We start from the raw sequence: 72089 nt of genomic DNA on the forward strand, positions 1-72089 counted from the left end.
ATTGATTAATGACTTCCTCCTTGCATAATAGAGCTCCAGGTTGCATTTCTGGATGCAGCAGCGGACTGTGGCCCTGTCCACACGGCAACGGGTTCAGGTGAATCTGATAAAATTGTTTATCATTTCGGCCTGGCATCCACACGGCACCGACGTTTTAGGTGCCCCAAAACGAAATCTTTTGAGAACGGGTTCCAGAGTGGAAAAATCTGGCAACGGCCCTGTTGCAAAGTCATCTGAATGAGTAGAACGGATTTGTTTACGATGATGTCACAACCACATGACTGTCAGTGCTTCACGCCGGGTAGAAGTGTAACGAACTCGATGCGAGTTGTCAACAAATCCTATAACTTGATTCATGAAACGCGCTTACAAAATATTTTCACTGTGAATATTTATTGTGTAATGGTGCAAAGTGAGAGAGAGAGAGAGAGAGAGAGAGAGAGAGAGAGAGTGAGAGAATAGCCCTTAGGGCAGAGTCTTTAGTCCAAACACTGCGGAAGCAGTACCAAACCGCGCACCGCCCGTGCGCTTTCCAAAAACAAAAACAATCCCGCCAGCAAAAATAGGAAAAAAAAGAGCGATCTCACCTCTTCAGATGTTGGTTAAAGCCGACAATACATTCCTCAAAAAGGGCATAGAAGAACAAAGTAATCCATCAACGTGTAGCATTCAATTTATTCCGGACCATTAAAGAATTCTGGAGGATCTCAGAATGTTGGCGTACCAGCTTCCATCTACCCCCATTCATTCCTCTTTCTGCGTCTTTCGTTTTACACTACTGATTAATAATCAAAACTTTATGTGGCTGATGCTACAGACGAAGGGGTTTATGCGCATGCGTCTACTTCTATTGTTCTGGTGTCTCTGATGGGACCATCTTACAGCGCACGTAGAGGTGTGGCATGTGTATTGCATCGTTTTCAGCAAGCGTTGCGTTGCCATATGAACCTGAAATTTTACTGATCCGTTGCCCATGTGGATGCAATATTTTTAAAAAAAATCTCATTGCTGTTGTCATGTGGATGTAGCCTGTGTTAAGTGACAACAGTTTACCAAGTACTCCCAAGCCCATATGGCTATAATTGTCACATTAGCATGACAGTTTCTCAGGCAGTGCGACCTGAGGGCTTGAAGGTCACGCACATTCAACAGTGGTTTTTCACATTGCCTTTTACGCACTGAGATGTCTCCAAATTCCCTGAATCTTTTCACAGTGTTATGTACTGTAGAGTTTGAAAGGCCTAAATTCTTGCATTAAGAAATATTCTTTTTGAATTGAGTAACAATTCTCTCACAAATTTTGGCCTAAAGGAGTGAGTCACAGCCCATCCTTGCTTGCAAAGACTGAGGCTACGTTTACATTAGACCGTATCTGTCTCGTTTTCTTCGCGGATGCACTGTCCGTTTACATTAAACCCCCTGGAAAAGCCAGGAAACGGGAATCCGCCAGCGTCCACGTATTCAATCTAGATCGTATCTGGTCCGGTGCTGTGTAAACATTCAGAATACGCGAATACGCTGTGCTGAGCTCTAGCTGGCGTCTCATTGGACAACGTCACTGTGACATCCACCTTCCTGATTCGCTGGCGTTGGTCATGTGACGCGACTGCTGAAAAACGGCGCGGACTTCCGCCTTGTATCACCTTTCATTAAAGAGTATAAAAGTATGAAAATACTGCAAATACTGATGCAAATACTGCCCATTGTGTAGTTATGATTGTCTTTAGGCTTGCCATCCTTCCACTTGCAAGTAATAAGTGATCTGCGCTGGGATCACACACACAGCGGCTCAGTCCCGAATCGTGGCTTGTTCACTTCACTCGCGCGCTGTGTGAGCTGCGCAGGGCCGGAGTGCGCACCCTCCAGAGGGCACTCGCTGTTCAGGGCGGAGTGATTTGGAGCGCAGGATGCCTGCGGAGCCGAGCGTATCCGCGTATTGGCGTTGCTATGTGCACGGCTAACGGTTTTAGTGTAAACGCGAATCGTTTTAAGAACATTAATCTGATGATCCGCTGATTCGACGTAATGTAAACGTAGCCTGAGGCTACATCCACACGACAACGGCAACGAGATGTTATTTAAAAATAACAGCCTTTGGTGCTGCTCCTTTTATACCCAATCATGTTACAAATTAACCCTTTCAGTCTTATTTTGCCTCTGTCCCAACTTGTTCTGAGTGTGTTGCAGGCATCAAATTCTAACTTAATTTATATTTACAAAATATTATTAAGTTATTCAGTAAAACTATTGAAAATCTTTTCTTTGTACTTTTGCTATTTAAATAAAGGTTCACGTAAATCAAGAAATAACAGATTCTTGTTTTTATTGCATTTTGGAAAATATCCCAATTTTTCTGGAAATGGGGTTAGTAATTGAGTAGTGCTGAAAGTTACAAAATGTCTTAACTTGCCAAGGTCAAGGCTTTTTAACTTCCTGTTAGTGATCATTATTGATTACAGCAGGTAGTTTCTCTATGCCAACATAAGGAATAGTTTTCACACCACTCACTGGATTGAACAACACACAATAAAATGGGAAAGTTCAAGTGCAGAACTGAGAAAGAGGACTGTAGCCCAGGAATATCTCTTGGAGCCATTTCTAAACAGCTGCTGATTCTGTTATCATCAGTTCAAACAATTGTATGTAAGTACAAGTTATTGGGAGGTGTAGTCACTTTGCCAAGCAACTTTGCTTGAAGAAAACCCAACCTGTCACCCTCAGCTGAGAGGAAATTTGTTTGGAAAGTCAATAACAACCCAGGAACCACCAAGGCACAGGCCTGTCATGAACTGGAAGCTGCTGGAACACCAGTGTCACTATTGGCCCTTTTCCACTACCCTTTTTCAGCTCACTTCAGCTCGCTTCAGCTCACTTCAGCCCGACACGGCTCGCGTTTTGACTACCAAAGAACAGCACGACTTGGCTTGCTTCAGCCCTGCTTAGCCCCTAAAACTCGCACCATTTTGGAGTGGGGCTGAAGCAAGCCAAAGCGAGCCGAGTGAGGCTGGGGGCGTGAGCAGACACTCCCCTGTGCACTGATTGGTGAGGAGGAGTGTCCTCACATGCCCACACACGCCCCGCAAGCACTCTGGGATCTGTAAACACCGTAAACCCGGAAGAAGAATAATTACGAATTACGAGAATTTCTGAAGCCTTATGCACCTCGTTTCATCTATACGCTCTTGCCAGTATCTGTTGGCGTTGTCGGTGACAACAAGCCACAGCACCAAGACCAGCAACACTGACGACTCCATGTCCTCCATGTTTATTGTTTACTATTCGGGTCGTGAGACTACCGCTTAAAAAATCACTGATGTCACTGTTTGCGCTGCTTAACGACATCACGTGACGTCCACCCACTTTCGCTAACTCCACCCGATGTGTCCACCCACTTCCAGCCAGCACGGTTCAGAGCGGTTGTAGTCGAAATGCAACTTCAATAGCCCCGCTCAGCTCGACTCAGCCCAACTCAGCACGGCACGGCTCAGCCCGACTCAGCCGCGTTTGTAGTGGAAAAGCGGCATTAGTACAGTCAAGCTAGTTTTACATTACCACAGACTAAGGGAAGGGACTGCCATCCAAGAAAGAAGCCCCTGCTCAAAAATTGATACCTTCCAGCTCAGCTAAAGTTTGCAGCTGACCACATAGACAAAGAAAAAGCCTTCTGGAGGAAAGTTTTATAGCCAGATGAGATAAATATTGAATTGTTTGGCCACAATGACCAGAAGCTCAGAGGAACACTGTACCAACTGTTAAGCATGGTGGTGGTAGCGTCATGCTCTGGAGCTGTAAAATCTAGCAAGTAAAACCCCATCCATCTACATAACTAATGTTATTGATAGGCTGTATAGCTGAAAACACACACACAAATTTTATATATCCATTCATCCATTATCTGTAGCTGCTTATCCTGTTCTACAGGGTCGCAGGCAAGCTGGAGCCTACCCCAGCTGACTATGGGCGAGAGGCGGGGTACACCCTGGACAAGTTGCCAGATTATCGCAGGGCTGACACAGAGACAAACAACCATTCACACCTATGGTCAATTTAGAGCCACCAATTAGCCTAATCTGCATGTCTTTGGACTGTGAGGGAAACCGGAGCACCCAGAGGAAACCCACGCAGACACTTGGAGAACATGCAAACTCCACACAGAAAGGCCCTCGCCGGCCGCTGGGCTTGAACCCAGGACCTTCTTGCTGTGAGGCGACAGTGCTAACCACTATATAAATATATATTTTTTATATATATATATATATATATATATATATATATATATATATATATATAGAGAGAGAGAGAGAGAGAGAGAGAGAGAGAGAGATAGATAGATATAGATATATAGATAGATAGAGAGAGAGAATATTACATGATTGTGCAAAAATATGAAGTTTATCTTCAAGTGGTGAATGCAGATATGTTTATATGAATGTATATATGTATATGTGTTTCAACACAAGAATATAAACTTCATATCTTTGTGCCACCATGTAATGTTCTTTATATAATATAGACACATCCACAAAAAAATATGCAAGTTAATCAAAAGAATTTGAATGTTGAACCGGTTTGCCATTTTGAAAACGTACATTCGGTTAGCGGGAAAACACTGGGAGTGACGTCATTGAAGTGAAATATCTGAAATTATTATATATACAGGCCACTTTTTCCATGGAATAAAAACATGCATTCTATTCGATTCTAGTGGGTTTATTGATGGCATGCAATATTATCATATCGTTTATCCTCCATGTATTACACCACTGTACCCATTGGAGAATGGGCGTGCAATATTGTTATAATATTGCACATTGTCAAGACAACACGACGTCACATGTCAGAGCTCATGTGAAGCTCCAAAGACAAAACTTTTCTACTGCGCATGCGCACAATCATTTTTTTGTCTGCCGGGAAAGAGAGAAGACAAGGCTAATCCTCGTCTAGGTTTAAGTACTAAATAAATAAACTGAAAACTGAAACTGAAGACCTGCTAAACACCTGAAAGGCTACCAAAACTTCATTCTATATTCTTGACACATATATTCACACATATACATACACTATGCACATATACTTTACACATATTCACACATATAGTCACACATATGTTCATATATTCTTCACACAAAAGAGAAAAACATACCAACGGACATCAAAAAACTGGAAAAGAGACACATCAGAGATGTAAAACTTCTGTGCTAGTGAGTGACTGGGACAATTTGTAAACAAACATGGTCGCGAGGTTTGCTTCGTTAAAAGCAGAAGATTTTGAGAGAATTTTGGCTGCCAGGTTACTCTGTTGTGTGTAGCTGTCGATGTTGGTGTTAAAAGTAACTAAGTAAATTACATCAGGAAATGAATACTTAAGTCTGAGTGAAAAATGCTGTGGCAAGTGTGTGTGGAAGAAGAGTCTTGGGACAGAAATCTTAGTTTCTTGGTCGTTAGCCTGTGCTACTGATGAATGCTACAGCGGCTGGAAGGTGAATTCAGTGCCGCACTGATGAACGCTACAGCAGCTGTAGGTGACTTCACTGCCGTGCTTATGAACCCTACACTGGCTGGAAGGTAACTTCACAGCCACGCTAACAGCGCCAACTTGCAGGTAAGCTAGCATTGGCCTTCGAGAATGCTGATATGAATAGAGTGTGTATGTATGTATAATAACAATAATATTGACTGGCTTTTTTTCATGGTATATCAGATATATTCCATTCAGCTAGCATGATATATAACGAGTCGAAGACAAGAATTCAAAAAAGGAATACAAAGAAGGAATTCTCTGATGGAAACATCGCTTGCAGAAGTGGTTAGACCTAAATGAACGATATGTAGAGAAATAGCTTTGTTATTTTCATAAATAAAGTTTTTTTAATTTGTCTCAGAACTTCTTGACTTCCCCTCGCATATATATAATGTTCAGCTAACAATGGTGTCAGTTATGCAGCTAGATGGAGTTGTACTTGCTAGATAGTGATATTGTAGTTAATAAAGCCTTACGAGTTTGCAAATCAGACTGTCCTGCTTTCTGTTTCACATTCCTTACTGACGCTAGACTGAAACAAGGTGAATGATGACCAATAATGTTGCAAGACAAGTGGCTCCCTGATTTATTAACCAATTGCATTTGACTATATGGACCAAAATATATCAGAATTGCAAGATTTGCCAGCCACTTGGTAGCATCTTAGATAGGAAAGACCATAAAGTGAGTAGGCTATATAGGTTTTAAGACAAGACAAGCTACCAGGACTTTTCTTCACTCTATTTATTTCCTGTGAACTCAATTTTGAGATGTTAACCTGATGTGTTTTTATATATACACTACATGTAGCACCTTTATTTAAAAAAAAAAAAATAAATAAATAAAAATAAAATAGAAAAAAAGAAGTTCTAAGCAAGGAGTCGTCAAACTGGGAGAAGTCTGATCCAAGGGCACATTAAATACTGAAGGCCAGTCAGTCTCAAGTGACCAGTCCCTTGAAAGACAGACTGTGTCCAAGTCTGAAACTCATCAGTGAATAGACGAAGAAGATAAAAGCGATGGAACCAGTTCTATGATAGTCGTCCTTATCTATTCCCTGCAAAGTTTTCATCGATCCATTTCAGCAAGTGATTGTCCATCAGCACACTCCCGCCAAACATTTCAATTCCACTGCTGTGACTGCACGTCCATTGGCACCACAGGCTCTTTGTGTTCTACCATGAATTAAATAAACACACCAGTGAGAAAAGGAAGGGATGAGTGGGTGACCTGTGAGCCATTCTGTACAGAAGGGATCCCTGAAACTGCAGTGTTAAGAGACATATTAATAGACATAAGGCACATATTTGTTTATTACTGGATCCATGAAAAACAATACTCTATTATGTCCCTGTAACATCGTACTATGAAGCCTCATATTAAAAAAGGGTGTTTTATTAAATAAAAAAAAGAGACAGCATGCTTTTAAAATGTGCTAATAAAGAGAGAGAATGCTTTTCAGCTGAATGAGGCTAATTTTACATCCAAGAGATGGCACTGCATGGTTGATCGTAATAAATTTGTATTTTTAATCCCCTCTTTTGAAATGTGATGCAGATGGAAGTTAAGCCATTTGTTTACACTTTGATCAAATAATCACTTTGTCAGAGATTATCTGAACGTTAACGAATCAGCAGATTGTCTGAGTGTGCTTTTGTTTTGTTTAAATTCAGACAGTGACATACATCAGACAAGAAATCTATGGTTTGTGAGAGAAAGAAATAATGCATTATACTAATCTAAAATCAAGTTCCTTCTTTCCCTCTTTTGCTAGATATTTTATTAACAGACTCAACAACTATGCTTGGTCAGGTAAATTGATCATAAATATAGTTTTAAAAAAGTAAAAAAACCAAACAAAACAAAACCTCAACTTCAAAGTGGAAAAATGACACAAAACAACCAGCTTGGTGATATTACATATTAATTGCAAATGTCTAAAAATGGTATGCGCTAGGGAAGAACTGTACAGCTTTGTGCAAGTCCTATTAAATAGCCACAACAGGTCCACATTCAGAAGATGCCCAGCAGGTTGGCAAACATTCTACTGAAGGCCAAGCCATCTGTATTTTTTTTTTTTTTGTGTGTGTGTGTACAGCTTTGAGCTAATGCCAATTAAGTGTGTTTCCAATACAAGCCAATAATTACCCTGTAATTACAGCTCTTTGAGGCCTTTCACTGGAAAGACAACAGCAGAGTAGCATTAACATAAAAGTTAATATTCATTTGGTCCTAGAAAGGAAGCATGTCTGTGAAGGTTCTCAGTCATCCAGGTCATAGTAAACTGTAGGTGCTAAAGAAGGCAACTGGACTTGCTTGAAATTCTTGAAGACGTTTCACCTCTCATCCAAAAGGCTTCTTCAGTTCTGTCTGACTAGTGAGGAGTTCCAGGTATTTATCCTCTAGTGGATCAAAAGCAACCTGAAGGAGAGTCGTTGAGGTCACCTGGGTCGTTGAGTCACCCTACATTTCTGGACTATCTGAGAAACTCAGGAGGATCTTCTACAAACACAACATTCCTGTACATTTCAGACCCAGTAACACTCTGAGGCAGAAATTGGTCCACCCTAAGGACAGAATACCCAGACACAAACAGGACAACGTAGTGTACGCAATTCAGTGCAATGAGGAATGCACGGACCTGTATATTGGGGAAACGAAACAACCACTTCACAGATGTATGGCTCAGCACAGGAGAGCCAGTTCCTCAGGCCAGGACTCTGCAATCTAGCTTCATCTCAATAACAAAGGACACTCATTTCAGGACTGCAATGTATGCATTTTAGCCAGAGAAGGAGTAAAAGAAGCCATCTTTGGTGGGGTTTACATTAGACCGTATCAGCGGATCATCAGATTAACGTTTTTAAAACGATTAGTGTGCACACAGCAACACCAATACACGATTTGCGTGCACACAGCAACGCCAATACACGGATACGCTCGGCTCCGCAGGCATCCTGCGCTCCAAATCACTCCGCCCTGAACAGCGAGTGCCCTCTGGAGGGTGCGCACTCCGGTCCTGCACAGCTCACAGAGCACGCGAGTGAAGTGCACAAGCAGTGATTCGGGACTGAGCCGCTGTGTGTGTGATCCCAGCGCATATCACTTACCACTTGCAAATGGAAGGATGGCAAGCCTAAAGACAATCATAACTACACAATGGGCAGTATTTGCATCAGTATTTGCAGTATTTTCATACTTTTATACTCTTTAATGAAAGGTGATACAAGGCGGAAGTCCGCGCCGTTTTTCAGCAGTTGCGTCACATGACCAACACCAGCGAATCAGGAAGGTGGATGTCACAGTGACGTTGTCCAATGACGACGCCAGCTAGAGCTCAGCACAGCGTTTCCGTGTATTCTCAATGTTTACACAGCACCGGACCAGACACGATCTAGATTGAATACGTGGACCCTGGCGGATTCCCGTTTCCAGGCGTTTTAATGTAAACGGACAGTGCATCCGCGAAGAAAACGAGACAGATATGGTCTAATGTAAACTTGGCCTTTGTTAACCTGATATGACCATCACTGAACAGAGGAGGTGGTCTGAGACACCACTTGTCAAACACCTACAATGCAGTCCTTGGCACACTTCCCAGAAAACTGAATACACATCCACACCAAAATTCAGCTGACTTCAATGACTTGCATGATGGCAGAGAGAGCCATTGACCCACAGATCACCCTAATGACTCTCTCGGCTGCTAAAGGCCTCTGCATGCTCTTGCGACAAGGCTTTCGCAGATAGCTTTTCGCAGACAGTTGTAATTTATTGTTGAGCTGGGATAATAGGCGTGCGCGATGTTATTCACCGGCACAACGCAAGGGGGCGTGAAGTCGCTAGGAGTAGTTGGTGGGTGTGGTTAGCGGAGTGTTTATCCTCCGGTTACTTATAATGACTAGAACTTTTTTTTTAATAATGACTAGAACTGGAGTCGTATAGATGTACGTACTTCCTCAATCAACCGCTCTTCGTGCTGCTCCATCTTCGCTCGTGTTTTTAAAAATGCCGGTCGTGAAAACAAACCAAACCGGGAAAGTAGGGAAGCGGAAGTGCGTGTACAGCGGATGTAGAGTGGACCAATCAGAGCCCTCTTGTCTGCGGCGCTGTCTGCGAGGCTTCTGCGGTGGTCACAATTTTTGGGAGGTGCGCGCAGAGCATCTGCAAAGGTGGGGGGGCTACGCAGACTCTGTCTGCGACGCTATCTGCGAGGAATGGGTTGTCAGCATAAATTGGCCTTAATACTGTTCACACCCGGCCCCCAGTGACCCAAACACCTACAGGATGACTGAGAGGGTTAACAACCCATGTGACTTCAACAACTCCCCTTAGGGTTGCTTTTGATCCACTAGAGGATAAATACCTGGAACTCCCCACTAGTCAGACAGAACTGAAGAAGCCTTTCGGATGAGAGGTGAAACGTCTTCAAGAATTTCAAGCAAGTCCAGTTGCTTTCTTAAGCACCTACGGTTTAGAAAGGAAACAAAGACAAATCAAAATTGCGATGAATACAGTCAGAAACATTCACAGAAAATTTAGATGCATTTATATTAAGACAGTTTTAAATTCCACCTCCAAAATGATTTCTCCCTTAAGCTTGTACTGAGTGAGATTGGTGGATGTTTATGTCCTCAAGGGCAAGATGCTGTGGTTGGAAGGCTGTGGATGTGGAAACCTTAGGATGTGCTGGTGAAGATAAGGGATGAGGGAGGTTGAAAAAGGAGTAAATTGGGAGATATAGGACAGCCAGAGGTGCTGCACAAAAACAGTGGCTGGAGCAAAACCTCAGACCTAGTATGAGTTTGGAGAGGGAATGGAAAAAGACAGACATTCTTGTGGGCTCAAATATGTTTGATGATAAACTCTTCAGCACCTCAGGAGGGGGAGATGGAACTATGCACAAGCTGTGCTGAGCAAGTGTAGGGGTGTGTTTCCCTCTACTGGGGATACTTTTGAATGATAGAAGATGCACCTTGAGGAAAGACTTTTGAAACATGCCCTCAATTCAGGGGACAGTTCCACAAATCTTTGTTGTGTTGGAGTCTATCTCCAGCTGAGGTTAGTATGGTGATTAGACACCTTCATACCTGCAAGGCTATAGGGGTGGATGGAATTTGACCAGAGACGTTAAAGCCTGTTCACAAAGTCAGGATATTTTGGTTAACACACCTTTTCAATGTTGCACTGAGACCTGGGGCAGCACGTTTGGACTGACAAACTGGGATTATGGTCCCTATTTAAAACGGGGTTGGGCTATAAGAAAGTGCTCCAATAATCAGAGAAAAGTGTATGCCAAGACAAAACTCCACCCAAGCATTAAACTTAGAACTTAGAATTTAGGAGGAACAAAGTGGGTTCCACCCAGGCTGTGGAACAGTAGAGTAGCTCTTTACTCTTGCACAGCTTTGTGAGGGGTCACGGGAGTGAGCAAATCCAGTGGATTTCTGTGGATTTGGAGAAGGTCCATGATTGAGTTCCTTAACACTTATTGCGCGAGGTACTGCAGTCGTACAGGATATCTGGGTCACAACTTTGTGCAACCTGATCTTTGTAAGAACACAGTGGGACTTACATCTGCATTAATTGGCATTTAGTCAAAAACCATTTAAGATGGGTCATTAGGGTTTTAATGAACAAGATGCAGCCTAATTTGTAGAGGTGCTCAGTATGAGCGGCTTAAGGTAACCTCCCTGTTATTGCAGATGACCTACTCTTGGCACCATTCAAAGTGGACAACTGACACAGTCTTGGACACTTTGCTACTGAGTATGAAGTGGGTGGGATAGAAATCAGCACCTTCATGGTTCTCTCCTGGAAAACAATCAGATGCTCCCTTCGGGTGAGTGACGAGACCTAGGAGTTTATGTATCTATGGATTTCGTTCATGGGTGATAGCAAATAGAGAGCATGAAATTAAATGGTTCAGGTCAGCAGAAGCAGTGTTACAGTCTCTGTGCTGATCTGTGGCAGTGTAGCAGGAGTTCAGTTTTGGACAACAGAATAAGGTTGTTAGTACAAGAATCAGAAATTAGCTTCCTCTGTAGGGTTGTTGGACTTACTTTCTGTGATACTCTCCAGGACAGCCTTCGAGTAGAGCCACTGCTCCTTCTCATCAAGTGGAGCCAGTTGTAGTGGTTTTGCCTTTTTTTTTTAGATTATTAGTACCAGATTTTATTATAATGATGACCAAATACATACATACATACATACATACTGTACATAATGTAACTACACATAGTAGGCCTAAAGATAGTGGGACAACAAAAGATTCCATGTACAGTTATGTAGCAATTCAGTATAAATTATCAGGGTAAAAAGGGTCACATTATTATAACTATTCAGCAATACATGTAATTTATTTTTTATAATTAGAAAAAAAAACAATTTATAGTGTATATGATAATCTGAGATGGTCATGAATTAACAGTCAGCAGTGTGTAGCCCCATCTGCTGGCAAAAGATGAAAATATAATAATAATAAATATATATACTTTCTACAAGGACTGATAGATCCAGTCCTGAATATGATGCTGCTTTATGATGTAGTCAGAAAACAATAGAATCTTGAACTCAAAAAATAGTTCTCATGACACCATTTGTCAAACCAAGTTTGAAATGTCACTGTGACTGCAGTTTATCATTTTGTTACATGATGTTTGTCCCCCATAGTTAGAATGAAAAGATATTTGTTGAGCCTCAGACAGAGATCTATATGTGAAATACTAGTGCGTCACACACAAAAAAAGAATATTAGGAAAATGTTCAATATTTTCCATCACTTATGTAAGAAAGTGAAAATTTGATCTATCTATTCTACACTCATTTCACGTAAACTAAAATGTTTCAAGTATTTTTCTATTTTAATTTTTATAATTATGGCCCACAGCGCAAAAAGAGTTTGAGTAAAACAGTATAAATGCTGTGTATCTTTCGGTCTAGTTCAGTACACACAACCACGATCATGGGGAAGACTGCTGACTTCAACTGTCACACTCCTAATATCAAGCCAGTCCTGACCCAGAGATAACATCAGAAGTGTCTTACCTGGGCTAAGGAGAGAAAGAACTGGACTGTTGCTCAGTGGTCCAAAGTCCTCTTTTCACATGAAAGTAAATTTTGCGTTTCATTTGGAAATCAAGATCCTAGAGTTTGGAGGAAGAGTGGAGAGGTGCAGAATCCAAGGTGTTTGAAGTCCAGTGTGAAGTTTCTACAGTCTGTAATGATTTGGGGTGCGATGTCATCTGCTGGTGTTGATCCACTGTGTTTTATTGAGTCCAAAGTCAATGCAGCCATCAAGCAAGAGATTTTAGAGCACTTCATGTTTCTATCTGCTGACAAGCTTTACGGAGATGCCGATTTCCTTTTCCAGGAGGACTTAGCACTTACCCATAGTACTACCAAATAGTAGTGGCAGCACAGTGGTGTAGTGGTTAGCACTATTGCCTCACTGTTGCCTGGGTTCTGGGTTAGAGCCCAGCAGCCAATGGGGGCCTTTCTGTGTGGAGTATGCATGTTCTCCCATGTCTGCATGGGTTTCCTCCAGGTGCTCCATTTTCTCCCACAGTTCAAAGACATGTGGTTAGGTTAACATGGGGCAGCCATGGTTGGGCTGAAGTGCCCTTGAGCAAGGCACCTAACCCCCAACTGCTCCCCAGGTGCTGTAATAATGCTGCCCACTGCTCTGAGTATGTGTGTGCCTATTGCTCACTTGTGTGTGCATGTATGTTCACTGTTTCAGATGGGTTAAATGCAGAGGAGGAATTTCACTGTGTGCTTAAGTCTGTGCTTGAGTGTATGTGTGACAAAGGCTGCTTCTTCTCTCAAATGGTTTGCTGACCATGATATTACTGTACTTGATTGGCCAGCCAACTTGCCTGACCTGAACCCCATAGAGAACCTATGGAGGAACCTGTCAAGAGAAAGATGCGAAACACCTGACCTAAAAATACAGATAAGCTGAAGGCCGCTATCAGAGCAATCTGGGCTTCAAAAACACTTCAGCAGTGCCACAGGCTGATTGCCTCCATGCCATACATTTCAGAAGTTAGACAGTTCTGTATTGTAAATCCTTTTTTGACTGAGCTTAGGAAATATTCAAATTTCCACCACAGCACGGTGGTGTAGTGGTTAGCACGGTCGCCTCACAGCAAGAAGGTTCCGGGTTCGAACCCAGTGGCCAGCGAGGGCCTTTCTGTGTGGAGTTTGCATGTTCTCCCCGTGTCTGCATGGGTTTCCTCCGGGTGCTCCGGTTTCCCCCACAATCCAAAGACATGTAGTTAGGTTGACGTGGGGCGGCCTTGGGCTGAGGTGCCCTTGAGCAAGGTACCCGACCCCTGACTGCTCCCCGGGCGCTCTGGTGTGGCTGCCCACTGCTGCGCGTGTGTTCACTGCTTCAGATGGGTTAAATGCAGAGGATGAATTTCACTGTGCTTGAAGTGTGCATGTGACAAAGGTTTCTTAAAAGAAATAGAGATACTGGATCTTTGATTTTCATGAGCTATAAGCCATAATCAAAATTAAACCATAAAAAGGCTTGCAATAGTTCACTTTATGTGCAATGAATATAGAATATATGAAAGTTTACCCTCCTTTTTTCTTTTTACACTTCACCTTTCACTACATCTGAAAAAAGTTGAGAATTTAGCAATTACCCTGTTACTACAAGATGATTAACCAGTCGCATGCATGGCATAAAATACCTGCTATCATCTCCCAACAAGTGTACCAACCAAGAATTCACATCAAAAATTTTGACTTAAACTGGATGCATCAATGTAATTTTTATATTAAATTTCCACAAATAACAAATGTACTTTATGTTTAAATACCTCTATTGTTTGTGTTTAGAGTTTGTGTAAGAGTTAGTAATGGAACTTGACAGGGCATGCGGTCACTATACTCATTGGCCACTTTAATAGGAACACCTGTACACCTTTCACTGAAAGAAAAGACCACTGTCACCTCAGATTCTCTTTCTTGGCTGACAGGAGGGGACCCTGATGTGATCGACATCCACCTCTTGGTTTCATGTGAGGTGCTTTCAGACCATAAACCTCAGCTCAAACCAGTCTTGCCCCTCTGCTCTGGCCTTTCTCAACAAGGTGTTTTTACCTGTAGAACTGCCACTAGCAGAGATTATTGCGCATGAAAATCCCAGATGACTGGCAGTTTCTGAAATACTCAGACCAGCCCATCTGTATGGAGGGAAAAACAAACAAAAACTCACATTCAAAATTTCAGCAACTAGTGTTTTCACTTCCAAAATGCTTACTGGAGTGCTGTTCAAAATAAAAATAAAAAAAATCTAACAGTGGTAAACATGCCCCTGTCCCAACATGTGGCAGGCATCAAATTCTGAGTGTACATCTACAAAAAAAAAAGTATATCAGACTGAACATTAAAGCGAGACGGCCATTCGAGTTCATAAAATCGGTGAAATTTAGTTCCCTTTGAAATTTGGTCATTGTGACATGTTTATTTCTGTAATATCTCACCAAAACAAACAAACAAACAAAAAAGAAAACACCACCAGGCCATTCAGTGGCTAGGAAGTTACTTAATTTGAGGGGATTCCCTAAGCAAAGAACGTGCATGAAATTGCTTGCTTTGGGCAGTCAAGCAGTCCGTGTGCGCATGCGCAGGCTTACCTTGACCGTGCATTGACAGTTACATCATTTTGTCACTAAACGAATAGCTGATCACACTGAGGTGCTCGCTGACGGCCGATATTTATTAGTTTGGTCCTGTGTTTCCTTTCCTTCGCAATATAATGTCTTTTCTTCTCGCTTTCCGTTACTGCAGTCAGTCTTTCACGTTTCATTTGTACACTCACATCCTCCAGTTTTGTCTCCCGTTTCAAATTTGTATCCCACAATGCCTTGCGTGAACGGGGAAAACCCACCATGTGATGCATGACATAGTATTTTGAATTGTGTCATGTTGAAGCAGGAAAAAATAGTGGAGAATTTAGGGCCACAAGGCCCTAAATTCATTAATTGTTCTATTTAAAAAAAAAAAAACTAATAAAATTGAAAGTCTGATTTGAATTCAGGAAATTTCAGTCCACTAAACAAAAATAACTGTCTCAGGGAAAATTCTTTTTATGACCTACACTTGAAAAATTTGAAAGGCAGTCTACCTTTAAGTCTTTGTATTGTATTCAATTGAATATACTGTAGGTCAAAAAGGATTTTTGCAAACCGTTGCATTCTGTTTTTATTTACATTTTACACAGCATCCCACCTTTTTTGGAATCAGGATTTTAACTGCATGCAGGGATTTTGTGTGTTCTAACAGAGACCCTACTCCAGAGTCCATCTGTATATAAAATTAAGTTATAACAATATATTTGACCCTCCTAATCATCCCCAAGCAGGAAAACCTACAAGATTGGACTTATCATAAAAAAATAAAAATGAGGCTTTGCTCCATCTTATTTGCTTGTTTTGTTTTTTGTTTTATTTTCAGTGTATTTAAAATAAAATAAAATAAAAAAAATACTGGAGCTTGCCAGCATACACTACCATTGGCTATGATGTGATCCTCCCAGAGAAAAGAATACAGAACACCACTCACAATAAGTATGTGACAGTCATATAAAATAAGTTCATAAGAAAATTTTCTTGCTACCTGAAACCTTTATGAACACCAAAAAAAAAAAAACCCCACACACAAAAAAAAAGTTCAGCTGTCACAACAGATGGTTATGATTAAAAACAAAAACACATTCAAGGGGGGAAAAAAAGAAAGAAGAAAGAGAAACCACAGCTTTCACCAAAATGGCTCAACACACTCTTGGCGATAAAGTTTTGCATACCTTTTTGTTCTAATACAAGTCATTTGTACAGGCACATTCTCTTAAATCTAGCATAAATCCCAATACAGTGGAGAGGGAAAAAGAAAGAGGGAGGGGAAAAAAAATGCAACAAGCTGGAAAATCTCTCAACTATCTTTTTTACAGTACACACAGACACACCCTCACATTTTACAACCACTCATGTCAATTAAAAATAAAAATAAAGAAAACTGGGCAGCATTTTTTGGTTTTGTACGAGTGATGCACTTCTGGTTTTTCATCGCTACTTTTTTCTTTGTCCAAAAATGACTCTGTATTATATATACACAGTATAGAATTTTACAGCTTTATATAAATATGTACAAACAGCATGTAGTTGTAAGAATTTTTTTTTTATTCATTGTATAAAAAAATTGGATAACATTAATGCCAAGTAGGAGAAGCTTGCATTGGTAACTTAGAATAAGTTAACTGCTAAAAAGGAATTTCGTTTGATACAGTAAGTGCAAAAGCCTAGTTCGTGTCTTTAGACAGGAGGAAAAATCTTGAGGCTTTGCTTGCAAAGTAGCACCAGTGGGGTCTGCACCTCAGTGCTCTGTTCACCTTGGAGTACAAATCTTCCTCGAGGTAATGTGCGGTACCAACTGAAGCATAATAAATTAGTGTTGGATAACTTACAGCGATCTTGTATTTACAGGCAAGGTTGGCTACGTGGCTATTCTGAAGGATGGTGATGGCAGTAAATATTCACAGCAGTGCTACAGCACATTCGTGAAGATCCTCTCACAGTCATCCTTAAAGAAGCTCATTCCGCTCCTGATGGAAGGCCAGGGAGAAGGAGCCCATTTAGACTCCCTGCAAACACGGCCAGCCAAATATGCAGGTGTGATGATAGGCAAGCCCGGGGATAACAAACCCTCAAGTGGCCAGTGAGTGAAGTTCAGTCACCACAGCTGAAGTCCTGGACTAAGCTCAAGTGTTTCATGGCACGGGTGAAAGCGCTTTGCACAGCTTTCCGTGTGCTTGATGTGCGAGCCTCCAACATTTTGATTTTATCTAATGTTTTGTCAACTCCAAATGGTACCATTTTGGTCTTAGGAAGCCATTGCCTACAACAAAAACATACAATTTAGTATTTATATTAAAAATCATTTTGACTGACACACACACACTTATATATACACACACACTTATATTATATATATATATATATATATATATATATATATATATATATATATATATATATATACACACATACACACACACACACACACACAATAATATTATTTATATATATATATATATATATATATATATATATATATATATATATATACACACATACACACACACACAATAATATATATATATATATATATATATATACACACACACACACACAATAATATTATTTATATATATATATATATATATATATATATATATATATATATATATATATATATACACACACACACACATATATATATATTTTGTGTGTGTGTGTATATATACACACACACACACACACACACACATATATATTACATGACATCTTAAAAAAATAAAAAGAAGCAGATCATTTAGTAATTACCTGATTACTACATAATTAACAAATTGCATGAATGGCATAAAATATCTGCTACAGTCTCCTAACAGGTGCATCAACCGGGAATTCACGTCAAAAACTGACTTAAACTGTACGTATTAATGTAATTTTTTATTCATGTTTTTGAAAAGCTTATATGATTTACCACAGAACCTTGGAGCTAATATTCTGAAACATGAAATGGTGCAAAATACCGTAAAATACCAAATAATAGCCGAGTTCCAATTAACCGCCGAGTTCCCTTTAACGGCCGGGTGTACGCGTGTGTTGTGACAAATAAAGGCCGGTTCCGAATACTCGCCGGGGTCTTAAAAAAAAAAAGCGTCCGAACGTTCTATCTAGAATCTTGAGGCCCAGCACTTTTCTGGTTTTCTGGTGTTTAAACGATTTTGCATTGCATAGTTTTCTACCGAAACAATATGAATGAATGAATGAATGAATGAATGAATGAAATTATTTCTATAATACTGTTTACAACATTTTGTTACGTGATAATAAACATGCCATTTCAATGTTATAATCTTGGTCTACCGTAATATTTCTTGAGGAATGCAACTCCGTAACTTTTGACAGATGTCTTAGCCACCCCTTTGGGTATACCCAACGAAAGCCAGCGTGTGTGGTGACATTGAGGACTGCGGGTTTCCAAGGTTGGACTGCTGCTTCTGTTAAACGACCTAAATTGCCGAATGCATGCGTCAAAGCACACACTGAGTTTTATTAAAGACCTTATACCATTTCACTTGCCCTTACCCATTCGGATCTGGAAGACGCTTTACAAAAAAGGTGAGAGCGTTCTAACATGCATTTCAGTCTGCTCGCGGCCAATCTAATCCAAGGGGCCTTTTCAACAAGTAATCTGTCGTGCAAGTTGGGCAGAAGCACGCGTCAGGCAGGCAACATGTAGGCCTACAAGTCAGTAACCTATTCAACTAACTTTCATCCGAACTTTAAGTTTTCTACGGGGTCGAGCCACCGTACCAACTCACTCGGGGAATAGGCTCATATCGGCCAAATAGGGAGACGTCTTGGAGAGAAACGTGATGCAAGATGACAGTATGTAGCCACTGCAGGTCACTTATTTTTCAGCATAAGAAAAAACCCTTTGGTTTGACACTTCGCACCCTAATTATGTTGCTTCAACGTCGCCCCCTCCATGCAATTTCAGATTGACAGACATCGCGAAGCGCAAAGGGTGGAGGCTGCATGGGTGAGGGTGATAGCAAGTGACCATAACTTTGCAGAGTAATTAAATCACAGTGCTGCGCACAGACAATGGTGTGGTTTCTTGATTATTTTGTAAAGCATGCGCTTAACTAGTCATTAACAGGAAAAGGTGTGTGATTTATCCTTTATCCACCCCGACTGTGCCATGCGAAGATGCATTCTGCGTCTTCAAAATTCCCCGAAGTCGGCACCGTGCTATCTGTAATCTAACTCTAAACAAACTAAGTTATACTGGTTAAAAGTAGGCCTATCTGAGAATGATTTTTTTCCCCGTTTTGAGGTAGATTTTGGGGAAGGTATTTGTGAAGAAGGAATTAATCGCCTGTTCCAAATAGCCGCCTAGTCTCTAATACGCGCCGGGTCTCTTACGTGATTGAGACAAATAATCGCCCGGGCTATTATTTGGTATTTTACGGTATAACATATGGAAATATAGTTTAGGTGTTCTACATACAAAGGAAAGCACACACAAATCTTTATTTTGCCCAGTATAGATATCACCTACTGATTATCATTTATATTACCAAGCATTTCCAAAATAGTCATTTTTAAGTTATACACATCCATTTTTTTCCTAATTAAAATGAGGGAAAAAAAAAAAATCCAAGTGCATTACAAAACCTTAGAGTTTAAAATTTTTGTTTCATATTCCTTAAATAAATTCTGGTATTAAAACTAGAATTTAATATTTTAGTTTAACTTTTCGTATTTTCTTATTTTATGTAGTATTCTGTAGAGTAGTTTTGAATCTCAGCCTTAGGGCTCATTAGATGTGCCTGTTTTTGAATCCTTGTCACATTTACAGTATATCCATCAGTGTTCTGTGACTATAATACCCAGCATGCTTTATGACAATATGCTATATACATAAAAACATTACACGGTTGCATGAAGATATGAAGTTTATCTGTCTTTTATTCTGAAAAATATTCGTACAAGTGAAAATATTCTCAACAAGAGAAGATAAATTTCATATCTTTTTTTTTTCCTTATGTAGACACATTCACAAACAAAAAGTATGCAAATTTGTCAAAACAATTCATCAACATCCTCACGAGTAACATACTGAGAAATGTGTTACAGTTTTGGGTCTCCATGTCCCAGTTGTAGCGCGTATGAAAAATACAAGTGGTATTTTTCATAGTAAAATACTCCTTTCTGTATAATATAACTCATTGTGTCACGACTTACCAGTTGTGCTTGTTGTCGAAGAAGCGGACGAGGAAGAGTTTCTCCTCTGACCTGTACTGCATCAGCTCGCCGACTCTGAGCACGTCCCGTGGAGGCGTGGGTATGAACACGCCGTTGTGATGGAAGCCCATTCGGGGCATCTGTGGGTCTATGATCTATAGACACAAGTGAGGAGCAGTTAGTTAAAGTCCATATTCTGAAACAATGACACCGCATGGTGTAGCTTGTGGATGGAAAGGTTCACCACTAAACACAGACACACCTACACATTCTTACTTTGTCTCTACACCACTGATCTGTGAAGCAGTGTGATACTTGTGCCATCATTACTACTCCACAGGATGGGCTGAAGGCAGATGCATGGGATGATAGAGAGAAAGAAGTCTCTGTCTGGCATGCACACATGCACACTCACCAAGGCAGGGTAGGAGGGATATCCACTAAGTTTTGCCCAGACTAGTTTAAAGGGCTCCAGAGTTAGTGTGGTAGTATTAGAGGGGATCCATATATTGCTGTGGTCAAGCTCTATGGAAGTAGGAATAACGGTAAATTACGAGGGGTTCACCAAATACATGAGGCAGAACACCTCAAGAGCAAGTGCCATGGCTGTGTAATTCCAAGCAGCATTACGTAGCATGGGCCATGAAGCAAAGGCTGCGCAGTATCCTACTCAAGCGGCTATATTATCTGAGACAATTCCACCCAAAAAACAGGCCAATTGTGGGGGGGTGTTTCCCAAAAACAAAACAAAACAAAAAAAAACCCCACACCCCTCACCCACTCCTATAGCTATCTGCAAAAAAAAAAAACCCAAGACTTTCTTTAAGCCATTTAAAATTTTGGTAGAGTTTTCTATTATTTCAACAGTAAGAATAAAAGAGATACAGCTCCCTCAAGAAATACTGGCATCCTTTATGGGGAAAAAAAATAGAATTTGCAATAAATTGAGCTAAAACACACACACACGACACTGGGCAATTTTCTCTAAATATTTTTGTTTCAAAATTGGACACCCTTACAATTACATTTTTCATGAACTCTGCCCAGGATGACAATAATAGTACTGGGTGTCTTCATGTAATATTATTACAGGAAAATATTCTTCAGTTTGCAACACTCCTTTCTTGCAAGGTTTCCCCTTCAGCCTCTTATATGGTACTTGTCACATAATTTTGACACTTAACCACAAGAAACTTTTGGTGTTTTTACCCCTCCTTCACCATACTTATCATGTGGGGGAACAGTGTGCTCATGGGTTCAATTCTTGGTTGTTTCAGACACGTGAAACATGTGCAGGTACACAACCATCTGACTTATGTTGAAAAAACTAAGTATTCCTAAAATGTTTAGAATCCTTTTAAAAACTCATTCGAAATAAAAATATCTTGGTAAAAGAAATACAAGTTGTTTATCCTATTGTTTGAGTGCAAGCTTTTAATTATTGGGTGTAATGTTTATGCTACACAATCATTTTGCCAATACCTCTGGAGGGGAAAATAAAACATGTCGCCCCAATTAATATATTTAATTCATTATCAAATTAAAATATATGATTTTTGAGTGGAATTGTACTTTTAATTTGTTAGCAGACAAACATGAAAACACTCAGAACTAACTGATGGGTGTAATTATAAGACAGATGTACTTGAAGTTGAAATTATTCATGCAGACATTGTAGCAGAAGCAAAAATAGCGTATGCTAAGAGACATGTAGCAAAGAAAGATGGGACAACAAGCTTCTGAAAGTTCACATCAGTACAGGACAATACATGTATTATTTGTTAATACATGGATATATTTCAAACAGAACCACAATGCTGATCACATTTACCACATACAGGCAACTCACCAGATGCCAGCTTGCTTGTTTTGGAAAGGTTCCCCGTTTCCACGCGTGCGATCAGTTCGTTTCGGTCATCTGTTGTGTTTCGCCGTGCCATTGCCTGCTTCCCTTTGCCGCTCCTTGGCTGACTGACAGCACTACTGACAGCAAGTCAATGGGAGAGATTTTCAGAGTCAAGTTTCATGTACACAAACCATCAAATGATAATGTACCTGGTGACATTTTGCCATGTTTGATATGTTTAATTTTATTTATATATATATATATATATATATATATATATATATATATATATATATATATATATATGAGACTTCACTGCATTGATTTTCAGTGCTTCATTGGTTTACATTACAGGAGACTGCGTGAGTATGAATGGAGTTTTTGTTCCTACCTGGTGCTGTCCAGCAGACTAGCGCTGCCACTTGAGGAGATACTGGACTCAGAGGCACAGCGACGGCGAGGTTCTAGGACTCTACTGCTCAACTGTTTTTGCTGCTCCAGTATTAGACAACCATTAGAGAAACCTACACACACACACACACACACACACACACACACACACACTTCAGCCAACCTACCTTAATACTGACTCATTTAAAAAGACACTAGAGGAACCGTCAAAACCTTGTTACAGCTTCCCAGCAATTACACAGAAAATGTTTGAAGATACTGCAACAGAACAATGAAGGACTTCAATGATATTAAAATAAACAACTATGATCTATCCATAATGCACTAGTGAATTCTCAATTCTGATTGGCCAGAATGTGTTGATTCTCAATAAAGAACAGCTCTGAAAAGCATGTAAGCTGAAAAACAAAGCACAGGTTTATATTAATGCATTTTGTTACAATATGTTTTCAGTTCCTAAATAACAACTCATTCACAAGGCCTTGTATAGAGATCTTGCAGTCACGTGACCGGAAAGTACACAGCCGCCATCTTGTCGGTAAAAAACACCGCTGAATACTGCTGCACTCGTATACAAAATGGATCAATTTCAACCGATGGACTACACGGCTCATTTTTCTAATGAACAGATATATGTCTAAAATAAACGTCCTACAGATTAGTGACCCTTATCGCTTACCGGATGTAGTTTTCACGACCGTGTCAGTGGATATGGAACTGCCAGAGGTGGAATACCCAGATGTGTATAATTACCTCATAAACTTTCCCTCGCTGTTCAGTGGTGAAGCACTGCGTGCTTATAAATCTCTGCACAGTTATCTTTATAAAAATTCAGGATTTGTCAGCCGCCCTCAGATGTGGCATCTTGTAAACAAGAAAATAATCCTCATTGGACGGGTAAGTCACTTAAGTACTGAGTATAGCACTGACCAGCCGATTATAGAATAGAATAAGGTAATTCCAGCTGTAATTCCAAATCGTCCGTCTTGTTTACCATGGATCTGGCGTTGGAGAGGTAGAGGCTTGGCAGTGGAGATTTGAGTGGCTGTTTTCTGAGCTTAGTCAACAGGCCGGCTCTGCCTGCAGCCTCGCTTTTGCTCCTGCTCCCGACGCCACCTCCTTTGCCTGCCAGACCCGATAACAATCCACGGAGACTCCGCTGGTCTCGCTATCTTGTCCGGAATGTTATGCATGCGATGGAAATCGCTACAAACCGTCATTTTCTGCTGGAAACCAATGTCCAGTAAGTCCATACGGTTGTAGTGGATATTGAAGTCCAGTACAGACGAACAACACACAAAAATACACACAAAAAACATAAAAAACGTGCACAGGTAGGGAGAGCTTGTAGCCGCAGCCGTTGTAGTAGAATTGTATATAGTAGGGTTTTCCAGAAGAAAAGGTAGAAGTAGAAGCAGAACCAGAAGGCGGAAATGCGTTTGACCGACAAGATGGCAACAGCTGTTTACATGATGCAGCATTCTGTAAGTAGGCCTTTATTTTACCTTCACTTGAGGAGTTGGGTGTTCATGCTTTGTAGCAGAGCTTGTAACAGTTTTTCCCCTCCACCATGGGGGACTGTGTATTCTGGTTTTTCTGCAACATGCTAAGCTATAGATTTGTCTTTTTGCTTATATTATAAGACAGGGGGGAGGAGGAAAAAAAAAAAAAAAACGCTGCTAAGGCACAACTGTTTATAGCTGATATAATCCAAATAGTAACAAGAAATAACTTCTCACTTGTGTTCCACAACATTAAAAAGATAACTTTGAAGGTTAAAAAGCATTTTTATTATTACGCGTCACATTTCTGTGGAATAAAATACCTTAGGGTCATAACGCTTTGCATCAGGCCACATCACACAATCCTGTTGTTGATTATTTTTTGAAGAACACAAACGCTATTGTGTTTTATTCCTTACATACTCGTGCTTCAATGCAACTAGGAACTTGTCCTCAGATGCCATCACTTTTAGAAGCATCCGCCCCAACTCCTTTTTCCAGTGCTAATTAGTGCATGTTCTTTTAACATACCTGTATTAAAACGCTTGGCCGAGCATTCCTCTTTACCCCCGTCTTGGCTGTCTCCACTATGAGCTCTTTTCCTGTGCTGAAGCAGTGTCTCAAGGCGTGGAATAACAACTGACAGGAATGTTTTGGTGCCGAGCTGAGGGCAGTCCACTGAAGCGTCTCCTGTTTTTACTGGTTTCTGTGGACTCATACTCTTAGATTTCCGGAACAGCACTGCAGTCCTTCTGTTAATTGTACCTGCTGGTTCTGTGAGAGTGGAAGTAGCTACCATAATGCTGTTTTCAGAAGGCTGTAGATCAGAGGACTGCAGATCAGAGGACAGTCCGTTTAACAATGAGGTAGAGATCATCTTGCCATCAAGTGCAATTTTTCTCTGGCATTTCTCAGGGCTGAGGTCCATGGGTTTCAGTGCAGGAGGCTCTGAGAGATTTTCTGAATTTGTGACAAGTGGAGTTGAAGCCGATGGCTCTAGTTTTGGAGGTAATGTCTTATCAACTGTAAAACAGGAAAATCCGTAAACATTAATACACTTCAGAATCAATTTTCAGTGCCTGCTGAAAATGTACTGTATGTCTTTTAAACTTAGTAAATGTAAAGAGAATTTAAAATAATGCAAGTAGTATGTACCTTCTTCCAAACATTCTGGAACAGGAAGTGGTGTGTTCTCCTGGGACTGGCTCTGTTCTGAGGGAGGACATGTAGTCTTCTGGCTCATTTCAAGTCGTACATCGTTGATGGTTTTTTTGAGCAGCTTGAGGCGCTTGCTCCGTGATGGGCTAGATTTCATCGCACTTGTTAAATCAAGCATCTCTAGCAGTGCATTGAGCTGCACTTCCAAAGGCATGTGCAGTCGATTAGCAGGATTTAGCAACCGGTCCACTGTAACAAAGAATGACATAACAGACTCCTCACTTATTCTGTTCCCTATTTCAAGTCACACTGAAGCTTCTCCACAGAGCACTGTTTCGATGTGTGCAAACAGCACTTAATATATTAAACAGTTGGCAGGCATTAACCTCAGTGTCAACTTTCATTCTTTAATTAAGCAAACTTAAAGTTTTTTTTTTTATTAAAAAAAAAAATGCACAAGTTTCCTACCCTCTTCCCAGGTCAGCAATGGAGAAGGTTCTATTTTAGGTGGCTCAGGAAGATGCATCCCACTGGAAAAATCAAATCCTATTCTCTCTGCATCTCGTCGAGTCTTCCTGAGAATAGCTCCTCCGTGGTCTCGCAGGCGCACAGCAGCACGGTAAAAAAAGGTCTCCTTAGCATTGTACGTCATGCAGTTATTGATGATAAGATTGAAGTCATCCTCAAACTCATCAAAGCTCTTGTATTCATGTGCATCAATGCGTTTCCTCATGGTAGAGAAGTCCATCGGATGCTTGATGTGATCAAGATAGTCTGGAACCTAATGGACAAAAGTAAAAATAAATAAATACATACATGAACATAGATGGACAATGAATTTTTGAGCTACGTAGTAAAAGGGGGAATAACTGAAGTTTTAATCTTTTTCAGGTCACAAGAATGAAATAACTAAAAATAAAAATCAGTAAAAACAAATGAAGTAGTAAAGAATGAGTTAACCTTACCTCCTTGATGCTGACAGGCTGGGCAAAGACCCTGGACTGGTCTTTTTCCTGTAGCTGGTTCAACACAGCTCGCAGCATGATGGTGAATGGATTGAGCTGCATCTCTAGCGCTGACTGCTGAAGCTTCATCTAAGAACAAATAAGTAAGAAAAACAAATAAGATCAAAACCATTACTTGATGATGCTACAAATACTACAGCATGAGCCCCAGTCAGCTACTGAAGTTTATCCCCATCCCAACATGTGATGCATTGGTTGCAGCTCTGAGGCTGCTAATCTGACCTGCTCTCTCTTGAGCTTCTCTCTCTTTCGAATGAGCTCCAGTAGTAAACGTGTCCTCTCTAGGTCATGGCGTAAACGATGCAAATCTTTCAGCTGTTCCTTTAATGCCTGGCAGTCCTCCTCACGGTGTTCCTGTATCCACCAAAATACAGACACATCTGTCCAAATCCATCTAGAATTTTCATGGGATAAACAACCCCTGTGCTCACCCACCCAAAATAACGGTAATTTACCATACAGGTCATATTTTTAAATAATTAGGATGTATGTAACTAGAGGAAAATGTTAAAGACTTCAATGTGAAAACACTAAACTTCTAAAGTACATGTATACAATTCACTGTATAATAACATCTATTATGTTATAGTGCTTACCAATCGTGGTACTTTTTGAGCCTGGATGGTAGATTGCAGGCGCCGGATTAAGGGTACACCGTTTCTTGACTGCCTCTTCAGCATCCAGTAACTGAGAACACGTTCCACAAACTGTCTTTTCTTCTGAACAGAGACTTGGTTGAGGATGGTGCTGAAGCTGGAAGACAACAATTTTAAAAACATGACAAAAATTAAGGAAGAAATTCTAGAGCACCATAATGGTAGGCTACCACTGACAAAGGAAATGTGAAACACCAACCAAATGCAGCAAATGTTAAACCAACAACAATAACCTACATGTTTCATAATGTAGAGCATCTATTAACATATACTTCTCAGAGAAAAGTCTATGAATGAGTTTTCATTAGTCAAATAAAATGAGATACCTTTCAGGTGTTATCCTGGGTACTGAAACAGCCGGAACCGCTGGAACTGACTGTGCATCTACTTTTTTATTTTTCTTCTTCTGGCATCCTTTCACTTTTGCCCTGCGTCTTTTTTGTTTGCCCTTTTGACAAAGGCTGTTTTTGGGTTGAGCTTCATCATAAATGGTAAGAGGCCTTCTGGTACATCCACTAGGACTATGAGAACAACAATAAGCTGTCTTCTTCACTGAAAACGTGGCAAAACCTGTGTCAGTCACCTCTTTGATTGGCTCCATCTTCATGTATAAGCCTGCTTTCTGAGCACAGCTCACATGAAAGGCGGTGTAACAATTGGCCTTGCTGCACTGAATGCAAGCTCCAACCCCTCTCTCTTTACAGAGGTAGCAGGTCAGTTTCCAACGAGCTGGTGGAATATTAGCTACACCATCAATAGGCTCAATGAAAACGGTGTTAGTAAAACCAACTTCAGGAACCCAGATAGCACAGACTACATGGCCCCATCGATCATCATCTGTCCTCTTAAGTGCTCCACCTTTATTGGGACAAAAAATGCACTCTGCAGGTTGGGAGGGAAACTGTGAACAGTGTCGGCACAACCACTGGCCCTCTGGTATGTGGGGCACCCCATAACACTCCTGATGCACTGCTAAATTGCACATGTCACAAAACAGAATAGCATTACTGTTCTGGCACTCGCCATCCATGCAGATGCAGCAGACTGCATCCTCATCAATGAAGGACTGCGGATCTCCCTGACCCTGGTTCTCAACAAAGGACTCTTTCTCAAAGCGGTCCATTAAGAATTCAAAAACATTCTGGGAAACCTGACTGAAACCCTCGCTCTTCCTTTTCTCATTGATCAGCTCCAACCATGCATAATCTTCTTCATCCATGTCATATTCCACCTCCTCATCCAGCTCATCTGAGGTCTTCTCGATATGAGAGTAATAAGTAGAAGGTCTTCGCGGCACAGCTGGAAGATTATATTCAATCATTCGAATTTTCGGCTCTGGTAGCCTGCCCTGAGCTGGAGAACCCTGCCCTGTGTTCAAAGTAGAACTCTTCTTCTGCTGATTGTTTTTGAGCCGCACAGAGCGCACCAAAACCTGTTGGGGTTCCTCTGCATTTTCCTTGTTACTGTTGCATTCACTGATCTCCTGAGCTAAAGGATCATCACTGCTGATTACATCAAGCTTGTCGTAAATGCTGAGTCGGTGAACACGTCCATCTATTTCCAACTCAACCATCCGTTGTGCCTCAGCATAGGTCAGAGTCTCACGGTTTCTTGACGGTTTGATGGGCGATGGGGGTCTTTGTGATTTGGCTCCACGATGATGTCTCCCTTTCTTCTTCATTTTCAACACCTACAGAAGTGACATTAATTTAGAAGCCAAGTAGAACAAAAATAAATGGAACTTCAAACTATATACAAACACTTCAGTTGCTGAAACAACCGATTCCTGTTTTAGACTTGGACTGTAAAATAAGTTATGAGTCTAGTTTGTCTCCCAGGCTTCTCAAAACTATCTCAGATGATCAGACAAGAGTTGTATCCATAGCAACTCACGCTTGAAACTGCGATCTGTTGGTCGATGCTAGGCAACAAACACTTGACTGTTGAAACGAAGTTTAAATTGTACTGTGCACCATATAACAATACAAGGCATTGTTGTGTTCGCTGTATAGCAACCAAGTTTACAACTTATAAACCACGTAGACAAATTAGCGCTAAAGCCTGTTCAGCTCGGATTTCAAAACAACCCATACACTTACCTCTTCACCTTTTCAAACTTGCAGATTTTATATTATTTTATTATCCTTATAGAACTACTTTTTTTTTATTATCCTAACTGCTCGAGCACCAGTCACCAGAGCAAATTCCTTGGATGTAGGACCGTACTTGGCAATAAATTCGATTCTAATTCTGTTTCTAATTCTGCCAATATTGGACTCGAGGTGCTTCCGGGGCAACCAGGTAAAATGAAAACAAGCAGTAGTCGAGCGCGCTAGCTAGCTGGTTTGTTTGCTAAAGCGCTAGATTACTAGCTATTCCTGAATTAAGCCAAAACGGTCAAGTGTGGTCAATGGTAGCATTGATGAGCACGATTTGGGAGCAAACCTAGATATAACACTAGCATACCTCGATAGCGATATAGTCTTGCTAACTAACCTAGCTTGCTAGCCGGCTAAACCAAAACACAAACAAAATCAGCAGCTTGGTCCGAGCTAACGCTAACGAACTATTCCGTGCTGAGAGACCTCGAAATTAGGCAAAGATGGCGTCAGACAAAACAAACACGGTACAGTAGGGAACAAGAGTATCGCTGTATACTTACATGCCATAAAGTCCGTTTCATAAATGCTAACTTACAAGCTCGACACAAGACACAGACTAAATTGTTCTTACCTTCTGCTTGGAAATATCCCCAAGTAAGCCTTCAAAGCAATACGAAGGCAAGCTAGCTTATAGCTAGCGGCGTGCAGGGCCTGCAGGATAGCAGCAGCTAATTCCACACGCAGTCCAGGCTAACTAGTTTAGCATCCGAAAGGTTCCGCTCGAGCGTTTAATGATATCTGAATGGTACAGTGCAACGTTCGCGACAACTGTTTCAATTTAGCGACAGGCGCTCTCAGTCGCATCAAACAGCTCTTTAAAATAACCATTCGTCTATTTTAGTGCGGCCGGTTTGTTCAATAGTAGGACATAAATGGGCTAGGATGCAGCTAGGTGCTAACAGGCTAGCTCGCCTCTCTTGCCTCTAACAATGCGGCGGTGCGAATCCCTGCCCATGTGTGACGTAAGACGTCGCTACGTCCAGCTGTAAAACACGGAAGAAGCTGGAACTCCACTAACCCTCTCATATCACATCTAATATCTGAGCTTGACCAGCATGCACATGTCGACTTATTTCTCGTGTGTGTGTGTATGCAGTTCACTGGACTCTACCTTGTAGCCTAACGATCTGATCGATCCAATTCCCTAAGGACAAGATGACAAACTGGTCTAAGTTTCCAAAAAGCATTACATCAAGCTGTTACACTGTACAACAAGCATCACATTTTAACTTAACAGTGCTTCTGAGAAACTAGATCCTAAATTTAGCTTCAGTCTGTGCAGAGTATAGGGGTCTCGAATGCAGCATTGTCTAGAACTACAGGATTTATTCCTTACTCTACCCCGAGATCACTTTTATGAGATTGAGTTAATTTAGCTTCCTTAACAAGCACAAAAAACCCTCCAAAGAAAAAAAAAAAGACAACCCTACCCTAAAACTAACAAACTTTCAATAAAAGATAGCCTTTACAGATCAAACAGGAATCACTGTGGTACAGCATGAATCCTAGTGCACGCTACACGGATGACACCTACATGCTTGACAAAATAATATGAAACAAGTTTCAGATTAAATAATTTATTGTTATAAAAAATAAATTCTGCATTGTTTCACAGTGTAATGTTTCACAATGCAGAAAGAGAGAAATCCACAGTCACAGTGGAAGTATGAACTAGAATGTTATTTTCATCTAGCATGGAAAACAGATGACAGCTTCTGGAGTCAAGGTACATTAGAATGCACTTAAATGTGTATCAGGATAAGACAGGCATAATTTATTTGCAGGTATTTAGATTTAACTACAGGATAAGATAAGGGTATCAAATCTAGCTTTGCTTCCTTTTTGCCGATGGTATAAAATGAATAAATAAATAAATAGCCACTGACTGTGGAATGTTTGCTTTGTATGAATAAATAACACATGGGAGCGAATATAAATAAATGTAAATACTTGTATTCAAAAACTTAAAATCTAATATTGCATTGATTGTGCAATTCACTAAAGTATCTACCATCCAAAAGCCAATATGTGGCAACAGCTGAGATGGAGTAGTAGGAGTTATCTGTATATAATGTGTAGGAAGGGGGTGGAGATAAAGTATAGTTCCACCACAAGGGGGCGAGGGAGCAATTCATTTATTTATTTTTTAAACTGTCCCACCAAGCAGCTTTCTAGGAAAAAAGGCACTAGTAACTAACAGTTAAAAGTAAAATCAAAGAATAGGCTCTATAAGAGCAAAGAGTATGGCCATAGGGTTGCTAGCATTACTGCATTTGCACTTCCCATGAATTAAAAATATTCATTTGAAACAACAACAAAAAGAATGTAAAATAATTTAAAGTAATTTAAAAGATAAGTCCCAACAATTTAGAGGTCATAAATGATCAGACTGTGTATCCGGTGCCATCAGAGGCTTTCTTTGCTTGAGCTTGTGCTGGATGAGGAGTCTGTGCATACTGCATGAAGCGTGATGTCCCTGGTCAGAGGTTTTGAGTCTTTGTCTGCATGCATCCACTCATGCTCAAATATTTGTTCCAATGTCGGCCTGTCTGATGGTCTCAAGCAGAGACACCACTTGATGAGTTGCTGACACACTGTAGAGAACGAGGGATGAAACAGTAAACCTTACAATATCTTCAAAATAAACCAAAAATGTGATCTTACTATAGGTTATGACAGGCAAAAAAATTATGTGCATACCAGGGGAGACTGTCCTTCTGAAGAAAAGACGACCTTTCAGAATCTCATCGTCATGCTCAAATGGTATGTCCCCACATACCAGATCATATAGCAGCACACCAAGTGACCACACCGTTGCAGAGCGTCCATGGTACCGGTGGTAGCGAATCCATTCTGGTGGGCTGTAGACTCTTGTACCTGCAATAAATAAATACATAAAGACTGTGCCAATTTACACATTGAGAAATATGATAGCCTTTAGTTTAATATCATTTAAAAAAAATCTTTTCTGCCAGTGTCATAGCCCCTACACATAGACACACAACTTGGACATTTCTCTGTAAATATCCTTATCTCATTCTTAATACAATCTTTCTCAGTTTGTGTGTAAGAATGTTTTACATTTGTCTTGGGGGTTCTTATATTTATTTTTGTGACATATCCTTATTAATAATAATCTCCATTTGGATTACAAATGCAATAGCCTTTTGCAATCAAAGCTGAGTCAGGTGACAAGAAGGGGCGGGGTCACTAGCCACACAATCCCCTCCCCCAACACAGATCCGTCTCCAGCATAAAGCAGCAGCGGATAATTAAAAATAAAAGCACATACATAAAATAAACCAAGTCAATTTACGCCATCAAACACAGTGTTGTGTTAAAATACGCTCAGTATGAGTCATTTCCCATAGGCAAGCCTCCCTGTCTGGAGGTGCTGTACCGGCTCCCGACGACCGTGTTGGTCATGGATACCAAACAAAAACAAGAGTCACGTGATGTCTACTCAGATTTCACAACAGTGATCGGCTTATCCATGTACGCATATAGGAGAGTCAAGGGCACTCTCAATACTGTCAGCTAAATCGTCCATTCCCATCATCAGCTAAACATTAGAATAATAATAATAAAAAAGGCCTAATTTGGTCAGCAAATCTGTGTGTATAATAAACAACGCCAAGAACGTACTTGTAAACACTTTTTAAATAACAAGGGGATGGGGTCAAAGTCAAGGACTTACCATCGAAGTCAGTGTACACGGTATCCTTGAGAATGGCCCCTGAGCCAAAGTCGATGAGTTTAAGATCTCCTGTGCGTAAATCAACGAGCAGGTTTTCGTCTTTAATGTCCCGATGGATTACACCGCAGCTGTAACAGTGTCGCACAGCCTCCAGGACCTGGCGGAAAAATCCCCTGGCCGAGTCTTCATCCAGTGCGCCCTTTTCGGTGATGTAGTCAAATAAATCCTTAACCATCTCCGGCCGCTCCATGATGATCAAAAACCCATCAGGCCTCTCGTACCAATCGATCAATTTAATAACACCCTGAAATGTATTTCCTACTTTCTTCATGAGGAGGATCTCCAGCGGGACCAGAGACCCGTTCTAGAAAGGAGATGCGACATTTAAGAGACAGCACACGTACATACTAATTCAACCTAGTGTACATGTCTATTAAAGACAGTAATAATACTTACAATTGTGCCCCATTCAGTAATTCTCTCCCTGGCCACGTGTTTAACAGCAACCTGAATAAGAAACATACAGAGAGCCCTCAGATGAAGCCACACACACACACACACACACATTCGCCACGTTGTTTCCTCGCTGACCAAGAAGCCATGTGCTGCTGCCAGCAAAACAAAGCAAAGCCGCTCACTCACCAGCAAACCGTCTGAAATGCGACTGCCGGCGTACACAGTCCCGAATCCGCCACTTCCCAGAACCGAGCCCACACGGTACACTTTATCAAACTGCTCCTTTTCCACTTTAGCTGTAAACAAACACGATTGGTGTGAAATGAAGAAAAGCCCACGTTAGTCGTCATTATGAGCAACAAAATGGCTCCAAACTTGAGGTCACACACGCACACCGGTCTGTGCAGACTGATGGGTTTGGCTACACTAGAGTGAAATTCCCCGTTTTAACTTAACAGGCAACTCAGAGTTAAACATTCAAGGAAAAATAGGTTAGGAAACTGTTTGAACAAACACACAAACAAAAAGTACCTGACTGGAGCTGAATTTTCACTGGTAAGTGGTCAATGTTAGTTGTGCCGCAAATGTGAGAAAAAGATCCAAATTTGGTCAGCAGCATCTTTGAAGATATCCAAAAATCAACAAATCTGCGAAGATAAATGAAACGATCTAAAAGTATAAATAAAATCACATGTAGACTATCCTTTAAGCGTATATTCCTTCGCACACTGAGAAAGATTAAGATCACAAGTATCAGATGTTTCGGCACCTTTGATCTGACACAACGCTAATTAGCCCTATTCATAAACGTCCTCTCCCAGCCATAATCACAGAACCGACTAAATCCCGTGTATCTGAGCACTGCGCTCCACTGCACAACTCCGCACAAGCGTGTGCGCCAGCGAGATAAGTGAGCACCGACACTCATCATCCTTCGAGAGCGTCAGAGGCGCACTGTGTAGATCCCTCCGCCGCCCTGATCCAACACAAACACCGACAGAACACTCAAAAATCCGCTACGCTATGGGAATAAAACAAAACCAACAAATAAACTAAATTCTGATACAGTAAAATTTGATTATGCTGAAGTCATACGAATAAAATTTAAATATTCATATCCGTGGCTGGAAATATCGACTCTGTGGAACTATATACAGGAGCGCCCAAGGATACTTTGCCTATTATTAATGAAAAAGAAAAACTGGGAACCAGTTCATAGTGTGTGGTACGATAAACCTCATCTCATTATCTCTAGCCGATTTATCCTGTTCTACAGGGTCGCAGGCAAGCTGGAGCCTATCCCAGCTGACTACGGGCGAAAGGTGGGGTACACCCTGGACAAGTCGCCAGGTCATCACAGGGCTGACACATAGACACAGACAACCATTCACACTCACACCTACGGTCAATTTAGAGTCACCAGTTAACCTAACCTGCATGTCTTTGGACTGTGGGGGAAACCGGAGCACCCGGAGGAAACCCACGCGTACACGGGGAGAACATGCAAACTCCGCACAGAAAGGCCCTCGCCGGCCACGGGGCTCGAACCTGGACCTTCTTGCTGTGAGGCGACAGCGCTAACCACTACACCACCGTGCCGCCTCAATAGTATATTGATACTTCTGCAAATGCAGTTTGTACATGGTGCAAATTACACAAATAATATCTTGTGCATGTGGACTGCACATGTGCAAAACTAGGAGTAGCCTCAGTGCCCATGCATTCAACTTGTGCACTGAGACACGTCTGCAACAGCAGAAAATCTAGTATACTTTGGAGACACACATGCGCACGTTCATGTCAGTGGACGTATACGTCAGCCCTTAGCATTGTTGCTTCGCAGGTTCTGGGTTTGAACCTGCCAGTTGACCAAGGCCTTTCAAAGTTTGCATGTTCTCCTTGTGCTTGTGTGGGTTTCCTCTGGGTGCTCCTGTTTCCTCCTGCAATCCAAAAACATGTGGATTAGGTCAACTGTGAATGGTTCTCTTTTTCTCTTTGTTAGCCCTGAGATAGATTGGCGTCACGCTCAATGTTTGGGGTTGGCTCCAGCTCACTCGTGACCCGCAATGGACAAATGGTATAAATAACAAATTAATCAGTAACCGAGCAAAATGGTTTGTTAACTTTGCAGTTCAAAATAGATTATTTGTGTCCTGGGTATGTGGTTGAGCTAGTCACAGTAGAACATATCAGCATACATGCAATTAATTTACCAATAGTATGCTAGCAATAATCACAGCTATTTATGCCCCTTAATTCTTCCAAAATAACAGCCATTTTCTGAGAAACGATGAAGCAATCCAGGAGAGCTTTCACACGGTTTTGTACATTCACCAGTTTGGGGGTGTATAGTGCATCCAAGGCCTGTGTTAGCTGTTGGTGCCAAGGAGCCAGCCAGTGTAAAGACCACACACTCGGGCGCAAATGACTTAAAAGGTATCTGATATTCTCTAGGTGCTGAGGGGATTTTATCTGTCTATATACTTTTAAGGAGAGGGTCTGTAAATGACACACTGCCAAGAGCAAGCAGGCTCTTACATTATAAACACTGGCAGCAAATGCGATACTCAAAGTTATATACCAGAGAAAAGTGTCTATTTTTTCCCCATCATCTTATACTTTGAAGTTTACTGTGGATAAAGATCTAAATATTTTATAATATTTGTTGAGTTTCAAGCATTATTTGGAATAAGTGAAAGTGCAAAATAAGCAGCTTTTTGTGAAGGAAGATGTTAATTTGAAGTGCAGACAGAATTATACAGTAATTTCAATTATTAATTAAAACATTCTAAACAAAGCCCTCATTTGAATAGAATTCATTCATTCATTAATTTGCTTTAACCACTGAATCCAACCCTATTTACTGATGGTTTTTCACAAATGTAGATATAAATTTATTTAATACTGCTGTTGAAACAAGGACAGTTGAGCAGTCTCTGTAGCTGTGTTTCCATTAACTTGCTCAGTGCACAATTTGAAATTACGAACTACAACCTCAAATCAGAAAAAGTTGGGACAATATGTTGAAATTGAAATTAAAACTGAAAACAGTTATCTGTAAATAGTCTTTGACCTGTATTGCATTCATACAACACAATAGCACATCATTTGATGTTTTGCCTCATGAATTAGATTTTTTTTTTAAATAAACACATTTCACTTAGGGCGGCACGGTGGTGTAGTGGTTAGCGCTGTCGCCTCACAGCAAGAAGGTCCGGGTTCGAGCCCCGTGGCCAGCGAGGGCCTTTCTGTGCGGAGTTTGCATGTTCTCCCTGTGTCCGCGTGGGTTTCCTCCGGGTGCTCCGGTTTCCCCCACAGCCCAAAGACATGCAGGTTAGGTTAACTGGTGACTCTAAATTGACCGTAGGTGTGAATGTGAGTGTGAATGGTTGTCTGTGTCTATGTGTCAGCCCTGTGATGACCTGGCGACTTGTCCAGGGTGTACCCTGCCTTTCGCCCGTAGTCAGCTGGGATAGGCTCCAGCTTGCCTGCAACCCTGTAGAAGGATAAAGCGGCTAGAGATAATGAGATGAAACATTTCACTTATTTCAGAGAAGTTGACAGCACTTCTGGACACAGTTAACATAAGCCTTCCTTTGTGCACAGTAAAGTTTTAATTGGCATTTGTGGATATAACTCCGTATTGGAGTGGTTGACAAAGGTTTGCTAAAGTAATCCAGCACCCATGTGGTCATATCAACTATAGATGAATGATGGGCCTTGATGCAGTGCCATCTGAGGGATCAGAGATCATGGGTGTTCAGATTAGGCTTGCGCCCTTGGCCCTTACACAAAAAATTCTTCCAGATTCCTTGAATCATTTAAGGATATTATGCATCATAGAGGATGAAATACCCAAATCCTTTCATATATTTCCTTTGTTTCCATTGTTTTTAAACATTTCAATAATTTTCAAAAATTCATTTGTTGACAAACTGGAGATCCTCGGCCCATCTTTGCTCCTCAAAGACTAGGCCTTTCCTGGAGAGTGATTTTGTACCAAATCAGGATTACAATCACCTGTTGACATCGCCTGTTTCAAATCACATCATCACTGAATTATTTTACCTCATTATTAGCCCTAAATTTCCCTGTCCCAAGTTTTTTTTGGAATGCGTTGCAGGCCTGAAACACAGAATGGATGTTTATTAACAAATGAAATGAAGTTGACCAGACAAAACATGAAATATCTTGGGTTCATACTGTCTGCAATGAAATACAAGTCAAAGTAAATTTAGAAATCATTGCTTTCTTTTTTTTTAATTTGTATTTTCCATACCATCCCAACTTTTCCTGATTTAGGGTTGTAATAAAAAAAGAGTAACGGAAACATATGAATTTTGAAAAAAATTCTCAAATATTGCAAAAAACTTTATGCAATTGCATGTAGTGGTTTTTTAGATGATTTGATCAAGCAATATTTTGCATAATTGAAATGTAAAGGTATTTTTCACATTTAAGTCACATATGAAGATCTAATGTTACTTTTTTGGAAAAAAAAAGTGCTCTGTAAGAGCTATTGTGAGAGGAGCAAACCCAGCTTTAATCACATAACATCACTCAGTGGAAACATAGACCATTCGCAATTATGTTTTGTCAAATTTTTTAAAATATTGCTTCTATTTTTCATAAAACTGCAATGGATACCCAGCTTGTGACTGAATCTAGCTATACCCCAATAATAAACCCTGTAACTAAGGTACTTAGATCTCTTACTTTTGCCATCTTCTTTCTAAATTGAGCTGAACCTCATTTTACAATGCTCAGCATTTTTCTACATATCAAAGTGCACAAATGTAAGTAAATAATGATGGCTCCAGTGGTTATGCAAATGAATTTGAATGAATTAATTCTATTTAAATTAGAGCTAACCAAATATAATTGGAAAGGACATAACATGTCAAATAGGGATTTTCTAGAGCTTCAGTTAGGGGGCCAACAAATGATAGGTTTCAGGTTTTAGGCAACAATGTGAGAGTAATTAATACATCATAATGCTGACTCATGCTGGCCATAAGAGAAAAATCTGTTGTGTCATTGGAAACACCACCACAACAATTATTGGAAAAGATTTCTTGTTCATGGTCCCTATGTGCGATGTTAAAATTAGAAACAGTTGTGTTTGTGTCGTTGCCATGTAAAGAGTGAGTTTATCAACTAGCCATCTTCCTTCACCACCTCTACCTCTAAACATTCAGAAAATCAAAGGCTCCTCTTCACACATAGGCCACTGGAATATTGCCCCCCACCTGGGTGAAACCTCCAAACCTTATATTAGTGTTTTGACTAAGAGCTATGATCATGTGGAGGCAGCAGTGTTATGACTGGGGGACTGTGGAATCTAGGTCACAGAGAGCTCTCATTCTTTTTTTTTCCAGAAGAAAAACCCACTGCCCTTTACTCTGTGACTGGAGTTCTCATCCGCCATCAAATTAATGCATTTTGGGGTTTCTGGAGGGTGCAAGGCTTCAGTTACCTGAAGATGGCATTTTTTACATAGATATTCATTGTTACAAAACACATGGAGACACAAATCCAAGTCCAGACATCAAATGAACAAATCAAGGATGACAGTGGCACAGAAAATCTCCAAAACATTTTCAAAACAACCAAACCAACAAAATTATTGTGCACCAGAGTTTAACACACACACACACACACACACACACACACACACACACACACACACACACACACACACACACACACACACACACACACACACCAGATTAAAAATAGAGCCATGGCTGTGTAAGAAGAGGGAGTCTGTTCCCTCTGTCCCTAATGAAGAATGTGTGGTGAATTCTGAAATGAAAAATGTAACAGTAATGACCCCATACTTTTGCACACCTTAAGACCTTCTTGAAGGAAGAATGGGACAAAATAACACCTAAAATGTTTCCTCACTTGGTGTCTTCAGTCCCTAAACATATTTTAATTGTTGTAAGAAGGAATGGCAACATTACAAAGTCGTAAATGCTTTACCGTCCCAACGGTTTTTGAAATGTGTTGCAAGAATTAAAATTGAAATAAGTGTTTATTTTAAAAAAAAAATCACAAGTTTAAGCATCAAATGTGCTGTTGTATTGTTATGAGTGCAATACAGGTAAAAACTAATTAACTAACTAACTAACTAACTAACTAACTAACTAACTAACTAACTAACTAACTAACTAACTAACTTGTAAGCTTTACATTCTTTATTTCTTTAATTTAAGTACTGATGGCAAAGCTAATAAAATAAATAAAAGATCATTTACAAATAATTGTTTTCAGTTTTAATTTCAATTTCAATATACTGTCTTTCCTGAATTGGGGTTGGATATAGTGTTATCATCTAACTAGCAGAACTGTGACATTGTCCTGAGGCACAATATAGCACATGAGGTTTTATAATAAGCATGTTACACAATGGATTTACGCCACAGAAAGCTCTCCTCCTGAGCCAGTGTGACTCAGCAAGTGCACAGTTGACCCAAACAAAGTCACATGATCCTCCAGTTTGTTCATTATGGCTCTGAATGCTTAGTCTAAGCGCCTTAGGGTGTAGTAATTTCCTTTTATAACATTTGTTCATTTGCATGTCAGAAGGCAAGAAACCCATAAGCTTATTCAGTGCAAATAAGATGAGACTGTACATTTAGATGCATTATATATCCACTAAGTTGTCCACTAAATATGTATTTTTTTCTCATGGTTATTAATGAACTAATTAGCATATTTCCGATTAGGTTTCAACCAGCAATGGATTGAAAAGAAAACATGAAATTCTTGTCCCTTCAAATAGTAGTCAAGCAGCAAGCAAATAAATATTTGGCAGCATCTGATATCACACAATACAGTTGCTTATTCATTTCTTTTATTATGGCATGTGTGAATATAAAGTGGCCTTCTATATCTGTCGCTGCCAGTGGTAGCGCAGTGAATGATTGTTACTATCTAGAGGACTATGCAATGAAAACTTAAAAGTGAAATGGCACCAACAAAGGGTTGGTTACACTCAGTTGCCACTTTCATAGCAATATCTACCTTATACTTACAGTCACTGGCCATTTTATCAGGTACACTTAACCATATGACTTTGTAGGTATAGGTGTAGTGTATCAGTTGCAATGCAATGCACAATTTGTTAGGCACTTGCTTGCCTATCAGTGATAAGGGACCACCGTAAGATCACCACTATCCACATATTTGAATGATGGACTACTCTCAGTAAAGCAGTGACACTAACTTGTGTTTTGTCCTGGTATGAGTGTATCAGCAAAAGCAGCATTACTAATGTTTTTAAAGACCACAACATTACTGCTGGGTTTAAAATATTCTGCCAAACAAAAATATCTAGTCAACATCCATCCTGAGGTAAGAAACTGATTAACACACATTATACATGGCAGAAAAAAAGATATGGTAATACATTTCTAAAGACTACTTTATATAAGGGCGGCACAGTGGTGTAGTGGTTAGCACTGTTGCCTCACAGCAAGAAGGTTCTGGGTTCGAGCCCAGTGGTCGACTGGGGCCTTTGTGTGGAATTTGCATGTTCTCCCTGTGTCTGCGTGGGTTTCCTCCGGGTGGTTTCCCCCACAACCAAAGACATGCAGGTTAGGCTAATTAGTGGCTCTAAATTGACTGTAGGTGTGAACTGTTGTTTGTCTCTATGTGTCAGCCCTGCAATGATCTGGCGACTTGTCCAGGGTGTACCCTGCCTCTTGCCCATAGTCAGCTGGAATAGGCTCCAGCTTGCCTGCAACCCTGCATAGGATAAGTGGTGATGGATGGATGCTTTATATAAGGGTCAAATACATCTATGCATCAAAACCTTAGTCATCAGCTCTGGTCAATGAAACATCTTGAGGTAGAAACATGACCACAGCTAGACCAAATGTTACATCAGCAAGACATGCATAAACTATCCATAAAATGAACACAGAGCCAAGACAATTACCTTCTTATGTCCTTAAATTAAATTTTTGAATTTTTTTATTTGCCATGGGCATCAACATTTAATCCAAAAAGTGGTAATTCTTCACAAACATATTTTTATAATTCCATCCATCCACCCATTATCTGTAACCCCTTATCCTGTGCAGGGTCGCAGGCGAACTGAATCCTATCCCAGCTGACTATGGGTGAGAGGTGGGGTACACCCTGAACAAGTTGCCAGATCATCGCAGGGCTGACACATAGAGACAAACAACCATTCACACCCACATCTACAGTCAGTTTAGAGTCACCAGTTAACCTAACCACATGTCTTTGGACTGTGTGAGAAGCCAGAGCACCCGGAGGAAACCCACGCAGACACAGGGAGAACATGCAAACTCCACACAGAAAGGTCCCCGTCAGCCATTGGGCTCGAACCCAGAAACTTTTTACTGTGAGGCAACAGTGCTAACCACCACACCACTGTGCTGCCCATTTTGATAATTTGGAAGTTTTATTTAGGGCCGTATTAGTACTGTGATATTTGTGTGACATTTAGTGAGAAGGCTTAATTGAGTGGTATCACTGACAATTCAGATTTGCCTGATAGAGTTTTTGGCCTGTTGTTAAACTGATATGATTATTTATTTGCTAATTATTTCATGGGTAAATCTGAACAGTAAAGGAAAAATCAAAGGAACAGTAAAATGAATAATAAAGGCTTTTTGAAACTTGCAATAAATTTAGTTATACTTTTCGTATTAATAATATGGAATGTGATGACTAATCAACAGTATAAATTGAAGCTTGTCATTTGTAGTCTTGTAATACTTTGAGTATGTAAACCTTAATGGCACTCATTAACATAATAATAATAATAATATATGTGTAAACGTATAGAACCAGTCAAAAGTTTGTACACCCCGACTCATTCATATGTTTTTCTGTATTTTGACTATTTTCTGCATTGTAGAACAATACTGAAGATATCAAAACTATGAAATAAGATATCAAAAAATGGAATTATGTGGTAAACAAAAAAAGTGTTAAAAAATAAAAATATGTTTCATATTTTAGATTCTTCAAAGTAGCCACTGTTTACTTTGATGACGCTTTGCACACTATTGGCATTATCTTAACCAGCTTCATGAGGTAGTCACCTGGAATGCTTTTCAATTAACAGGTGTGCCTCATCAAAAGTTAATTAGTGCAATTTCTTGCCTTCTTAATGCATTTGAGATCAAACATCAAACAGTAAATAATAAAAATACAGTAAATAGCCCTATTCCACAACTGTAATAATCCATATTATGTCAAGAACCACTCAACTAAGTAAAGAGAAACGACATCCATTATTACTTTAACACATGAAAATAAGGAAAAAAAATTGAACTAGTAGGTGTGTCCAAACTTTTGACTGATATTGCCTCTGTTAGCAATGTCACAAGCTCCAGCCAAACATGAAGTGCTGGCCAGTTTTTAGACGCAGGCTCCGTTAATGTAAATTTAAATAAATGAATACAAGAACAGATGTTCTATAAAGGGCCTTGGATTAAATACCAAATATGAATGAATATCTAAACTCTTTTCCTGTATATGGAGCTCCAGATGCAACTAACTGCAACATCCTTTTGATTTGCCGTCAAATTCGTTTCCTATAGAGGAAAAGCTTTGGGCAAATAGCATTGTCATCCTTCCCAAACAGGCACATCTGCCCTTGAGAGAGATAAATGAAAAGCACGTGTGTGTATATACAGATGTGTGAGTGTGCACATGTCTATCTGTCATGACAATCTGTCCAACCAGAGCCCAGATGTAACAGATAACACAAGTAAACTCATATCAGGCATATGGAAGACAGGAAGACATGTTGGACAACAGAAGGGATTTAAAGGCTTGCATTTCACAACAGGAAATCTGGGTGACTGTGATGGGATGTTGAGTGCTTTGCAAAATGGATCATCAAGTTCAGTTTGCCCAGTGTCTTTTTGCACAATGAATATCCCAACTGTCAGATCTCATACATTATCTCTAGGCAATTATTCAAATCCCACTATTGATACAAGTGTTAACATGCATAAGATTGATAAGAACTTTGCTTATGCTTGGGATTTGGTCCAACATATTGGGTCTGGCTGCCATGATAATGAAGTCAGCTGCTACACAAGTGTGTGCATTCTCTTTGTGTATGTTTTGAGCTACTTGAGGAGAAGTGATGTTCACTACCATAAAGTAAATCCACCTGCCACAGGAATGACTTCATGTTAAAAAAAAAAGAAAGTTGCAGCCAGAATAGGTCATGCTAGCCATACTGTCTTTCCAAATTGTGTTACACTGATACTGGTCCTCAGCCACAAAGCAACATCCAAAAATTAAAACCAGTTAAAATGCATGAGATAATTGCAAATTTTACACTGAGAAATGTTAGAAACAAACTCTAGATAAGCTTGTAATATTCAGGCCATTTTCATTTTACATGCAGATGCCAAGGAGATTGGTCTGGAATGGTACCTGAGACCTCCTTTGGTAATTAATACTGTACTGTAAAACAGATAGTGGAGAGCTGGATGGGCATTTGTGCCAGCCCTTCAGGAGCCCTTCAGAAGTGTGCAGAGAGAGGGTGCTTGTCTGACTCAGCCTAGCACCACACGGCACAGAGTGACAGTGATTTACTGCTGTGTACTTCCTCACCCGTCTGCAGCTCCATTCATTCATCTGCATCCCGGAGACAGAAGCTGCAATCCACTGATCCCAGTTCTAGTAAAGGCTTTAACCATAATATATGCTGATCCAGTTTTTTCAGTAATAAGATTCAAGATTCAAGTGAGCTTTAATATCAATATGTCCATCTACAAATATAGCGTGCATTGAAATACCATTTCCCTCAGGCTCCCCATGGTGCATTTATAGAGAAATAAAAGATTGCAAAAAAAAAACAACAAGGTTTACAAATAACTATCTATAGCTATCTAAGTAACATTTAGCTTTCTAGACATATAACTATCTAAGTACAATAAACAACATAAGTGACAAGACAAAGACAGGTGCAAAGTGGCATTGTACATTTGTGTGCAAATGTTCATTTTAGTGCAAAAATAAGAGTTCAAGTTTTACCAGGAGTATTACACAAGACAAGACAGGTGCCATGTGAGCATTGCGCATGTGTCTGCAAATGGGCAGTGTAGTGCAAATGGATGAGAAATGTTGAGTACTGTAGTTTCAGTTTGAATTGTTTGACTACTGTCAGTTCTTCGGGGGTAACAGTGAGTTGAGGACTCTGACTGCCTGGGGGAAGACACTGTTGCAGTGTATGGCAGTGGTGGTTCAGATGTTTCAGGACATTCTGCCAGATGGCAGGAGGGAGAACAGTGCATGTGATGGGTAGGACTTGTCCTGCACTATGCTGCTGACATGGTGAATGATGTGCTTCTTATAGGGTTGGGAGAATCCTCTCTGCTGTCCTCACTATCCACTGCAGGGACTTTTGTTCAGCAATGTTGCAGTTCCTGAACCAAACATGTAATAGCAGAGAACACGCTCAATGGTACCTCAGTAGAAGGATGTGAGGATAGGAGGAGGGAGGCTGACCTTCTTCAGCTTTCACAGAAAGTGTAGACACTTTTGAGCTTTCTTGGTGATGGCCATGGTGTTCAGGGTCCAGGAAAGGTTGTCTTCCATGGAACTCCCAGGAACTTCATACTGCTTACTGTTTCAACAGTACAGTCGTTGATGTGCAGTGGGAAGCGAGCAGCAGGATTCTTTCTGAAGTCAACAAACATCTCTTTAGTCTTCTCAACATTAACAGTCAGGTGGTTGTCCTGACACCATTCTACCAGGCATTTGACCTCTGCTGTGTATGCAAACTCATCTTTGTTACTGATGAGACCCATGACTGTTGTGTCATCTGCAAGCTTGATGATGTAATTTGAGCTGCGCATGGCAGCACAGTTGTGCATCAGCAGAGTAAACATCAGCAGGCTGAACACACAGCCCTAAGACGGCCACCTGTGCTTAGTCTGAGGACCCCGAAGGTGTTATGTCCTTTAGAAAGTGACTGGGGTCTGTCAGTCGGGAAGTCCAGGATCCAATTACAAAGAGAGGTGTTCATGCCCAGCAGGTCGAACTTCTGTACCAGCTTCTGTGGGATGATAGTATTGAATGCTGAACTGAAGTCAATAAACAGCATTCTAACGCAATTCTCCTTTTTGTCCAGGTGCGAGAGGGTCAGGCGAAGGGCAGTTGAAATGGCATCATCTGTAGTGTGGTTTTGGTGGTAAGTAAACTGTAGGGGGTTTAATTCCTGTGGCAGTTGTGTTTTCATGTGCCTCAATACCAGCCTTTCAAAGCACTTCATGATGATGGGCATGAGTGCTACAGGCTGGTATTCGTTGAGACAGGACATGGTAGACTTCTTTGACACTGGGATGATTTTGGTGGTTTTGAGGCATGCAGGTACCACAGCTGTGCTTGGGGATGTGTTGAAGATATCTGTGAAGATGTCTGCAAGCTAGTCAGCACATTCCCTGAGCACCCGGCCAGGTATGTTGTCTGGGCTTGCTGCTTTTTGTGGATTCAGTTGACAAAGAGTCTTCCTGACATAATCAGCAGAAAGACAGAGTACTTGGTCATTGGGGGAGGGAGTCACCTTCTTTGCTGACTCCCTGTTTTGTGTCTCAAAACATGCAAAGAAGTCATTCAGTACATCTGCAAGGAAGGGCTGACTGCTGCAGGCCTGATGTGTTGGCTTATAGTCTGTGATGGTTTGAATGCCCTGCCAGATGTCCCAAGTGTCCTTTGAGTCCATGAAGTGGCCATTGATCTTCTCTGAATATGCTCACTTTGTCTCTTTGATGGCCCATGACAGTTTGGCCCAAGTTTACATTAGACCGTATCTGTCTCGTTTTCTTCGCGGATGCACTGTCCGTTTACATTAAAACGCCGGGAAACGGGACTCCGCCAGGGTCCACGTATTCAATCCAGATCGTGTCTGGTCCGGTGCTGTGTAAACATTGAGAATACGCGGATACGCTGTGCTGAGCTCTAGCTGGCGTCGTCATTGGACAATGTCACTGTGACATCCACCTTCCTGATTTGCTGGCATTGGTCATGTGACGCGACTGCTGAAAAACGGCGCGGACTTCCGCCTTGTATCACCTTTCATTAAAGAGTATAAAAGTATGAAAATACTGCAAATACTGATGCAAATACTGCCCATTGTGTAGTTATGATTGTCTTTAGGCTTGCCATCCTTCCACTTGCAAGTGGTAAGTGACGCGCATGCCCGATATGCACTAGGATCACACACACAGCAGCTCAGTCCCGAATCACTGCTCGTGCACTTCACTCGTGTGCTCTGTGAGCTGCGCAGGGCCGGAGTGCGCACCCTCCAGAGGGCACTCGCTGTTCAGGGCGGAGTGATTTGGAGCGCAGGATGCCTGTGGAGCCGAGCGTATCCGTGTATTGGCGTTGCTGTATGCACGCGAATCGTGTATTGGCGTTGCTGTGTGCACGCTAATCGTTTTAAAAACGTTAATCTGATGATCCGCTGATACGGTCTAATGTAAACCCCACCTAAGCCTCTCTGTCTTTGGAGTTGAAGGCAGACTCCCTCATTTTCACCAGGGTGCCTAGCTCTACAAGTTTAAGGCCCTGTTTACATTATTTCGAATCAGCGGATCATCAGATTAATGTTTTTAAAACGATTCGCGTGCACACAGCAACGCCAATACACGATTCGCGTGCACACAGCAACGCCAATACACGGATACGCTAATCACATGACTAATTAGACGGCACGTCACATGATCCCAGTGCATATCGGGCATGCGCAAGTCACTCACCACTTGCAAGTGGAAGGATGACAAGCGAACACCTTCTCCAGCAGATAAACACACCTGGCTGTGATGTTCATGTTCTCACTGAGTTTAAGCGCCTGAAGGAGGTTGAAATGTGTAAATAAACCTCAGTGCAGCTCAGCGCTTCCTCCTGCGCTCCAAATCACTCCGCCCTGAACAGCGAGTGCCCTCTGGAGGGTGCGCACTCTGGCCCTGCGCAGCTCACAGAGCGCGCGAGTGAAGCGCACGAGCAGTGATTCGGGACTGAACCGCTGTGTGTGTGATCCCAACGCCAGCGAATCAGGAAGGTGGATGTCACAGTGACGTTGTCCAATGACGACGTCAGCTAGAGCTCAGCACAGCGTATCCGCGTATTCTCAATGTTTACACAGCACCGGACCAGACACGATCTGGATTGAATATGTGGACCCTGGCGGATTCCCGTTTCCCGGCGTTTCCAGGCGTTTTAATGTAAACGGACAGTGCATCCGCAAAGAAAACGAGACAGATACAGTCTAATGTAAACTTGGCCTAAGTTTAGAATATTTTCTTCTTCTTTTGGTTATGCCAGTTAGGGGTCGCCACAGCAGATAATGTCCCTCCATCTCCTCCTGTCCTCCATACCTTCTTCTGTCACACCAACCATCTTCATGTCCTCCTTCACCACATCCATAAAATTCATCTTTGATCTTCCTCTTTTCCTTCTACCTGGCAACTCCATCACCAGCATTCTTTTCCCAATATACCCTTGATGCCTCTGTACGTGTCCAAACCATCTCAATCTCACCTCTTTCACTTTGTCTCCAAGCCATCCTCCATGTGCTGTCCCTCTAATATTCTCATTTCTAATCCTGTCCATCTTTGTCACTCCTAATGAAAATCTCAACATCTTCAACTCTGCTACCTCCAGTTCAGCCTCCTGTCTTTTGTCAGTGCTACTGTCTCCAAATCATACAACATAGCTGCTCTTACTACTGTCTTGTACACATTCCCTTTCACTCTTGCTGGCAACCTTCAGTTACAAATCACTCCTGATACTGTCCTCCATCCAGTCCAACCTGCTTGCACTCACTTCTTCACTTCTCTTCTGCACTTGCCATTACTTTGTACAGTTGACCGCAGATATTTGAACTCATCTGCTTTGACCACCTCTATTTTTTGTAGCTGTACCATTCCACTGTCCTCCCCTTCATTCACGCACATGTACTCCGTCTTGCTCCTACTGATTTTCATTCCGCTTCTCTCTAGTGCATACATGTCTCAAAGTTTTCTTCCATTTGTTCCCTGTTCTCATGACAGATCACAATATCATCTGCAAACATCATTGTCCATGGGGCCTCTTGCCTGGTGTCGTCTGTCAACCTGTCCATTACCATTGCAAACAAGAAAGGGCTTTGAGCCGAGCCCTGGTGCAATCCAACATCTACCTTAAATGCCTCTGTCATTCCCCACTGCACGTTTCACTGCTGTCACACTGTCCTCATACATATCCTGCATCAATTTCACATACTTCTCCGCCACTCCTGATTTTCTCATGCAGTACTACAACTCCTCTTTCAGCACCCTGTCATATGCCTTCTCTAAATTGACAAACACACAATGCAACTTTGTCCAGCCTTCTCTATACTTTTCCATCAACATTCTCAAAGCAAATACGATGTCTGTAGTACTCTCTTCTGGCATGAAACCATATTGCTGCTCATATATCTCAACCTCTCCTCTTAGCCTAGCTTCCACTACTCTTTCCCATAACTTCATGCTGTGGCTGGTCAACTTTATGCTTCTATAGTTACTGCAGCACTGAACATTGCCCTTGTTCTTGAATATTAGTACCAGTATACTTCTTCTCTACTCCTCAGGCATCCTCTCAGTTTCCAAGTTTTTGTTAAACAATCTAGTCAAAAAGTCAATTGCCATCTCTTCATTCCACCACCAATCTTGTCTTCTTTGTCTTCCTCCATGCAGCTATGGCCTGAAGGTTAGAGAAGCAGCCTTGGGCTCAAAGGCTTGCTGGTTCGGTTCCCAGGTTCTTCTTCCTTTGTCCTGATGTCATTCCCAGCACCTTCCTAGCTGTCTCCCTCACCACTTTTGCTATAGTTGTCCCATCATCCAGGACCTCTTCACCCAATGTCTGTCTCACCATATCCATAAATTCTGACTTACAAAGCTTCCTCCTTCAACTTCCACCATCTAGTTTCTGATTTAGCCTTCTCTTTCTTCCTCTTCTTTACCTCCAAGGTCATCCTCCCAACCACCATCCGATGCTGCTTAGCTACACTCTCCCCAGCTATCACTTTGCAGTCTCTAATCTCCTTCAAATTGCATCTCCAACATAAAATATATTGAGAACATCCTGAGAACACCCTCCTCCACTGTGTTACTCTATGTTCTTCTGTCTTCTTAAAGTATGTATGCACCACAGCCATTTTCATCCTCTTTGCAAAATCCACCACACTTCCACATTTCTCAACTTCACTCTGTACCTACCCATCACCTCCTCATCACCCCTATTCCCTTCTCCAACATGCCCATTTAGGTCTGCTCCAACCACCACTTTTTCCTTTTTTGGTATACTTTCAACAACTTCATCCAACTCACTCCAGAATTATTCTTTCTCCTCCATCTCACACCACACTTGAGGGGCATACGCACTGACAATGTTCACCATCACCCTTTGATTTGCAGTTTCACATTCATCACTCTGTCACTCACTCTCTTTACCTCCAACACACTTTTAACATACTTTTCATTCAGGATTACCCCTGCACCATCCACACCATGATAGAAAAGCTTGAAACCACCTCCGATGTTCCTGGCCTTACTTCCCTTCCACTTTTTTTCTTGTACACACAAGATGTTAATCTTTCTCCTTGCCATCATATAAGCCATTTATCTTCGTTTACCTGTCATAGTGCCAACATTGAAAGTTCCAACTTTCAAGTCCACTCTCCTGCCTTTTCTACTCTCACATTTCTTCCAAATTTGCCTTCCACCTCTCTTTCTCCTCCTTTTCACACCAGTAGCATAGTTTCCACTGGTACCCTGCTGGGAAACAGTTCCAGTGGTAGTCATTGTTAACCCGGGACTCAACTGATCCGGTATGCAAGTCCTCTTCTTCATCATCCACATAGTTGATTTGGCATGAGTTTTACGTCGGATGCCCTTCCTAATGCAACCCTGTCCATATATCTGGGCTTGGGACCTGCACTAAGAATGCACTGTAGCTGGATTAAAGCCATTGAGTTTGTTATACAGTGGGGCAAAAAAGTATTTAGTCAGCCACCAATTGTGCAAGTTCTCCCACTTAAAAAGATGAGAGAGGCCTGTAATTTTCATCATAGGTACACTTCAACTGTGAGAAACAGAATGGGGGGAAAGAATCCAGGAAATCACATTGTAGGATTTTTAATGAATTAATTGGTAAATTCCTCGGTAAAATAAGTATTTGGTCACCTACAAACAAGCAAGACTTCTGGCTCTCACAGACCTGTAACAACTTCTTTAAGAGGCTCCTCTGTCCTCCACTCGTTACCTGTATTAATGGCACCTGTTTGAACTCGTTATCAGTATAAAAGACACCTGTCCACAACCTCAAACAGTCACACTCCAAACTCCACTATGGCCAAGACCAAAGAGCTGTCAAAGGACACCAGAAACAAAATTGTAGACCTGCACCAGGCTGGGAGGACTGAATCTGCAATAGGTAAGCAGCTTGGTGTGAAGAAATCAGCTGTGGGAGCAATTATTAGAAAATGGAAGACATACAAGACCACTGATAATCTCCCTTGATCTGGGGCTCCACGCAAGATCTCACTCCGTGGGGTCAAAATGATCACAAGAACGGTGAGCAAAAATCCCAGAACCACACGGGGGGACCAAGTGAATGACCTGCAGAGAGCTGGGACCAAAGTAACAAAGGCTACCATCAGCAACACACTATGCCGCCAGGGACTCAAATCCTGCAGTGCCAGACGTGTCCCCCTGCTTAAGCCAGTACATGTCCAGGCCCGTCTGAAGTTTGCTAGAGAGCATTTGGATGATCCAGAAGAGGATTGGGAGAATGTCATATGGTCAGATGAAACCAAAGTAGAACTTTTTGGTAAAAACTCAACTTATCATGTTTGGAGGAGAAAGAATGCTGAGTTGCAGCCAAAGAACACCATACCTACTGTGAAGCATGGGGGTGGAAACATCATGCTTTGGGGCTGTTTTTCTGCAAAGGGACCAGGACGACTGATCCGTGTAAAGGAAAGAATGAATGGGGCCATGTATCGTGAGATTTTGAGTGAAAACCTCCTTCCATCAGCAAGGGCATTGAAGATGAAACGTGGCTGGGTCTTTCAGCATGACAATGATCCCAAACACACCACCTGGGCAACGAAGGAGTGGCTTCATAAGAAGCATTTCAAGGTCCTGGAGTGGCCTAGCCAGTCTCCAGATCTCAACCCCATCGAAAATCTTTGGAGGGAGTTGAAAGTCCGTGTTGCCCAGCGACAGCCCCAAAACATCACTGCTCTAGAGGAGATCTGCATGGAGGAATGGGCCAAAATACCAGCAACAGTGTGTGAAAACCTTGTGAAGACTTACAGAAAACGTTTAACCTCTGTCATTGCCAACAAAGGGTATATAACAAAGTATTGAGATGAACTTTTGTTATTGACCAAATACTTATTTTCCACCATAATTTGCAAATACATTCTTTAAAAATCAGACGGTGATTTTCTGGATTTTTTTTCTCATTTTGTCTCTCATAGTTGAGGTATACCTATGATGAAAATTACAGGCCTCTCTCATCTTTTTAAGTGGGAGAACTTGCACAATTGGTGACTGACTAAATACTTTTTTGCCCCACTGTGTGTGTATATATATATATATATATATATATATATATATATATATATATATATATATACACGCACACGGGTGTTTTTACTGGGAAACATACCACTTGTATTTTTCATACAAGCTACGTCCACAACATGGAGATTCAAAACCGTGACATAAATCTCTACATGTCACTCATGAGGAAATAGATGAATTGTTTTGATAAAAATGGGTACTTTTTGTTTGTGAATGTGTCTACATAATAAAAAGAGCATCACATGTTGGCTTGAAGATATGACATTTGTCTTCTCATGTTGAAAAACTTTTATATATAAATTTGAAAATAAAAAAAGCCCTGTTTCAACAATTGTCCAGTGGGCCAGCATGTATCCATCCATCCATTATTGGTAGCTGCTCCTGTTCTATAGGGTCGCAGACAAGCTGGAGCCTATCCCAGCTGACTATGGGTGAGAGGCAGGGTACACCCTGGACAAGTCGCCAGGTTATCGCAGGGCTGACACACAGAGACAAACAACCATTCACACCTACGGTCAATTTAGAGCCACCAATTAACCTAACCTGCATGTCTTTGGACTGTGGGGGAAACCGGAGCACCCGGAGGAAACCCACGCAGACACAGGGAGAACATGCAAACTTCGCACAGAAAGGCCCTCGCCGGCCACGGGGCTCAAACACAGGACCTTCTTGCTGTGAGGCAACAGTACTAACCACTACACCACTGTGCCGCCCCTTGTGTGTGTGTGTATGTGTGTGACACACACATGCCTAAAAACAGAGCTTCCAATGAATGTAAAATGTGTTAGCATTTATGCCTAAAAACGGAACTCCCAATGAGTGTAAAGTGTGTTAGTAAATAATCCCATGTTATTTTTTAAATAAAAAATAAGCGCTGGATTAAAAACCCAGCTATCTTATGTAAATAAAGAGAAAAATTTAATTGTCCAGTGGTCAAGTGTTTATGAAATACGTTGCCTTGCACTTACAAGTGGGTTCCCTACAGTCACAAAACCCATCAAAAATCAGATCGATGCATTACCATTATTTCTTAAGTACAGAGCGTCAAAGGCTCTACTATAAATCCTGACAGATTGTTGATATTACTCTTTAGATTTTTCTGATGTGGGTATTTTTCATGTCTTGGCAGAACAGCTGATTTGGATATCATTTTGCGGGTCTGACCGGCCAGATGTGTGCCACTTGGGAGGTCTGTGAAGTCCCCAGCAACAATGAAGAGGCCATTGGGGTGAGCTGTCTGAAGCTTGCTTTTTATCCCATAGAGTTTGCTCAGGTCACTGCTAGCTTTACCACATATATCAGGCAGATATAAAAAAAAAATCAATACTGACTATTACTGCTTACAGTGTTGTGTCTCTTAAGTTGTCTCCTAATGCTGCAATCCAAAATAAACACACCTGAAATGAATAAATCCTGCAATACAAGTGGTCTATATTCTGCAACATTAGTTATGATGTCAGATTCTGTAACTTACAGCTGCCTTGGTTTTTGTTTGAGAAAATAAATTTGAAAATAAAAATAGCCTTGTTTCAACAAAAGAACTTTTTGCTACAGACACAACTCTGAGAGAAATGGGAGATATAGTGGATTTTTCCCAATGATTCTTGAGTAGGATTATATTTGCAGTGTTGAATGCCATCATGCCTAGTGCTTACTCAGTTCCCCACACAAAGATACAACAGGTGCAGGATGTCACAGCAGGTAGGTTGAGGTAGGATGCAAGTGCAGGTAAAGAGTGTTTATTTAAAAAAACAGCACGAACAAATTAAAAAAAGGCACAGTTCTGATGATGCACAAACAGAATATGAGAAGCTAAACAGGATTAAAAAAACAAACAGACAAATGCACTGTACAATAAGGCATTGTAGTATGCTAGTCCCACATATATAATGCTAGGCCCACAGGGCTATTTTTATCTCATTATCTCATTATCTCTAGCCGCTTTATCCTTCTACAGGGTCGCAGGCAAGCTGGAGCCTATCCCAGCTGACTACGGGTGAAAGGCGGGGTACACCCTGGACAAGTCGCCAGGTCATCACAGGGCTGACACATAGATACAGACAACCATTCACACTCACATTCACACCTACGGTCAATTTAGAGTCACCAGTTAACCTAACCTGCATGTCTTTGGACTGTGGGGGAAACCGGAGCACCCGGAGGAAACCCACGCGGACACGGAGAGAACATGCAAACTCCACACAGAAAGGCCCTCGCCGGCCCCGGGGCTCGAACCCAGGACCTTCTTGCTGTGAGGCGATAGCGCTAACCACTACACCACCGTGCCGCCCGGCTATTTTTATTTTCAAATTTATTTTCTCAAACAAAAACCAAGTCCCACAACACAGATAACTATAACTACAGTGCCTTGCAAAAGTATTCATACCCCTTGAACTTTTTCCACATTTTTCCGCCTTACAACCACAAACTTAAAAGTTTTTTTATTGAGATTTTATGTGATAGACCAACACAGAGTAGCACATAATTGTGAAGTGAAATGAAAATGATAAATGGTCTTCAAAATTTTAAACAAATAAAAATCTGAAAAATGTGGTGTGCATTAGTATTCAGCCCCCTGTACTCTGATACCTCTAAATATAATCCAGTGCAATAAATTGCCTTCAGAAGTCATCTAATTCGTTAATAGAGTCCTACTGTGTGTAATTTACTCTCAGCATAAATACACTTGTTCTGTGAAGGCCTCAGTGGTTTGTTAGAGAACACTGAAGAACAAACAGCATCATGAAGACCAAAGAACTCACTAGACAGGTCAGGGATAAAGTTCTGGAGAAGTTTAAAGCAGGGTTAAGTTATAAAAAATATCCCAAGCTCTGAACATCTCAAGAAGCACTGTTCAATCCATCATTCAAAAATGGAAAAAGTATGGCACAACTGCAAACCTACCAAGACATGGCTGTCCACCTAAACTGACAGAGCGAGCAAGGAGAGCACTGGTCAGAGAAGCAGCCAAGAGGCCCATGATCACTCTGGAGGAGCTGCAGAAATCGACAGCTCAGGTGGGAGAATCTGTGCACAGGACAACTATAAGTCGTACACTCCACAAATCTGGCCTTTTTGAAAGAGTGGCAAGAAGAAAGCCATTGTTGAAAAACAGGCATAAGAAGCCATGTAGGGGACACAGCAAACATGTGGAAGAAGGTGCTTTGGTCAGATGAGACCAAAGTTGAACTTTTTGGCCTAAATGCAAAGCGCTATGTGTGGCGGAAAACTAACACTGCTCATCACCCTGCACACACCATCCCCACTGTGAAACATGGTGGTGGCAGCATCATGCTATGGGGATGCTTTTCTTCAGCAGGGACAGGGAAGCTGGTCAGAGTTGATGGGAAGAGAGATGGAGCTAAATACAGGGCAATCCTGGAAGAAAACCTGCTGGAGGCTGCAAAAGACTTGAGACTGGGAAGGAGATTCACCTTCCAGCAAGACAATGACCCTAAACATACAGCCAGAGCTACAATGGAATGGTTTAGATCAAAGAATATTCATGTGTTAGAATGGCCCAGTCAAAGTCCAGACCTAAATCCCATTGAGCATCTGTGGCAAGACTTGAAAATTGCTGTTCACAGATGCTCTCCATCCAATCTGGCTGAGCTTGAGCTATTTTGCAAAGAAGAATGGGCAAAAATTTCAGTGTCTAGATGTGCAAAGCTGGTAGAGACATACCACAAAAGACTTGCAGCTGTAATTGTACCAAAAGGTGGCTCTACAAAGTATTGACGCAGGGGGGCTGAATACTAATGCACATCACATTTTTCAGATTTTTATTTGTTTAAAATTTTGAAAACCATTTATCATTTTCATTTCACTTCACAATTATGTGCTACTCTGTGTTGGTCTATCACATAAAAGCTCAATAAAAAACTTTTAAGTTCGTGGTTGTAAGGTGGAAAAATGTGAAAAAGTTCAAGGGGTATGAATACTTTTGCAAGGCACTGTATACCTCTAACTATACCTATACCTGAATTTAGTTCCAGTCTGGAGCAGTCACACCACAACTATAATCCCGACTATTGGTTGTTGGTTTTCGCAGGAAAATGTAGAGGTTGTATGCCATTTGTGTGCACACTCAGTGCACTCATGCCCCTTTTCCACCAAAACAGTTCCAGGGCAGTTCGGGGCCAGTGCTTAGTTTGGAACCGGGTTTTCTGTTTCCACTGACAAAGAACTGGCTCTGGGGCCAGAAAAACCGGTTCCAGGCTAGCACCAGCTCTTTGCTGGGCCAGAGGAAAGAACCGCTTATGTCAGCGGGGGGGGGTTGTTAAGACCAACAACAATCGCAAGACCACTAAAGGTCGCCATTTTTAAGCGCCGAGAAGCAGCAACTGTACAAACGCGAAGTCATCCATTATTGTTGTTGTTGCTGCTTCTTCTTCTCCGTGTTGTTGTTGCTTCGATATTCGCGCCAAGGTTTATGCAAACGCAGCGACGTAACTGACGTATACAGCGACGTAATGACGTGGCTCCCCTTAGCACCACAAGCTATGGAAAAGCAAACTGGTTCTCAGCTGGCTTGCAAGTTAAATGAGTTGTGAACCAGCACCAGCACTGGCCTCGAACCAACCCTGGAACTGATTTGGTGGAAAAGGGGTAGCAGTAGCACACAATGGCTGACAGTTACAGCAAGGAAGAGCTGCTTTTGATGCTCATATTAGCACTGAAGGCAAAGTCAAAAGAAGAAGAAAAGGGGACTCTGGGTGCATGAAATCCTGCAGCACAGAGATGGCTGCTAATCTCAGACTCCTGGCACTCGCGCACGTAACAGACCCACTCAGACAGTCAGTGGCATGACACACACAGCTATAGATAGTTTTCACATGACGTCACAGAGTTGGGGATTCCCTGGTGGCGGCCACCTTGGAGGGCTAGCTTACCGTACGGGTCACTGAGAACACATTGTAGTGCGCGAGTTACATTCATTTATATATTATTTACATTTATAGTTACATTACTACTATTTAAAGCTAGCAATGGTGCACACCTGTTGTATTCACGTCTGCCGTAATAGGTCAGATGATGAAGTCAAGCGGAGCTTTTATGGAATTCCCACTGTACGGGAGCACGAAGGCAGCAAACAAACTCAGCATACAAAGGAGAAATCTATGGCTTGCGAGAATCAACCGCAAGGATTATCAGCCTTCCAAACACAGCAAAGTCTGCTCCGATCATTTTATAAGTGGTAAGTTGTTTAAATAAACAATCAATTGTGTTTAAGTTTGTTTTTGGAAACCAAAACATCATGTGAACAATCTCTGGAGAATGCCTAACTGGAACCGCTGAGTGTACGTTTACATTGTAATGTACACTTAATATCACTCGTTTGTCACGTTTCTATTTGAAACTTGTCACTTCACTCATGCAAGGGTCATTTTTGAAAAACATTTTAGGTCTATTCTGTATGATTTGATTTGTGTTTGGGATGCAAACAGCACGCCTTTTGGCAGATGCCGCCTGAATCGCGCAGATCCGGGTTTTTTTTTTTTTGGGGGGGGGGGGGGGGGGGGGGGGGGGCGTTGGAGTGTCTGATTGTAATTTCAAAGTAAATTCTGTATTAAAATGACTAAATAAGCAAATCCGTTACAGTCCATGAAACAGGAAGTATAAGGATGAGAAAAAAACAGTTTAAATCGGGAAGCTGTGCACATTTGCGCAGCCCGACTGCGCAAATGTGCGCAGCTTCCCGATTTAAACTGTTTTTTTCTCATCCTTATACTTCCTGTTTCATGGACTGTAATGGATTTGCTTATTTAGTCATTTTAATACAGAATTTACTTTGAAATTATAATCAGACACTCCAACGCCCCCCTAAAAAAACCCCGGATCGGCGCGATTCAGGCGGCATCCGCCAAAAGGCGCACTGTGAATATATAAAGTTGTATATATCAGACAGCCTTTAAAGTTTGATGAAGTCAGTTTTAGGCTTTGGAGCAGACTTTGGCAGTTTCAGGCTTTGGCAGCCCTGCATAGTCACTTGAAAATGCATCTTTGTTCGTAGGGGTCAATTCCCCCAATCAAGGCCAGTTTGGCTGCATACCGTTGTCGTGAGATGTCGTCTAATGTATCTATATACTTCTGTTTGCTTGATTTTGCCGACATTGATCTTTATTTTAGAAAACTGACTATATAACTTCATAAATTCGTCCGAGATAATGTAGCCAGTAGTGGTGATGGTCCGTTTTGTTTGCCCTCCAAGATGGCAGCTGGGGGGGCGTTCCCCGGAATGCCGTGATGTCAGTGAAAACTATCTATACACTGTACATACATAAGACACATGCCTGTGTGTTTTGCTTTGAGAGTGCTAATAAATGAACCTTTAACACAAACAGGTAGCCTAAACTGTGGCTGACACATTTTATCCTGTTTACGGTGGGCGTTCCCACCATGAAAGAGAAACCAATCGAAACCGAAATAATTATCATGCTGTTACCATATGAATATTCTTTTGTGAATGGGTTACCATTCAGCGCTTCAACTCAGGTATGAGAAAGGTGACAAGTTTTATATTTCATCTAATTTAGGTAATTAAAAAAATACAATATTATTTGGCAGTGGGAACATAGGAAAGTATATCAGACATGAGACCTTGTGCTGCAAAATCTTTTTTACATGATCCACAGATAATATTTGTGACAGTGTGTGTAGTGTGTATGGCTGCACATTCTAGAATCCCAGTTTAAAATGACTCAACTCAGTGTGTGACATGACACTTCACGCTTTAAAATCTTTTTTTTTTTTACATGTTCTACAACTGGTGCTGGGTAACATGGGCATGATTTACAGAGATTTTAGATAGTGCAGCCATGCACACTACACACACACACACACACACTTACCAGTCATACCCACTCTACTGCCAATGAGCTTCCATACAGCTTCCTTTTTGGCTGTATTTTTGTACATGTTGTGCTTTTTGTCAGAAAGTGTGGGCTTATTTGATACTTCTATAATCATCTTCTCCTCCACTGATACAACAAGGATGTACAAAGATGCCCAGGAAAAATAGTATGTGCTCAGGCAACGTCACATGTAAACATTTACCTGATTGGTCAGATGTTCAGGTCTGGAAAAATCAGATCAGGTTCAGGTCTGGAAAAAATCTGTCCAGAAGCAATCTCACCAATACCGATAAACTCAGGCCTGGGTTTGAGGTATCGTTATTGGTCTGGTGTGACCACCAACCACATAAACTGCAGGGGGCCAATTTATTTATCATTATTGTTATAGTTGTAGGTATAGTTATAGTTACTGGTGTTGTGGGACTGGGCCCTAACATTGAAACTCTTGCAATGGAAAACTAATACTTCACAAATATGGAGTACGTGAAAAGTCTTTAAACACTCTGTCATGGAATGTAAAACAGCTGCGCGTAATTACCAGGTGCATGCGCAGACCCGTGGTATATCCTGGAAACTGAAGTCGGGCCATGCAGTACAACACCACGAACTCGGAAGTAGCCGTTTGAAACAAAGGAGAGTTCATGACATAATCGCTAGGTTTCATGAGATGGCTATCTTTACTGTATTCTTGCTGCAACTAAAGCACCATGATAAAATGAATTCAGTTATATGAATCCCAGTGGTTTCTGTTCTGTGAACGGGCCGCTGACTTGAAACAGGCATGTGTTAATGTTCATACCCTCCACTGCTGATCAAAATCAAAACAATGTTTCTCCCTTTGCATATTTTGCACATTTTCCTTTGGCATGAGTAAAATGTCCTTTTTAGGTAACCTGTGAAGCAATGCTGACATACCATATATGGTTAGTCATAGGTGTGCCTGTATTTAAATGAACAATGACATACAGTGCATAGTGGCTAAGAACATTTGGTATTTATCAAGCTTTAATGTGTAAATTTTTGTGTATGACCTGGAAACACATTTGACAAATCCCAATTTTATTGTCTGTACAAGATTTCTCCATTTTATGCATAAGAAATTTTGAGGGTCTGGGTATTTTGCCAAATCAAATGATCCAGATGAAATAGCATTTTCAGATAAATTTATGAAATAGTTTTTTTTTCCTGTATCACCGTGTAACCCAAGCCTGATTATGACACAACATAATAGAAAATTACACATGGAATTCTTGTATGCTACACTTTCTGCCATTGCAGACCACCAACAAAACCCCCAGTTCATGACCTCAGTGACTTCTTTTCCTCTCGTCTCCAGTACAATGATCTCATGCCGGAAGCCCGGCACTCTACCTCCCTTAGAGAGAAGGTCTTTTGTTCCTGAACACAGAGGGCCCCTCAAAAAACAATTGGGAGATTTTCTCATCTAGCTAAGCAACAGCAGAGAGAGCAAAAGGAAAAGATAAATGTAGTGAATGTGAGGAAGTGGCAGTGAGACAGAGAAATAAAACATAAGCTGTCTGGTTCTTAATGCTAGGCAACATCATTTGTCTCTAATTTGCATCTGGTTGGTTGATGCTCATTTTGCTAACTTAGTGTGTCTTTCATGTCTTGCGGTGGGGAAATCACCATCCATTCATCCAAATCAGACTGTTTGAGATTGAGGTGAGAAAGCTGGTTCCCATAAGTGAAACAAAGGATACTCTGAAGGAACAGCAATGACCTCACTTCTTATCTCATTGGTGCCAAAATGTCTTACAAAGGGCAATTTTAACCTTACAGATCCTGTCAATTTAGAAATAAGACCCTCATCCATCATGTTCTCTTAAGCCTTGAGCAGCTTTAGATAAAACATGTGTTTTTCACAAGTGTTCTCCTCAATCAGAAACCTTTTTTTTTTTTGAAGGATTTCTTTGAGGTAGTTAAAAATGTGGCTGGCAGGCGCTGATTTAAACTAATGTGGCATTAATATCCTGCAGTGTGTTTTTCATCCACTCCACAAAAATGAGAAGACTCAGATAAGCAGCCTCCTTTGTGGCTTTTGAAAGTATATCTTCTTGGCATGTCCATAGAAGGCAGTATGTGAATCTCTCACAACACTACTTTCACCTCATAGTTTAGGTGTGTGTGTGTGTGTGTGTGTGTGTGTGTGTGTGTGTGTGTGTGTGTTGGTATGAATCTGATCTCTCTCTCTCTCTCTCTCTCTCTCTCTTTCTCTCTCCTGTGACAATCATGCTTTTTTTAGTGAAATGCTTGCAAACAAATATTTTGTGCTACAGAAACCAAAAATCACGTAGCAGCACAAGCCAAGTTCTGCTATTCATGCTAACACCATGAAATAATGACATAACGCCTGAGGAATCTGGGTTCATGGTGCACAATGCATATTCTGGGTGCAGGCCATAGTTAAATAGCAGACACAGGATTCAAATTCCCCTATTCACCATTTGAACCTAATGGTAGAACAGCTACAACAAAGCTCTGGAACACATTAAGCTTTCAACAAAAACATTTTAATAAATTACTTTTCTTGTGCAAGCACAGCAGTCTTTTATCTTCAAATCAGTGGTTTGCTTTACAGAGGAAGTCTGTTTCCAGGTGAAGTGCATATGCAAAAAAGTTTAAAACACCTTTATGCAAAATTGGTATTAAGATAAATAATTCAAATTCAGGGCTGTCATTTATTTTTTTTATCAATATTGCATAGAACAGGGCCAAAATTGTTTTGAAATAAAGTTAGTATTCATCAACCAGCATGCAGGTCAAATGCAAGTGTATCCATCCATCCATCCATCCATCCATCCATCCATCATCCGTAACCACTTATCCTGTGCAGGGTCATGGGCAAGCTGGAGCCTATCCCAGCTGACTATGGGTGAGAGGCGGGGTACACCCTGGATAAGTTGCCAGATCATCATAGGGCTGACACAGAGACAAACAGCAATTCACACCCACAGTCAATTTAGAGCCACCAATTAGCCTAACCTGCATGTCTTTGGACTGTGGGGGAAACCGGAGCACCCGGAGGAATCCCACGCAGACACGGAGAGAACATGCAAACTCCACACAGAAAGGCCCTCGCCGGCCGCTGGGCTCGAACCCAGAACCTTCTTGCTGTGAGGTGACAGTGCTAACCATTATACCACTATGCCACCTCAAGTATATACAGTGCATAAATAACAATATAAATACCAATATAGCAATAATACCAATAGCAGTACAATGAATACCAATAGTTTCATATTGCAGTGCATATGCATGTCACCAGGGCCGTCGACAGGGGGGGACAACCTGGTATTTTGTCCCGGGCCCAGGCATGAGGGCGGGCCCAGAACTGGTCCCTCATGAAGATGCCATTAATCATTCTGTTTCATTTCAAAATGTGTTGATTTGGGGGAGAAAAATGTGCTATATTTGCATTCAATGAATGATTTCTGGTTCTTTTGCTTTTATTGTCTTCGAAAATAGATTCAAGAACCCACCTACCACCCCTAATGCAGAAATGGTTTGGTCTTTGATTAAGGTGCCAAATAACATGGCACTATTCCATCATAACGCTTCGACAATAAGCATGCGAGCCCGTTTGCCAACATGCACAAGTCAGGAGCAAAGAAAAGAAAAGAAAAGAAAAGAAAAGAGAAAAAGAGATGAAGAAGCCAAGAGCCTCAGGGGCTCACTGCATAGATATTTTAGAAAAGATTCAGATGATGCAGCAGGTGGTGAAGGCAGTGGGGCAGCTGAGCCAGGTAAGACACAGATAACTTTTTTCCAGCCCCGTAATGTAACCCCAGCACGTGCGACGCGCCATTCATAATTATAAAGTAGGGGATAGCAGGGTACACTGAGTGAACACTGAAATGCACAGGGCATTGAATTATTTCATAAACATATTGGTTTAATAACACTGTGTTGCATATATCTCAATGATATATGCGGGGCACATGTAAACACATTGGCCCGCAATCATATCCAAATGTTTTAGGCACGCTTGCTGAGCTGCGCTGAGCTGGACTCCGGTTAGCTGAAAGCCCGTGGAACGCTGCCTCTTGTTAATTAAACCTTATTTTGTTGGAAATCATCCCGTGTAGATACGACGGCATGTGAAATTGCCAGCTAGATAGAGTTTAATGTAACGAATGGGCTATAAATGGCGTGTTTTGAGGTTAGTCTGTTGCAAAACATTAAACTTTTGCTTAGACTGGATACTCTTCAAACAATTCCCTTGCTCAAGTGAAAAATGATAGGCCTATATGAAAAGCGCAATTAATGAAAGTAGCCTAATAAGCCCTAAATGAATAAAACAACCTCTGTTTTATTGTTGTTGCTTACACGTTAAGATTTTGAAATCTTCTCAGTCCAGTTCTATATCCAGGGAACGTTGTAATCCTTTTGGTTTATCCGTAATAAACGTGTCAGCCCCCAGGCCAGATAGGCTAATGTTACATGGTTGGGAGGGTGTCAATTTTTTTTGTAACATTCTAAATCGAGTACGGAAAGGACGTTTATGAAAAACAAGACAAAAAAATACACTGAAAAACTCACTGTACACATCACTAGTGGTGATGCTTCTATGTTCAGATTTTGGGAAAGCCATAACTCCGTTCTCATTGAGGCCCAGTTCCATCCCGTAAACAATCATTTTGGTTTATCAACTACCTGCGCTCAAACATGTCACAGGAGAGGCTCAATGGGCTGGCTATGCTCTCTATAGAGCGCGAACTTGCAAAGAAGCTGGACTTCAATGACCTTACTGACGACTTTGCCACAGCAAAAGTCCGGCGCATTGCATTTCGCACCTGAATAGTTGCAGACTAAGGAAATGTTCAAACTGTAAATATGTTGAAATGTTGAAATAAAATGGTTGACTGTTATAATGGGCTTGGAATACCTGTTATTTAAGGGTTGGAGTGAATGGAGACTGTGAAAAGAGGGGTTGGGTGTGGGTGGTTGCTGTGTGGCGATGTGCGTGCGCGTGTATGTGTGTGTGTGTGGGGGGGCACTCAGATTATTTGGGGGGGGGGCACTCAGATTATTTTGTCCCGGGCCCAGCCAAAGCTGTCAACGGCCCTGCATGTCACTGCTTATTCAAATAGCATTAACACATGCACGTTGCAAGTTATTCATGGAATAGAAACCTTTTGAGATTTATTGTATATAACTGAAATCATTTTGTGACGGTGCTTTAACTGCTACAAGAATTCAGTAAAGATATTAGTGTTTGGAAAGTCAATAATTGTGTCCTGCACTTGTTGCACTTTTGTGCAGGGAAATTTGATAAAGATCAGGAAAAGAGAAATTATCACATTCAACACTGCAGGCATACAGTAAACCTACTCAATAAGGAATGGGAAATACCTGTTACATATCCAGTTTCTCTTTGAAATGTTCTTGTAATCAAAAGTCACTTGACTGAATGGATTTAGACATGCACATGTATAGAATTTGTGCATGTCATTTTCCTCTCCAAAGTCCCAGCTGGTCATACAAATTCATCAGTATAGTTTTGAGATTATGCTGATAAGCAAACTATGGCTTTCAAAAAAATTGGTCCAAATGACAACATTCCATTCCCTATCAAAATGAGATAAGCCATGTTGTATTCATTAGCACTCAGACTCTGTTAGATATTTATGGAATTTGAGTGTAACAAGAAACACATTTGCAATTAACACTAATTGCCTTTAAAGGTGATTCATTTTATGAGTGGTCCAGCCCCATGATGTAACAAGCCCATACATAAAATGCCCCAGACCAAACGCATTGTGCTTGCGATTTTTTTAAACCACTATACACACATTAAATATATGTGTACAAATATATCCACAAATCTAATCAAACATTCATTTGGATAAATCCCACCCTTTCTGTGTTGAAAAGCTTGTGTGCACAATTTACACACAAATTTGAGTATATGCTCCATTGATAAATGTGGGCCCAAAATTTTCTGGAACCTTCATGAAAATGCCTTGCCTTGGTCCCGTAGCCCTACCCGGGGTCGTGAGGGCTCTGCTCGAGTGAGTGTTCCACCAGCCTTCTCCACTGTGTGCAGTCTTTGGCAATTCTTTGTGTTTCTATCTCATCTCATCTCATCTCATTATCTCTAGCCGCTTTATCCTGTTCTACAGGGTCGCAGGCAAGCTGGAGCCTATCCCAGCTGACTACGGGCGAAAGGCGGGGTACACCCTGGACAAGTCGCCAGGTCATCACAGGGCTGACACATAGACACAGACAACCATTCACACTCACATTCACACCTATGGTCAATTTAGAGTCACCAGTTAACCTAACCTGCATGTCTTTGGACTGTGGGGGAAACCGGAGCACCTGGAGGAAACCCATATGGACATGGGGAGAACATGCAAACTCTGCACAGAAAGGCCCTCACCGGCCACGGGGCTCGAACCCGGACCTTCTTGCTGTGAGGCAACAGCGCTAACCACTACACCACCGTGCCACCCCCAAAAATTAACATATAACATGAATAACATATTGTAGCTGTTCTTATGTATGGGTGGAGCACAGAAGATGGCAGGACAGAGCTCAGGTTAATAATCTGGTTTATTTGCACTTTTCAGTCGCAAACACTCTCTCACACACGCACACACATCAGCCGTCTGGTTCGGGAGAGAGCTCCTCTGCTCTCGCTCTCCCTCCTTAAGTAGAGCGTGGTCACTGGGAAGACACACAAACACAGGTTAATTGCTCTCAGGTGAAGTGATTCTGCCACTTACCTTCCCTGACTCCGCCCTCCTGTCACAGACTGGCGCTTGACCACGCCCCCGCTGCCACACATATGTATTTAGTCATATCTATCCATCCATTTTCTACTGCTTATCCGGGTCTAGGTCGCAGGGGTAGCAGCCTAAGCAGAGCTGCCCAGACCTCCCTCTCCTCGGCCACCTCCACCAGCTCTTCCAGGGGAATACTAAGGCGTTCCCAGGCCAGCTGAGAGATGTAATCTCTCCAGCATGTCCTGGGTCTGCCCTGGGGTCTCCTGCCAGTGGGGCATGCCCAGAAAGCCTCCCTTGGGAGACGTCCATGGGGCATCCTAACAAGGTGCCCAAACCACCTCAACTAACTCCTTTCGATATGGAGGAGCAGAGGTTCTACTCTGAGCCTCTCCCAAATGGCTGAGCTTCTCACACTATCTCTAAGGGAGAGCTCAGCCACTCTGTGGAGAAAACTCATTTTGACTGCTTGTATCCGCAGTCTCATTTTTTCGATCACTACCCATAACTAGTGACCATAGGTGAGGGTGGGAATGTAGATGGACCAGTAAATTGAGAGCCTTGCCTTTTGGCTCAGCTCTCTCTTCACCACAACAGACTGGTTTAGCATCCACAACACTGCTGATGCTGCCCTGATCCATCTGTCCAACTTCTGCTCCCCCCTACCCTCACTCGTGAACAAGACCCTGAGATACATAAACTCCTCCACTTGAGGCAGCAACTACCGCTGACCTGAAGTGGGAACTCCACCCATTTCTGGCTGAGTACCATGGCCTCAGACTTGGAGGTGCTGATCCTCATCCCAGCTGCTTCACACTTGGCTGCAAACCATCCCAGTGCCTGCTGGAGGTCACCAATTGATGAGGCCAACAGGACTACATCATCCACAAAAAGCAGAGACGCAATCCTGAGGCCACCAAACCGGACACCCTCCGCCCCTTGGCTGCATCTAGAAATTCTGTCCATAAAAGTTATGAAAAGAACTGGTGACAGAGGGCAGCCCTGGCGGAATCCCACCTGCACCGGGAATGAGTCTGACTTACTGCCGGCAGTGCGAACCAAACTCCTGCTTGGGTCATACAGGGATCGAATGGCCCACAGCAGTGGGCCCCAAACCCCATACTCCTGAAGCACCCCTCCCACAGGGCACCATGAGGGACACAGTCATAAGCCTTATCCAGGTCAACAAAACACATGTAAACCATTTGGGCAAACTCCCATGCACCCTCCAGCACCCTTGCAAGGGTAAAGAGCTGGTCCAGTGTTCCACACCCAGGATGAAAACCACTTTGTTCCTCCTGAATCTGAGGTTCGACTATCGACCGGACTCTCCTCTCCAGCACCCCAGCCTAGGCTTTCCTGGGGAGGCTGAGAAGTATGATCCCCCTATAGTTGGAACACACTCTTTTTTGAAAAGGGGGACCACTACCCCAGTCTGCCAATCCAGAGGCACTATCCCCAACCTCCACACAATGTTGAAGAGGCGTGTCAGCCAAGACAGCCCAACAACATCCAGCACCTTCAGGAACTCAGGGCGAATCTCATCCACCCCCGGAGCCCGGCCACTGAGGAGCTTATTAACCACCTCGGCAAACTCATCCCCCATGATGGGGAAGTCCTCCCAATTGCCCTCAGATTCTGCATGCTCCTCGGATGACATGAAGGTGGGATTGAGGAGATCCTTGAAGTATTCCTTCCACCGCTGGACAATATCCCCAGTTGAGGTCAACAGCACTCCATTCCCACTGTAGACAGTTGGAACAGAGCATTGCTTCCCCCTCCTGAGCTGCCAGATGGTTTGCCAGAATCTCCTTGAGGCTGACCAAAAGTCGCTTTCCATGACCTCACCAAACTCCTCCTACACCCGAGTTTTTGCTTCAGTGACCACCGGAGCCACTTTCCACTTGGCCCGTTGGTACCTGTCAGCTGCCTTTGGAGACCCCCAGGCTATCCAAGCCCAAATAGGACTCCTTCTTCAGCTTGACAGCTCCCCTCACCACAGGTGTCCACCACCAGGTTCGGGGATTACCACCATGACAGGCACCAATAACCTTGCAGCCACAGTTCCGCATGGCTGCCTCAGCAATGGAGATGTGGAACATGATCCACTTGGGCTTAATGTCCCCATGTAGAGGGGAGACTGAGAACTGTGTGTGCTGCGTCCGGTGGGGGGTGAGGCCCTTGGGCTGCAAGCTAGGAATGGGTGAGCACCTGATTTTGTTTCCTGATTCCTAAAGTGTGTAGTATGTTGATTCGAGGTCATTGTAAAATATATGTTGCCAAGTCATGTATGAATATGTAAATTTAAATTACTTCATAGTGTTTATTAAGTTAATCCATGGAGTTTACTGAGTTCAAACCTGGTATGTACTATAAAATGTATAAGTTAAAAGGAGAAGCATGGCTTTGAAATGTATTTATGTATATTTTCTGTTTGCCTAGAAATACGGCCACTGCTGTTGTCTGTTTTGCTCTGCATTGTCTGTTTTTGATTTTTTTGGGGGTTTGTTCTGACGGAGTCATAAGAGAGTCCGTATAGAGGGAAAATAATTTGTTTTATTCTTTTATTTCAAATGTGACTAATAACTGTCTCAAAATTATAAAATTAATGCTGTCCTTACTTTGGGTCAGTCGGGGTATTAAAGATCCTACATATATAATTTTGTGTCCAGTCCCATCCTTAATAATCTGGCCACACACACACATTATATATATATATATATATATATATATATATATATATATATATATATATATATATATATATATATATACTCGTGCATCTCAAAAAATTAGAATACCATGAAAAAGTTCCTTTTTTCATAATTTAATTCAAAAAGGTAAACTTTCATATATTCTATATTAATTACATGTAAAGTGAAATATTTAAAGCCTTTTTTGTTTTAATTTTGATTATTATGGCTTATAGCTCATGAAAATCAGAAATCCAGTATCTCAAATTATTAGAATATTCCCTAGGATCATTTAAAAAAGGATTTACAATACAGAAATGTCCAACTTCTGAAAAGTATATTCATTTATACACTCAGTACTTGGTTGGGGCTCCTTTACCATGAATTACTGTATCAATGCAGTGTGGCATGGAGGTGATCAGTCTGTGGCACTGCTGAGGTGTTATTGAAGCCCAGGTTGCTTTGATAGTGGCCTTCAATGTATCTGTATTTTTGGGTTGGGTGTTTCTCATCTTCCTCTTGACAATACCCCATAGATTCTCTATGGGGTTCAGGTCAGACAAGTTGGCTGGCCAATCAAACACAGTAATATCATGGTCAGCAAACCATTTGGTAGTAGTTTTGGCACTGTGGGCAGGTGCTAAGTCCTGCTGGAAAAGGAAATCAGCATCTCCAAAAAGCTCGTCAGCAGATGGAAGCATAAAGTGCTCTAAAATCTCCTGGTAGATGGCTGTGTTGACTTTGGACTTGATAAAATACAGTGGACCAACACCAGCAGATGACATGGCACCCCAAATCATCACAGACTGTGGAAACTTCACACTGGGCTTCAAACACCTTGGATTCTGTGCCTCTCCACTCTTCCTCCAGACTCTAGGACCATGATTTCCAAATGAAATGTAAAATGTACTTTCATCTGAAAAGAGGACTTTGGACCACTGAGCAACAGTCCAGTTCTTTCTCTCCTTAGCCCAGGTAAGACACTTCTGACGTTATCTCTGGTTCAGGACTGGCTTGATATTAGGAGTGTGACAGTTGAAGTCAGCAGTCTTCCCCATGAGCGTGGTTGTGTGTACTGAACTAGACCGAAAGGTACACAGCATTTCAGTTCTTTCTCTTCTTAGCCCAGATAAGACACTTCTGACATTGTCTCTGTCTCAGGAGTAGCTTGATATTAGGAATGTGAAAGTTGTAGCCCCTTTCTTGAAGATGTCTGTTCGTGACGGGTCTTGATACATTGACACCAGCCTCAGTCCACTCCTTGTGAAGCTCTCCCAAGTTCTTGAATCAACTTTTCTTGACAATCCTCTCAAGACTGTGGCCATCCCTGTTGCTTGTGCACCTTTTCCAGCCACCCTTTTCAGCAATGACCTTTTGTGGCTTACACTCCTTGTGGAGGGCATCAGTGATCATCTTCTGGACAACAGTCAAGTCAGCAGTCTTCCCCATGATTGTGGTTGTGTGTACTGAACTAGACCGAGAGATACACTGTGTTCATACTGTTTTAGTCAAACTCGAAATGAAATATTCTAATATTTTGAGATTTTTTAAAAATTTTTTGTACTGTATGCCATACTGATTAAAATGAAAATAGAAAAATGCTTGAAACATTTTAGTTTATGTGTAATGAGTCTATAATATACAGTATAACATTTTCACTTTCTTAAATAACTGATGGAAAATATTGAACTTTTTCACAATATTCTAATTTTTTGAGATGCACTACTATCTATCTATCTATCTATCTATCTATCTATCTATCTATCTATCTATATACTAGATGCACTAGTATATATTAGTGTGTGTATATATATATATATATATATATATATATATATATATATATATATATATATATATATATATATATATATCAGCAATGTGGAAAGAACTGCAAGACTCTTGCAGGTCTCAAAAGCCATGGGAGATATCATCAGTGACAAGAAAATAATCTTTAAGATGCTCCAAAAGTGAGTGGGACGGTGGTGTAGTGGTTAGCACTGTCGCCTCACAGCAAGAAGGTCCGGGTTCGAGCCCCGTGGCCGGCGAGGGCCTTTCTGTGCGGAGTTTGCATGTTCTCCCCATGTCCACGTGGGTTTCCTCCGGGTGCTCCGGTTTCCCCCACAGTCCAAAGACATGCAGGTTAGGTTAACTGGTGACTCTAAATTGACCGTACGTGTGAATATGTGTCAGCCCTGTGATGACCTGGCGACTTGTCCAGGGTGTACCCCGCCTTTTGCCCGTAGTCAGCTGGGATAGGCTCCAGCTTGCCTGCGACCTGTAGAAGGATAAAGCGGCTAAAGATAATGAGATGAGATGTTCCAAAAGTTTATGAATACAAGAAATAAGAAATGGTCTTACTCGGTCATGAGTTGACTTCCACTATACAGTGGATATAAAAAGTGTACACACCCCTTTAAAATGATAGGTTTTTCTGATGTAAAAAAAATGAGACCACGATAAATAATTTCAAAACTTTTCCCACCTTTAATGTGACCTATAACCTGTACAATTCAATTGAAAAACAAACAAATCTGTTCGGGGGAAAAACATAAAAAATAAAATATGTACAATAAGCTGATTGCATAAGTGTGCACACCCTTAAACTAATACTTTGTTGAAGCACCTTTTGATTTAATTACAGCAATCAGTCTTTTTGGGTTCACACCTGCCATCAATTAACCCTTTGATGCAACACATGTGTCAAAAGTGTTCCAGCTGAGTTTTTATCTTCTATATCTTTGCAATCAATTAATTCCATCTTTCAGTATTCAAGGTATTCCTCAATTAACTTGTTTTTGATCATCATACATCCTTATTTTATTTTTTCCTTTCTTACTTTTTGAATAAAAACCCTTTTTGTATCACTACCCTTCTAATGCACACCATGGGTCAAAAACGACCTGCATTCATTTTCCAGGTTATTTCATGTATGGCTGAGTGTTTCTATGATATACTTTTGAAATAAATTCATTTTGTCATTTACTTTTCCAAATATGCAGTAAATATCTTGTTTTTGTTTAGCACAAATCATCATTTTTATTTTTCCTTTCTTAAGTTATGAACAAGCACAGCTTTTGTAATTCTACATCAAGTTTACACACATGGGTCAGAACCGACCCGCATGCATTTACTACAGCGTTTGGTGGGAACTGTGAATTGTGCTTGTGTCAGACATTTCACAGCTCAGCACAGCACAGCGCCCTTTGCCCATCTAATACATGTAAGTAATGTTTTTCAATTGTTCTAACATTACCTTAGAAAAAAATTGATTATGTTTAGGTTACCTTGAGAGTGAGTAGATTACTTGTCAGAAAGTTACAAGTAATTACTATTAGCTACCAAGCTGTTGACATATTCTACCTTAGTTAGCTAATTTTATTGTAGTTGGCTTAGCTAACTACATAGTTAATAAATAAATAACTGGCCCCATTCACTGCTAAAGTAATTACTTGAAACAAATTATTATTATAGTATTAAGACATTTAATTTTAAATCACACTTGGATGACCCATGTGTAGTAATATAAAAAATATTTTTGTTCATAAAGTAGGAAAGAAAAAATTAAATTAATGATTTGTGGTAATTAAAAACAAGATATTTAAAGAATACTTGGAATATTCAATCATAAAATAAATTGATTTCAAAAGATAGAGCAAAGAAAATCTCAGTCAGCATGAAATAACCTGGAAAATGAATGCGGGTCATTTTTGACCCATGTTGTGCATTAGAAGGGGTGTGCATATGTTTTGCATCAAAGGGTTAAAATGACTGATTAACCCCAAGTAAAGTTCAGACATTTACTGAGTTGCATCCTCCAGCAAAAGCCAGGGTTCACAGAGAGCTTACAATGCATCACAGGGATCTCATTGTTGAAAGGTATCAGTCAGGTGAAGGGTACAAAAAAATTTCCATGG

At 41.3% G+C, this 72089-nt stretch overlaps 2 protein-coding genes across 4 annotated transcripts; both read right to left on the reverse strand.

Annotated features, from left to right (window-relative positions):
• Positions 1-16692: 16692 nt before the first annotated feature.
• On the reverse strand, positions 16693-30035 carry brd1b (bromodomain containing 1b). 3 transcript variants are annotated; one of them, XM_060914740.1, is made up of 13 exons: positions 29681-30035; positions 27274-28637; positions 26888-27044; positions 26514-26645; positions 26232-26360; positions 25735-26047; positions 25264-25515; positions 24640-25131; positions 22587-22719; positions 22199-22332; positions 20765-20874; positions 20350-20504; positions 16693-17428 (listed from the first exon to the last, which is right to left on the reverse strand). In XM_060914740.1, the coding sequence occupies exons 2-13, from the start codon at positions 28626-28628 to the stop codon at positions 17260-17262; spliced, it is 3531 nt and encodes a 1176-aa protein (XP_060770723.1). In that variant the 5' UTR covers positions 28629-28637; positions 29681-30035; the 3' UTR covers positions 16693-17259. The 3 variants fall into 3 exon arrangements, with proteins under 3 accessions (XP_060770723.1, XP_060770722.1, XP_060770720.1); XM_060914739.1 differs by lacking the exon at positions 20765-20874 and having other exon boundaries at positions 17313-17428; positions 22199-22329; XM_060914737.1 differs by lacking the exon at positions 20765-20874 and having other exon boundaries at positions 17313-17428.
• A 635-nt stretch (positions 30036-30670) lies between these two features.
• Positions 30671-34154, reverse strand: pim3 (Pim-3 proto-oncogene, serine/threonine kinase). Its single transcript, XM_060909017.1, has 6 exons — positions 33794-34154; positions 33449-33558; positions 33263-33313; positions 32807-33170; positions 31810-31986; positions 30671-31703 (listed from the first exon to the last, which is right to left on the reverse strand). Exons 1-6 carry the CDS (start codon positions 33879-33881, stop codon positions 31516-31518), a joined length of 978 nt encoding a protein of 325 aa, XP_060765000.1. The 5' UTR covers positions 33882-34154; the 3' UTR covers positions 30671-31515.
• Between the last annotated feature and the right edge of the window lie 37935 nt (positions 34155-72089).

This window comes from Neoarius graeffei, chromosome 2, assembly GCF_027579695.1.
Source record: "Neoarius graeffei isolate fNeoGra1 chromosome 2, fNeoGra1.pri, whole genome shotgun sequence".
NCBI classification, from domain to species: Eukaryota; Metazoa; Chordata; class Actinopteri; order Siluriformes; family Ariidae; genus Neoarius; species Neoarius graeffei.

What these genes read in the sequence shown, in the direction of transcription:
- brd1b (XM_060914740.1), bottom strand. Translation starts at nt 28,628, where the DNA reads ATGAAGAAGAAAGGGAGACATCATCGTGGAGCCAAATCACAAAGACCC. An exon ending in AGCCTGTCAGCATCAAGGAG is followed by an intron (nt 26,048 to 26,231) that starts GTAAGGTTAACT and finishes TTTGTCCATTAG; the next exon opens with GTTCCAGACTATCTTGATCA. An exon ending in TCCAGAATGTTTGGAAGAAG is followed by an intron (nt 25,132 to 25,263) that starts GTACATACTACT and finishes CCTGTTTTACAG; the next exon opens with TTGATAAGACATTACCTCCA.
- pim3 (XM_060909017.1), bottom strand. Translation starts at nt 33,881, where the DNA reads ATGCTGCTGACCAAATTTGGATCTTTTTCTCACATTTGCGGCACAACT. An exon ending in CGTGTACACTGACTTCGATG is followed by an intron (nt 31,987 to 32,806) that starts GTAAGTCCTTGA and finishes TATTTATTGCAG; the next exon opens with GTACAAGAGTCTACAGCCCA. An exon ending in CAGAAGGACAGTCTCCCCTG is followed by an intron (nt 31,704 to 31,809) that starts GTATGCACATAA and finishes CGTTCTCTACAG; the next exon opens with TGTGTCAGCAACTCATCAAG.